Genomic DNA, 66,810 nt, shown 5'->3' on the forward strand with positions numbered 1-66,810 from the left:
ACAGGAGAGTTAAGACTGATATAATTGCTGTGTGAATCATTTAGAAGTTTGTGTCTGCTATAACTGCAGCTGACCACTAGATGTCATGGTAGGGTCTGTCTGTCTTTGAGGCTTTGAAGCTTCCAATCTTTATCAGATACAATCAGGAAGAATCCTCAAAAGCTTCATAAGGCTTCATAAGCCCATCTCTACTTCACAGTTATCAGCTACCCTGCTTGTATATTTATTTGCAGAGCACCATAATGTTAATTAGAAAAAGTTTAAATGTGAGTTTGGTGTGTTTCTGCTCACTACATACATCAAGCTAGGAGAACATGTCATACAAATAATAAGCAGAAACCTACCACATGTACTGCCGCGAGCTCCTTAATGAGTTTATCCTTGATGTGATCAGCTGTAACAGTCATGTCTGCGTGGACTAAACATACACTGTAGCGTAAGAATATATATATATATATAATATGTTTAGATTTCTAATTGAGTATAGTCCACTTTATGATCTAGCCACAGGAACAGGCATCAGACCATCAGACGTTCTTCTTCTTCTTCGGAGGTTTATTGGCGGTTGGCAGACCAACGTACAGGTGCAATACCGCCACCTACTGGACTGGAGTGTGGACCGGGACTTTACACATTCCTGAGTTTAACTAAATAATAATAAAATAATAATAATAAAAATTAATTAATTAATTAATTAAAAAAAAAAAAAAAAAGGAGAAAGTACATAAATTATATTCTCTCTATTAATCTTGTTCTCCTAAGATACTGTAACAAAAAGGAATCCATCAGACGTTCTTCTTCTTCGGAGGTTTTATTGGCGGTTGGCAGACCAACGTACAGGTGCATTACCGCCACCTACTGGACTGGAGTGGTGGAGCAGGAGATTGACAGGAAAAAAAGGAGAGAAAATAATAATACTGATAAAAATAGATAAAGTAATAATAATAATAATAATAATAATACAATTAAGATTAATAAATTATTTAACGGGAAAAGGGGGAACAATAGTATAAATTTACCTAACTTTACCTAACTTTTTTCATAGTTACTTTGAATTTAATTATCATTATCATGCACATCTTACAAGAAGAAATAATGATTTACATTTTCCTTTCTGTAGGACCTCTGTTGCCAAATTCTCATTTGTTAATCAAGGTGCAGTGCTGTGGAATGACATAAAACATCTAACAGAATCATGTTCCTCTTTAAATACTTTTAAGACCAAGCTCAAAAAATCCCTATAGATGTTCTACACCTTTGTATTTGTTTTTTTAAAATTTTGTTTGTATTTTTTTATTTTCATCTAGCTATGTAATTTAAGTAAAGTATAGTTACTTATAGGTTTAAGAGGGAGGGTCGCGTATATAAGCCCTTTGGGCTTTTTGATCTTTCCTGCATTTTCTTTTACTGTTTCTTGTACTGTTATTTCCTAATGATTGTATGTTTTTTAAGTGCAAACAACAATAAATAAAATAAAAATAAATAATAAATAAAAGTGTTTACAATACAAATATAAATAATTAAATACATAACTAAATTCTACTCTATAAGTCAGAAGGATGTCACTACAGCTCCATATGTGCTCTCACATTGGAATAAATACATAGAACCCGATAATTGGAGGAACATCTGGCTATTACCCAACCGATATTTGATAACCAATAAAGTGAGAGAAATTTCATTTAAAATAATTCATAAATTGTATCCATCCAATCAACATATTGTTAGAAGATTCAAAAAAGACATTGATGTGAAACGCACTTTCTGTTCTGAACATATTGAAACTGTTACTCATTTACTTTGGTACTGCCCCTTTGTCCAAGGTCTCTGGATTGATATTTGTAACTTTATTGCAAGCAATGTTGATAAATATTTTAAGTTGTTTTGGAGGGATGTACTATTTGGGCTCTTTGACTTTAACAAAAATAAAGAAAAACTCAATGAAATATTTATTATAAACCTCATCATACTGATGGCAAAATTGTATATCTATAAATGTAAATTTGCTCAAAGAAAAACATCTTTTGTTGCCTTTTACAATGAGCTCAGGCAGTACATCGATTTTATTAAATTCTCCAACAACTAAAAAGTAATTAAACAGTTGATATTTGTGAATTATTCAAAATATTACTGTAAGCTCTCCTCTGTAATGAATTGTATGTTTTTTATGTTTGTGAAACAAAGTTATAAAAAAAAGCCAGACATGATGATGACACACCGGAAGTACCCCGATATCTTCCTGTTACATTTCAAAATATCTTTAAAAATTACTGCAGCACAAGTATGAACAGACATGTTTTATCATTGTCATCATTCAAAGCAATTTTGGAATGATATGCAAGACTTTGTAAATGAAAAAATGGGTACTACTATACATTTTACTGTGTTTGATGCGATGCTCTATTTTATTTTCGATAAGATGGACAACAACACTGCCTACATAATACAACTTCTAATTATCCTTGGAAAATTTCATATACACAAATCTAAATGGTCTGACTCCAAACCCTGCTTTCGTCGTTTTATTATTGAACTTAAGCAGTATGGCACCACACTTGAAGGTGTAAACAACAACAAAGCTGCAAAGACACTCAACCTGTTAAAGACTGTACATTTGATTTGATCTTTTAATTTTAAAGGACTGGCAATGGACTCTTGAACCCCCTGGTGTATTCAATGTTCAGTGAATAAATGTATGTAATTTGTGAAAAAAAAACAATAATAAAAAATAAGAATTAATGTACAGACGTTATGTACCTCGTACTCTCTGCATGATCAATATATGTACCGCTTTTTCTTTTCTTTTTTTATTATTCTTTTTATTTATTTTATTTTTTATGACTATTTCTCCTGATTAGTTCTTTGTTTCATGAGATTTGTTTGTTTCTTGAAATCCCTTTTTGTCTGACCTCATGATTGTAATGTTCCTTAACCCTATAGAGCCAAATGTATCATATTTGTTACACAATAACTTAGAAAAGTTTCAAAAGTAACTTTGAAAATTTGTCAGTTGTCATTTTATTGCATTTCATACATTATACATTAAATAAAGCAACATACAGTCTTTTTCTCATTTAGGTAAACTAGGTCAAGGTTAAACTGATATAATTAGGTATATTAAGAGTAAAATTGAGATATCTCTCGAATAATTCAAAGAAATACTTTTTTTTTGGTGTGAAAACGTCATATCAGCAGATGTATGATGTTGTGTTATATGGAGAAAAAAAATATTTTGTATGTTTGAGGAAAATGTTAAAAGGAAAGTCAAAGTTTTAATTGATTAAAAATATTAGGTTTTATATGTTTTTGTCAGTTCAAGAAAAACAAACTGTGAGCAACAAATTGCACAAAAAGACCCGATGTATCAAATATGATACAAATTAGAATTCATATATATGCAAATTCATATATATTATTTTTATTTGTCAGCAGGTTTTTTTTTTAAATTTAATTTTCTGGCAATTATTTCATGGTTCAGGCTTTATAGGGTTAATTATCAATAAAGATTTTAAAAAAAAAGGATGAACAGACATTTTAAGTTATAAGTTTATCATTACCAATGTTGTGTATTATACATAGGTATTATATGGGTTTCTGCCTGATTTCAGCGTGAATCGGTGGGCGTCACTAGCCGCATAACTGACGGAAGTCTGTGTGTGAGTACGGCCAATCAGCTGAAGGATCTACGTGACGTGGGCGGGACCTATTTTTAAAGTAGCGAATCACATTATTAGTGGTCCTCACAGAAAGCCGAACTAACTTGTAATAATGATTCATATAAACGAAAATATATATTTCCAGTTGACTGCATTTGAGATACAGAATTTTAATTAGTTGCTATTTATGATCTGAGTGTCTTATTTGTCTCGCAGTGTTACATACTGAGTATTTTTAAAACATATTTGATCAGGCAGTTTTGTTGGCTACTAAGTGAGACATTGTTTACATGCTACACCCTCCGTCACATGTGTTATAGCGCTAACTACAGTAACTATGCCGGAAAGAAGCTGACTTCGAGCAAAAGCGTACGTAAGGTTGCCGTGAGAATGGCAGCATTACTACAACTTAATGGGCTAATATTTTATACATTTATAATATTATAGTTGTTATCGTCTTTTTTTGTTTTCGTCTTGTTTATGGTGTTGTATACCAGTTAGCTAGCGCTATGCTATAGGGAGCTAACTCAGGCTACTTCCATGGATGCTCTATCTATGTAGGAGCTAAATAATAATAACACCCTGTTTAACCCTCCTGTCGTCCTTCCGGGTCAAATTGACCCAATCTGTTTTGACTATTCCTTCTTTCCTCCCTCCTCCTGCCTTCCTCTCTTCTTTCCTCCTTCCTTATTTCCTTCCCTCGCCCCTCCTTTCTTTCTTTCCTTCCTTTCCTCCCTCCTTCCCTTCTTTTCTTTCCTCCTTCCGCTATCTCCTTTCCTTTCTCTCTGCTTTCCTTCCTCCTGATTTCCTCTCCTTTCCTCCTTCCTTCCTTCCTTCTTTCCTCCCTCCTCTATCCTCCTTCCTTCTTTCCTTCCCTCGCCCCTCCTTTCTTTCTTTCCTTCCTTTCCTCCCTCCTTCCCTTCTTTTCTTTCCTCCTTCCGCTATCTCCTTTCCTTTCTCTCTTCTTTCCTTCCTCCTGATTTCCTCTCCTTTCCTCCTTCCTTCCTTCTTTCATCCCTCCCGCCTCCATCCCTTCCTCTATCCTCCTTCCTTCTTCCCTTCCCTCGCCCCCCCTTTCCTTCCTTCCTTTCTGCCCTCTTTCCTTCCTTCCTCCCTCCTTTCTGCCCTCTTTCCTTCCTGCCTCCCTCCTTTTCTCCCTCCTTCCTTCTTTATTTTTTCCTTCCTTTCTTCTCCTCCTCCCCTTTCTTTCCTCCATCCTCCTTCCTTTCTCTCTCCTTTCCATTCTCTCTCCTTTTCCTCCTCTCTTCTTTCCTTACTCCATCCTTCTTTCTTTCCTTCCTTCTTTCCTCCATCCTTTTTTACTTCCCTTTGCGTCCTTCCCTCTTCTTCCTTCCTCGACCCGAGGACAACAGGAGGGTTAACTTCGTCTACAATGGTTGTGGAGGTAGAAAGCTTCTTTGGCGTGTACATGCTGTACTGCACCAATCCTAAATACAAAGGCCGTATTTATATCGGTTTCACTGTGAACCCTGAGCGGAGGATCGGACAGCACAACGCTGGACGGCACAAAGGAGGAGCCAAGAGGACCAGCGGGAGAGGACCATGGTAGGACCTAGGACCAGTGGTGGAAGAAGTATTCAGATCCCTTACTTAAGTAAAAGTACTAATAAAACACTGTGAGATTACTCCACTACAAGTAAAAGTCCTGCATTCAAAACTTACTGAAGTAAAAGTACAGAAGTATCAGCATCAAAATGTACTTAAAGTATCAAAAGTAAAAGTACTCATTATGCAGAATGGACCCACTCAGATTGTTTCATATATTCTAAAAATATATTGTTGGGTTATTATTTTTGATGCATTTATATACGGACCGCTTTAATTTTCTCAAGGTAGGGCTCATTTTAACAACTTAATATACTCTTATGATGTTCAATTTAAAACATGTTAACATGTTAGCAAACATTTCATATTAATTATGTTTTTATTTTAAATCTTGAACTGAAAAGTAACTAAAGCTGTCAGCTAAATATAGTGGAGTAAAAAGTACAATATTTGCCTCAAAATGTAGTGAAGTAGAAGTATAAAGTAACATAAAATGGAATTACTCAAGTAAAGTACAATTATCTCAAAATTGTACTTAAGTACAGTACTTGAGTAAATGTACTTAGTTACATTCCACCACTGGTGGAATTATTAGGATCCCTTACTTAAGTAAAAGTACTAATAAAACACTGTGAAATTACTCCACTACAAGTAAAAGTCCTGCATTCAAAACTTACTGAAGTAAAAGTACAAAAGTATCAGCACCAAAATGTACTTAAAGTATCAAAAGTAAAAGTACTCGTTATGCAGAATGAACCCACTCAGATTGTTTTATATATTCTAAATATATTATTACATTATTTGTAATGTGCCTTTTATGTAACCAGTGTTTTAATTTAGTAAAGACAGGACTCATTGTATCTACTTAAAATACTGTTATGAGGTTTAATTAAAAATATGTCTAATCACTTTAAATTGATCTTATATTTTATGTTATATCTCAACCTGTAAAGTAACTAAAGCTGTCAACTAAATGTAGTGGAGTAAAAAGTACAATATTTACCTCAAAATGTAGTGGAGTAGAAGTATAAAGTTACATAAAATAAAAATACTCAAGTAAAGTATACATGTAAATCTCCATGTACATGAATTCAATTTCTCAAGTGGATTGTTACATTTGTATAAATCAATTATACCTACACTGGTGGTGGCGATCTTATTCGAAATGACTGTGAAAACGCCGGAAAGTGCTCCATTGCAGATGTGTCCGATTTTGGGATACAGTCTCTATAATATTCTGTATATATTCATTGTTTCCTTGTTTTGTTCAGGGAGATGATCTTCATCATACATGGCTTTCCCTCAGATATTGCTGCCCTTCGGGTAAGTTAATGGCTTTTGAAGTGACTGGCCAATATTTTATACCAATTTTAACCCATAAGAACCCAGACCCAGTTATCCTTAAAGGAAAGTTATGGGGGATATACCACCATTTCTGATGTGTTTTCAAAAACACTATCCCTAAATGTAAAAGATCTGTGATGTGACATAAACTTTACATTGGGCGCTTATAGTATTTATGTTTATAATATTTATGTTTATAATATTTCGTATTTTAAAATTAAAAAAAACTAGACACAAATTTGCCTTTTCCTCTGCATCTCCACAACATCTATCAAAATTGTGACATTATTAGTTCTGTTTAACAACAAATGATTTTTTAGATTTGTTTTTAAGTAGCATAATAATAATAAATCGATAATAAATAAACACAAATACCCATGTGTCTTTTTGTTTATCAAAATTGTGACTTTAATTTGTTCAGGAAATATGTTCAAAACAAGTTAAATGCAATACAGGACGCCCTGTTAACGGATTAGAATTGTTAAATGGGTTTAAACTTCGCCTAGTAACAAAAAATAGAAGATTTAACATGTTTGTTACACGGGTGTCACCATGGGTTCTTATGGGTTAATATTAACTGTGACTGGTGATTGTTCCATCCAAAACATTAAGAGTCAGCAATTTTACCTGCAATTTCTTCAGAATTTAGACTTTGAATGAACAGTTACCTTTGTTTCAACTGGAGGAATGAATCACCTCAGACAGAAATCTCTGCTCTGGGTTTAGTATTTTCTGAACCATCTGAATTTAAAGTGTTAGATGTTGCTCCCTGCTCAATTATCAACCTTTTAGCTGCTACAACTTGAACTGCTTCCTTCACACAGGTCTACTAAATGAATCACGGGACATCAGGATTATTAGCTCATTGTTTCATTGTGTCTAAAGTATATATAAATAATCATCAAACACTTAGCACATTGTCTAGTGTGGAAACAGACGCTGGAGTTTTCAGTCTCATCATATCATTACATCATTACATTTTCTGACTCATTTCACAGTAAATCACAAAGAACTGTGACTGTGATGTCTTGTGTGAAAATTCTTCTACTCAAACGCTGCATTTTTGATCATGTTTCTTCAAATGAGGAGGAAACACAACTAGGAATACATAAAGGGAATTCAGAGTTAAACTAATCTCTTAACTTTAAACTCCTGCTTCAAAGTTAATTTATTACATTATCAGGTTTTATTACATTTTCAATGGACTCGAGTGCAGATTTTTATTACATTATCGGGAATTTATTACATTATCAGGTTCTACAGGGCTGAAATGTGTTTCTATGAGGATACCTGGGATGCATGCAATGAAAGTACCTAATTTTTCACATCTGGACACTGACAGACAATGTATTGAAGAGGAAATCTAACGTTTAGATCAGCAGTTCTCAACCTTTTTGAGACGCGACCCCCAATTTAACATGCATGTTGTCCGCGACCCCCGCTCACTGAACACAATCTCACACGCACAGTTCAGATCAAAAAATAAACAAAATGACCAAAAAAAGACACAAATTGACCACAAAATGATCAAAAAAGACACAAAATGACTAAAAGAGACACAAAATGACCCAAAATAGAAACAGAATTACCAAAAAGACACAAAATGACTAAAAAAAGACGCAAAATGACTAAAAAAAGACACAAAATGACCAAAAAAAGGAAACAAAATGACCAAAAAAGACACAAATTGACCACAAAATGATAATGAAAAGACACAAAATGACACAAAAAAGAAACAAAATGACCAAAAAGACACAAATTGACCACAAAATGATCAAAAAAAGACACAAAATGACACAAAAAAGACACAAAATGACCAAAAAAAGAAACAAAATTACCAAAAAGACACAAATTGACCACAAAATGATCAAAAAAAGACACAAAATGACCAAATAACACACATAATGACCAAAAAAAAGACATTAAATGACCAAAAAGACTAAAACACATTAACACAGTGGAGACAGAGCTGACTTCCAAAATGATTTGGCGACCCCCAGAAATCATCTCGCGACCCCAATTGGGGTCCCGACCCCAAGGTTGAGAATAGCTGGTTTAGATAACCGTGTCATGTTTTATTCTTGAATTCACTTCCCGGTAGAAACGAAAAGCCATCAGTTCTAATGTTCCTGTCTGCTTTAATCTATGACTAGTCTAACCGTCACCATTCTGTCTCAGTTTGAGTGGGCGTGGCAGCACCCTCACTCCTCCAGGCGTCTCTCTCACGTCTCGCGGCGCCACAGGAAAGAGTCGAGCCTGCAGTTCCACTGGCGCGTCGTCTCCAATATGCTGCGAGTGGCGCCGTGGCACAGGTTGCCTCTGACGGCCCGCTGGCTCCAACAGGAGTACCGGATGGACTTTGAGCCCAGTCTGCAGCCTCCACTACACATGCCCATCGCTTATGGGACAGTAAGAGCCAAGAAGAAGCAGCAGCAGTCTGCAGGAGAGGAGGGGAAGACGTCCAGGTGTTGTCTCTGTAAAGAGCCGCTCAAGGTAGAGTCTCTTCAGATATCACACATGATATTGTTCTGTTCCATGTAAAGATGTAATAACACTCTTTATTACACTTTTTATTAACCCATTTACGCCGGGAAAGCATTACCACATTTCTACCAATTTCATTTCTATCTGCTACAGAGGCTGAAAAATCTTCTGTTGAATTTCCAGAAAAACTTCAGGTTTTAGGGGGTTCTTTCAAAATCGCCCAGAGGTTTTACAGGCATGTTTTTCCAGGCGCTTTAGGCCTTAATGGGTTAAAGGAGGAGTTCAACTAGGGGTGTGCCATGTCGTATCGTTCACGATAATATCGGTATATTTTTTTTATGGTTAAAAAAAATGCATATCATGATATTGGAAGAATAGAATAGAATAGAATAGCCTTTATTGTCATTGTATATATACACAACAAAATTGGAGTGCAACTCCCATTGGTGCAAAATAAGAAACTCAAAATATATATATACATACATGGAAAAAAAATAAAATAAAATAAAACAAAATAGACTATTTTGGTTTATGATATTGGCAACGTTCCTACTTCTTGATGTAGTGGTTAAAGTTGTTTTAATCACAAAAAGCTACTTACTCTCTGTCGCTAAACACATGCAGCTTTCAAAATAAGAGCACAGTGTGTTAAGAGAATCCACCACAGAATTTACAAGAAGACTGTCAAAATAAGATGCCTTAAATAAAACATACAAGAACCTTTATTCTCCTTTACAAAATGTCATTAAAATATGCCCCCGGAACCCCTAAATGGTTAAAAGACACAAAATAACATATATATATATATATATTTAGAAATATAGTACAATTCAGGTAGCCTATAGGTAGGTAGACCTTCTGTAAACTATAATACTTTGGTTTTTAAAGCAAAACACAATACTTTCAAGTACATTCAGAACATTGGAAACCCTGACTATTAGAAAACATCTCTCTGTTGCTTCAGAGGCCACAACAGTTGATTTACCAACAGCTGGTTTAAAAAAAAATTATTTTTTTTAATTTGTAACAAAATGTCCCATCATCCTTCATGTTCACTGTGGTTTGTTGTTGTCTCAACTCATCAACGCTAGTTGGTGCTCCAGTATAATCGGTCCGCCTGAAACAAATCCAGTGAGAAACGTTCCGCGGTGCAAAAATAAGTGCGATTAAAAGGCGTCAATTTTTTTAGCGCGTTAATTTTTGTGTAATTAATTAATCTTAACCCATAAGAACCCAGACCCAGTAATCTTTAAAGGAACATTATGGGGAATATACAACAGACCAAGTGGACCACATAGAACACTTGTATCATGTTTTAAAAATAAAAAAAATACTAGCCCTAAATGTCAAAGATCTTTGATCTGACATATATGTGACATTGGGCGTTTTTGGAATTTATGTTTATGATATTTTTTATTTTTGAATGAATAAACTAGACACCTTTTCTGCCTACTGTGATATCTGTACAGCACTTTGGTCAACCCCGATTTTTTTTTTATTGCCCTTTGTAAGTCAAGTCAAAACTTTATTTATAAACACAAATTTGCCTTTTTCTTTGCATCTCCACAACATATATAAAAAATGTGACTTTAATAGTGCTGTTAGACTACAAATTCCATTTCAGACTTGTTTTAAGTAACAAAATAATAATAAATCAATAATAAATGAACATAAATAACACTGCCTCATTTGATGGCTTCTCAACAAGCTACTCTAGCTGTAGAACACTGAAAAACACAGTTATGTACTTGAGAAAACATACACGAACATTACTAGAACATTTAAAATGTTTGTGACACCGGTGTCACCGTGGGTTCTTATGGGTTAACGCGTTAAAGTCCCGGCCCTATTAATTACACATTTAATTAACTTTTTTTCAAGTTGAAAAATCCCCATATCTTAACCTTAATAAATGTGCTCCTGTCAGAAGTAAAATAATGTCAGAGTTAGGTTCTGTTCTGTATTCTGGAAAAAGTCAGTCACATGCAATCAGTTAGCTGAAGCCACTAACTGATCTTTGTCTCTTCTTTTCCTCAGGCGTCAGAAAAGCTGAGCTGTTTGGACCCGTCCTGTAGGATGAAGAGTCACGTGGTCTGCCTCGCTAAACGTTTCCTGAGGAAAGACTCGTCCCACCTGCTGCCAGTGGAGGGAGAATGTCCCGTCTGTCAGCGCTCCGTGCTGTGGGGGACCCTCATTTGCCTGAGTGGAGCTATAAGGACCTGATGTTTCAATCCATATGGTACGTCTGAACTCTTGATTTTATTATTTTTTTTACACTGTTTCTCTATACAAGTAGCCTGGGTATGCCTAGACTGCCTTGCGCGCTCAAATTTAATTTCGAACTGCGAAAGGGTCTGGAAACCAGGAAGGATTCTTAGCCCTGTTTTAGGGATCCAATCACAGAGCGGGGAGGGACGGCAAGACGATGACGCGTACTACTCGGCACTTGGAAGCTTGTAGTTTTCCGGATCCAACATGGCTGCTGCAGACGCGAAACTCTCTTTAGCTGTAGATGGTGTTTTAAATAGTTTAGAGTGAAAGTTGAAAGGCGAAAGGTCTCTCGGCGGCTCCGCTGAGATCACCGGCGTTATGGTAGCGGGGCTATTAGCATCGCTAGCGGCTATTAGCGCCGTTAGCGGCTAATAGCTAATAGCCGCTAACGGCTAATAGCCCCGCTACCGCGGACAGCGGAGCCCCCAGAGACCCGCAGCAGCTTGTTTATTGCCCATAAAATCAGTGGATGTGTGTGGCTGAATGACATGAGGGGGAATAAAGCGTGAAAATAAATAATCTTGCAGAAAGCGAGAACTGGAGAAGCAAAGCAGCAGCAACACTCTCTCACAGACACACACACAACAAACATCCATTTCTGTTGTTCTACTACGTCATCTGGTATAACTGATCTGATTGGCTAAGAGCTACCTACAGACGCTTTGATAGACATTCTAAGGGCCCAATAAACGGCTCTGGAGGATCGTAAACCACACCTCCTCTACGGAGAAATACATTGCTCGTTGCCAGACTAGACCTCATTTGAGAATAGTCTGGTGTTAGCCAGGCTACTATACAAGGCCAATATAGCAAAATAGTTTCTTGTACCTGACAAGTTTCGGCTACTGTACTCTGTAGCCTTCATCAGAGGTGTCACGTGATGTTGGTGTGACGTCTACGGTTGAGAAAAGGTAGCGCCAAATAAAACGGCTATGGATAGCAACAAAAATCGGTGGACACATTCTAAATGTAAAATTAAATTAGAGTGGGTCCTGGTTTAGGTTTTGTGTCAGTCCCTGTCTGCAGCAATACATTCTTTGGTTTCCTGCCAGGAGAGTATCTGGTTCTCCAAAATGGGAGACCACCATCTACTACACAGAATACATTGACTGTGGGATACAACCCCACCTCAGAAACACCCAAACTATTCCTTTAACCCATAAGAACCAATGGTGACACCCGTGTAACAAACACTTTAAATCTTCTAGAACAGCGGTTCCCAAACTTTTTTAGCCGTGCACCCCTTCTACGTCCCAACTGGGTTGACGCAGCCCCAATCGCCCACACCTTCAAAAAAAACAAAATGCAATAAGAGTTTTTATAGCCATATTAAAGGTGGATGATGATGACAGGCTCAGATCAGAGGCAGAAAGCAGATCAGTTGGGAAAATGTGATAATATTTGAGCTGCGTTGAACAAAAATTGCAGCAAATTTTAGTGAGCGTGGAGTGAACACAACCCCGTCATCATAAAACAGGTTGGGAAAATGATACAAGAACAAGAAGATAACTTCTTCTACGCTTCATTATAAGATCAAAAACAACCAAAAATAGATGCAAAAATGACCAAAGATGACACAAAATTATCAAAATAGACACAAATCGACCAAAAATACATGTAAAAATTACCAAACAACCAAAAAATAGATGCAAAAATGACCAAAATAGATGCAAAAATGAAATGTAATTGTGTCATTATCAGACCGCCATTACATTTTTCATCTCGCGCACCCCCTAGCAGCAGCTCACGCACCCCCAGGGGTCCACGCACCACACTTTGGGAATCCCTGTTCTATTATCTCCCATATACAGCTTTATGCTTGACATTAACTCATTAAATCCCTAAGAGACGTATACTCCACACCCTGGTGTGGTGGTCATGTGACTGTGACAAGAAGTGACTTCTCCAAAATGTGGCTGTGACTGGAAACAGAAATGTGAAAAATGTTAAAAAGCTTATTTTTTCTTTCTAGGCTAAGTTTCAACCCATTTAACAATTCTAATCCGTTAATGTCCTGTATTGCATTTAAGTTGTTCTGACCATATTTCCTGAACAAATTAAAGTCAGAGATGCAAAAGAAAAAGGTGAATTTGTGTCTCTGTAAGCAGAAAATGTGTCTAGTTTTTTTTCTATTTTAAAATAAGAACTATCATAAACATAAATACCATAAACGCTCAATGTAACATTTATGTCACATCACAGATCTTTGATATTGAGGGGTAGTATTTTTTTTTAAAACATCAGAATTGTGTTCTATGTGGTCCACTTATAGAACGCATCCTTTAAGGATAACTGGGTCTGGGTTCTTATGGGTTAATGCTGAGTATGTCTTCTGTCTGGGACCTAAAACTTAAGATTTAGAAATTCAAAGCAAAGGAAATTTCTTCCACAGTAACCTTCTTTAATAAAAACCATAGCTGAGTATTTATTTTAAGTATTGATGTATTACAAGGGAACAGTATTGGCTTTAATAATTTCTCCTTCGATCTCCCACAGAGCCATTGGGCAGATGAATTGCAGATATTACGGAGTGGAGCCGGAAGAAATGGACTTTTGCTTCCTTCTCCTCAACAGTGATTATGTGTAATGAGGAACTTCACGAAGCTGTGCAGCAGAAATGTTCATGCTCACAGGCCCAATGATTTACTAATTATGTCCTGGTCATGAAATATAATGTATGTTTAATTTATTCAATATTTGTGAAAAAGCTGTTTTTAACGCATTTTGTGACAAATAAAAGAAGCCTGTTTTGAAGTGTATGTGAAACATCATTTTCTGTCACGGTTGTACATTAGTGAACCAGTTATTGTGTCAGTCTACATCACAGTAAATGCACATGTTGTCCTGTTACAGGATCCTGTTACAGGATCTCCTAAACTGAATTCTACTAGTGCAGTGCCCGTAGGAATTCGTAAAATAAAGAAAGAAAAATAACAAGCCAAGCAAAAATTTCTTTAAGCTTTTATTATCTCTAGTTAGTTGCTGTGACAAGGGAAACAATAGCAAAGCATTATATAGGTAGTGATCATCATAAAGAAACCAAAAATCTCAATAAAAACATTTTCAGAAAAGAATTTCATGCGTACCAGTTTGTGATTTGATTAATGTTATCAGTGTTATAACTAGCTTTATCTGTTGTCCCTGTACAGTTGTATTATTTTCCCCTTTGTGATGTTCCTACATGTAAAGCAGGAACACATTCATTCTCTTAGAAAAGTTTGATTCATTAGCAATAAAAAACACCCTTCATCAGCTCACTTCACTCAGAGGTTTTGCTGCTGCAGCCTTGGATTCCACTGGATGCGGTACGACTCTGAGGCTACGTTTACATGATGACGGTCTGAACAGAAGACGCAAAAGTGGCGTCTCGTCTTCACTTTTTATTCCTCGTTTAGACGAGCGTTTTCGGGAGGAAATCTGCTGCATACGGTGACGCAAAAGTGTGTGAAATGCAGCCAGGCGGCATCACTTAAAGCCATAAGAGCATCTTTGGGCATGCAGAAGTTTTCCCGCCACACATTTTCATCAGCTACTCCTTCCACAAAGTTCTCCACCATCACTAGATCTCCCAGGTCTCGTTCACAGCCGTCTGGCTCCTCCCACCAATTGCTGCATCCAGAATGTGATGGAGGTAATTCCAGATCCTTCTCTGTTCACTAATACTATCTGTACATATCCTGTACATTTGGTGGAAAGACTCCTGTAAGTTTATTAGAGCTGCCAGAGCAGCTTGAAGGTCCCACCATGGAAATAATCCCACGTTTGTTTATTTCCTGTACTGGAGCATGTATGTGACGTAAACACATACGTGACGTGAGCAGATCAGATCAGAGTTTTGTGTCTTGTCAGTGTAGACGACACGCTACGGAGGAGAGGATTCAACTTTTCCACTTTGGAAGGTGGTTTCAGATTTTTGCGTTTTTAAGCCCCCAAAACGCCGTCACCGTCTAAACGAAAGGCACTTCCGATAAAATATTTTGTTGTTTTTACCCGCGAGCCTCCTCGTGTAAACGGGGCCTCAAACGGGTCCGTCCACAACGGCTGCGTAACCCCACAGTCCGTCAACACACCGGATCCGTCTGTGATCCGCACTGTTGAGTCCCGAGGACGCACGAAATCTCACGAATTCACGCGTAATCAAGTGGTATAACCGGACTAGAGAACCAGAAAGCATTTAAAGGGTTTTTGAGTCCATTCAGAGGAGTAGAAGAAGATCCACTTGGTCCTGTCCTGTAGATCTGCCTTTTTTGTGGAGATAATTGTATTGTATTGGTATACTTTCATTTATAAGGCAATATTGGGACTGCTGCCTTCGTACATTTGCAGCTTAATTACTGTGAGAAATGCAGGATCTTATTCTCTTCGTTCACAAGATCAATTGTTGCTTTCTGTCCCTTCTGCTCGTACGGAGTTGGGTAAAAGGGCATTTGTTTACTCTGCACCTTATGCTGGAATATGCGCCAGAAAGAATGGAAATTAACTGGATTTGTTTCTTTGAGCACTTTTAAATCCAAACTAAGAGTTATTGAGGCCAATTCTATAACATGCACTTGTTTCTCATGATGTGTTTAAGGTCTGTATGTTATGTAAATATGTAACTGTATTCTGTGTTTGCTGCCTCTTGGCCAGGGCTCCCTTGAAAAAGAGGTTCTTAATCTCAATGGGATATTCCCTGGTTAAATAAAAATAAAAAAATAAAAAAATTGTATGATTTTGGACCTCCAGAATCAACATCTCCTCATCCACGAGTGAAAGCCTCTAACCTGTTGACTTCAGGTCTGTCCAAACAATCCGCCGTGAACCCGAGGTATTTTATTTTGAAAATATACCGGATGTTTTATTTTGTGTCCGTGCACGACTTCCTGCCCCGAACAATCTGTTTTGCCGTTAGGCATTCAGTGGAATTTAGGGGTTACTTGGCCTTTAACGACCAGTAGCTTATAGAGGTTAGTCATAGCACTACATTACGTTTATGGATAACTGATGCTTATAACCTGTTCACAGACTTTTTTCTATTTATGCTACTGTCACATTACATTTTCACAAGTTAAAAAAAGTCCCTTTAATATCTTTCAGTCCATATTTAGGCCCTTTACCTGGCTTTTTAACTAAGTAAAACAGACAATGATTAAAGTTAATATCACAGGATTACATGTAAAAACATAAATCTATTGTAAGAATGATTGTAACATAAAAAGTATGAGGACATCTTAAAGCTACACACAGTGCAGTTGATTAAGCTTGAAAACATGAAAGTGGCATTTTATCCATTAATAAAGTTGCTGTGACAATATGTATGGTTTTACATCCAGCAGATGGAATGTAAAAACAATATTCACTCTGCTTTTAGCTCTTGTTTGGTCTCCACCATCGCCTGAGAGAAATATTTGTCTCTTTAGCTGCTAACGTCTTCATCAGCTAGTTTCTAACTGTGTCTGCTTGCAGGTACAGTACAGTGGCATATAATGAGGTGGACATGAATAACACTTACAGAGAAATACAATTAAACAATGAGCTCAGTTGATTATAAGTCTTTGTGGGTCTGTCGCTATAAAAGACCACTCTCACATTACACACTTGGTGCATTGCTATACAAAACATTGATTAGTGCAGGTTTGAATTTATGTAGCATTTACATTTAGCTGAACATCATCATCCTCTCCTCACTGCTGGACAGGGAGTGATTGTACGGTGATCACCGGCTGAGGAGGACAAAAACAACAAGTTAAGTTAATGCTTGACTATTTACAATTAAAAATTTAGTGTGATAAAACTTTGATCAGAGTCCCAGACCTATTTTGCGTCTTCCGTTATCTTGTGTGGTTGGTAAACACTACTGGTCAAAAGTTTTAGAACACACCAACTTTTTACCAACTTTTAATTGAAAATTATGCAGTTTAATGTCTCAGTGTACTCTGAAATTAATGCACATTTGCAACATTTAAAATTCTTTATTGAGCACGATAGTGTTTTGAAAGTAAAAAAAAGATTCAAAATCACATTTTATGTTGGACTAAAGGACTAAAAAAAGACACAAAATGACAAAAAAAGACACAAAATGACAAAAAAAGACACCAAAAGACACAAAATGACTAAAAAAAGACACAAAATGACCAAAAAAAGACACCAAAAGACAAAAAATGACTAAAAAAAGACACAAAATGACCAAAAAAAGACACAAAATGACTTACAAAGACATGAAAAGAATTCAAAAATGGACAAAATAGCCCAAGACTCCATAGAGTTAAGTTGTTAACCCATTTCTTGTTCCCTGAAAAAGGCCTACTTGTATAATTCTGAAATGTACATTATTTTCCAGTTTTGGTTAAGCTTACCTTTTTTTATTTACCTCTGGCAGTTCACCACTTACCTTTGTACCCTTTCAAGCTGTTCATTTGACTTGAACTGCTTGAATTTCAATAAAAAACTGGAAAAATTGGGGTGTTCTAAAACTTTTGACCGGTAGTGTATATTTATGCAATAGTAGTAAACCCTTTTTGTCCAGAAGAGCTCCGTGATAGAACCAGATGTGGTTGCAAGATTTGTGACAAAACTACTAAATCTTTCCAGCTGTATTGCTACAGTCAGTGTCTGCATTAACTCACCATTTTAGGAGCTGGCGAGCAGCAGTTGACCACCTTGCAGCAGTAAGCAGCCAGAGTGACAGAGATGGCCAACAGAGCCGCCTGAATCACCACACCCTCAGCAAAAAAGTGTGTCTGGATGCTCTGTATCAGGGGGAAGATTTGCAGAAATTACAGCACCAAAGTTTGGACACACTCATTCAGGGTTTTCTTTTTTAATTTGTATTATATTTTCTACATTCTACAAATGATGAAATAATGATGAAATAAAGATGTGTAATTCTATGTTAGTTTTCAAGAAGACTTTAAAATCTAAAATGATCAAGGGTTACAATGAAATTTGATTGAATTAGATTTTTCAGTTTAAGGTATCATGTGTTTTGTAACAATGTGAATTACTCAGTTAATGTAATGTAATGCATGTAGATGGTACAGGAGAGGCAAAAATAAGCCTTTAGTGGGGCTTCAGCCTAGTCCTTTTTCGGTTGCTGTCTGATGGATTCTTTTGTAAAAACATGATTTTATTTTGTTGTCTTTTTTTGTTGTTTTTTGTAACCGAAATAAAGCATTCATTCATTCATTGTAGATTAATATTAAAGGCATGAAAACTATGTTGGAACACGTATGCAATTATTTAGTAAACAAAAAAGTGTTTAACAAACCAGAATATGTTTTAGATTTTAGATTCTTCTAAAGTAGCCACCTTTGGCTTTGATGGTCTCAAACATCTATCTATAAAAGCAAGAAGCGTCTGTGTGTGTGTGTGTGTGTGTGTGTGTCTTTGTGTGTGTGTGTGTGTGTGTGTGTGTGTGTGTGTCTAGGGCATATCTCGCTGACCGTTAGTCAGACTGACCTAAGATTGTGTATGTGGCACGAAGGTGTGCATCCTTGATTTTGAAGATTTTTGAATTCATTTTTCAAAATATCATTATTTAGGTAGGACGTGTTGCAGCATTGCACTGTTTCTGATTGGACGCCTTTTAGGGGAGCTCCGCCCCTTTTAGTGGAGCTCCGCCCCATTGTGTGATAGGCCTACACCTGGTCAGTAACACAATTCACTCTGGATTTCCATGCATTTTTTTTACATACCAACCCAGTTTAGCATTTACACAAACAAGGTTTTAAGCTAATTTTAAACTCTTCTCATGAACAACTTACCTCAGCAAACAAACTCAGCAAATGAAATTATACAATGATGAGATCATATTTTAAGTAAAGGACTGGCGATTAAATATTTCACAGGCTGATGTTGGGTTTGCAGCATGTTAGCTTTTCCATCTCATTTTCATTTTGTTTACCTGCAATGATTTTATAACTACTGCAGGGGGCACTATTGAGTGACCAACACAGTGTCAATACAGTTCCTACACAGTTTGTGTAGTGTGTCAATACACTCCTTGAGGTATCATCATCCCATCACTACCACTAGGTAACTCAGCAAATCAACACCCTGAAACTAAAAGTGGCCTATTTCGCACTCGACAGACAAAAATGTCTGATATACACTGTGTTATAACCCATCACTACTCTTCTTTCATTATTTCATATCAAACTCTGAAACATCAAAGTATTGTTATTAAAAACCATACCGTTATAGCTCACCTCAATTTTCTGGCACATTTCGTAATATTCTGTGACGTTGGGGGGGTCGTAGTAATGCCAGCAGAAATAGGGTCCATCACCTATTCTTATCAGAGTCGAGATCATGTTGTAGATGGAGGCACCACAGGCAAAGATCTGCATCCCCAAACAGGCCCTCAGCTGAAAACAGTAGATATAACTTTTAGTGCATTATTTTTTCTCAAAGATTGTCACACCGTGGTGAGGTCTTGGGTTTTTTATGTTTTGGTCTCGTCACTGCTTTTATTTTGAAAAGTAACTCTCCTCTCGTTTCAGGTCACCTGCCCCTCCCTGTGTGTGTCACCTGCCTGAGCGTCTCCCCTAATTACCAATTGTGTTCACCTGGTGCTCCCTCCCTCATGTGTTAAATAGTCTGTGTCTCTCTTGTCCTGTGCCAGTGTGTCGTTTTTCGTCTCGCCAGCATTTCCACAGTTCTTGTCATCGCCACAGTCATCTGCCTTGCTTCGTTTTCGAGTTTGTTCTCCTCGTAAGAGTGATTTTCTTTTGTACATTTTCACAGCTTAGCTGCTCCCTTAGTTTGTTAGTTTTGTTTTTGCTTTTGTTTTTCCTCCTTAAGAGTGATTTTGTGTTATTTAGTTTTTCGTTCCTCCATTTTACGGAGTGATTTTTAGTTTAGTCTTTTTCCCTGTTTAGGTTTTTCCTCCCTTTTGGAGCGCCTTTTGTTTATTAGTATTTTTGTTTGTCCCTTTTTCCCCTTTCCCTTGTCTAGTTATTTGTTCATTACCCCATAGGATTGTTTGCCCTGAGTTTCAGGATAGTCAGGAGTTTTGTGTTTTTCCCTCTTTGTAGGGATTATTATTGTTAGGTCCTTTAGACTGTTAATGTTCATAGCCTTTTTGTTTCCTCTGTTCGGGGAGTTCCTCTTGCTGACTAAGTATCTAAATAAAGTGCTTTTGACATACTCAGATATATCTCTGCGTCTGAGTCCTGCTTCGAGCCCGGCCTGACAAAGATCCAGTGTGTAGGATTCAGTTGAATCTAGCGATGAGACTGCAGATTACAATCATTGATTATAAACAACCCAATACCCCTCGGCTCCAGTAGTGCACTCAGACTGTTTGAAGGGCAGGAGTGAACAAATAAAAAGGCACAATCTGCACAACATGGAGCCCCACCAACGCACAAAAAGCTATGATGCATCATGTAGGATGAAATAGTCCTCATCCTTGATTACGATTAGCATTAAGTTGAAGGAGATCCAGATCAAAGTAATTAATGACATGGTACCAAGGTTATTATAGTTAACGAAAACTAACGAAATAACGAAAACTAGAATTGAAAAAACATTTTCGTTAACTAAAATAAAAATAAAAACGAGTTTTTAAAAAATGATAACTAACTAAAACTGTATTTTGTGGTTACAAAACTAACTAAAATTATAGTGAAAATGTCCTTAGTTTTCGTTTTTGTCAACTTTTTTCATTCATAATTCAGTGTTTCTTTTGGAACATGCAACACATGGTAAATATGTTTACTGAGACTGGGATGTTTACACTAGAACCAAAATACAAAACACCCAGAACTGTAAGAGTTAATAACCTTATTGGGGCTGAGATGGATAAACCAAAGGAAATAAAGGAAACATTTATTATGACCTCTTTGAATCATGCACCCAACATATAGCCCATTACAAAAAAACTAAAACTAACACTAAAACTAATAAAAACTAAACTAAAACTAGAAAACTCACTCTAAAAACTAACTAAAACTAACTGAATTTGAAAACAAAAATTCACAACGAAATTAAAACTAAAACTAATGAAAAATCCCAAACTATTATAACCTTGCATGGTACTGAACTAAACCTAACCATGTAAAACTTTATTTTTTCCTGTCAATAAAAACACATACAGAAACAAACAAAAACACAAGGGGGGTAAATACTACTTTGTCACATAGAGATGCCATTTTGTCCATCTTACAACATATAGCTCTGTTTTGATTCTAAGACTGTGGGTCATTTGTTCCATTGATCAAATTTCTTTTACAATGTCCAGCCAGTGGTTCAGTTCTCAGCCAACTTCTTGTAATGGCTTTCTTAGCTGCAGGTGATAGGATCTTGAACAGGTCTATGTCTTCTTTACCTATTACAATTTGTACATTTTTAAGTAAAATGCATCAATTTTGTGCATTTTGAGAGGTAAATGTGAGCAAACACCTCACATTCACCATAACGACGCGAAAAGTAAAGCAACGCCTCTTGTGCATTCCCCGTTCGTCGGCTACCAAAGACAGGAACGTCGCACCTCATTAGCTAACCACAACATGTTTGTTCAGTTTGCCATATTCCGGCTCTAGAGGGAACATCATCATAATTTATTGTTTTATTCATTCATTCACCTTTATTTAACCAGGCAGGTCATTAAGAGCAAATTCTTATTTACAATGGCGGCCTGACAAGCGACAAGGGCCACTTGAGGGAAGGGGAGGTGGGCTAGGGAGTAAAACACAGTAAAGATTGTCTGTTTGCCAAATATAAAATACTGTTCACTCTTTCAAGATGTGATATATTGTCTTATAAGTTATTGTTTGTGTGTAAGGCTACTTGTTATTCTTCAAATGTATTTTGTTCATTTTGTTTGAAGGGGCACTATTTTTTTTTCATGTGTAAAGGGCAGCCGATAAGGCACTTTCTCTTGTTTTCACCATCTAGAGGGCACTTTAGTGCGCTTTTTCAACCATGGAGGCATGAGGTTAAAAGATAACACACACACACAAACACACAGTCCACTCTCACACAGTGAGCGTATGTGAGTGTATCAGCTGTGTACCAAGGTTATAATTGTTTTGGATTTTTCATTAGTTTTAGTTTTAATTTCGTTCTGAATTTTTGTTTTCAAATTCAGTTAGTTTTAATTCGTTTTTAGAGTGAGTTTGCTAGTTTTAGTTTAGTTTTTATTTTTTGAAAAGGCATAGTTTTAGTTTAGTATAATTTACGCGTGCAGATGTGTTATCGCTCGCGCGACTTTTGACTCAAATATGATTTTAGTTAATTAAGGGTGAGAATTACAATTTGCGGGTGCTTTGAGAATTACACTGTGTGTTATTGCCTTATTTGCACGTGTTTAGCGGCTGCAAACGCCTCGCCCCATCTAGCTTCTCTCTACTGTTCCTTTAAGAAATTATGTTCTTTGCCACCGTTGGCTGCAAGTTAAATGGCTGCATCTGGCCACACATGGAAAAGTCTCACAGGGTCAGTGGACTTGTGCAACAACCGGTCCGTTCAGACCTACCCAGTTAGTCATCCGCCTCATAGAGGAAGTGACTGAGAGCAGTTGTTTTTTGTGACAGGGAGTCTTAATTTCTCATGACAAGACAGTTTTATGTTTTCTGAAAGTTTCTAAAGACAGTCAGCCTGGATCTGTATGTGGTAGCTGTCTAATGAGTATAGAAATGGTAACTCACCGTTGGCAGATGGAGGTTCTTTGCAGCTATAGCCAAACTCCCAGCTATTATGACCTGCGAAAGACAAATCACACAACCAAAGGTTTCAGCAGTTAACAGCACATTCTTGATAAGCTGAAAAGTGCTGCTGTGGGTTAATGGTCATTTCAGCAGGAAAACATATATATGGATAAATAAAATGGCCTGAGTAGAATAACAACCCCCGTTCCAAGAAAGTCAGGATGTTGTCTAAAACATAAATAAAACATAATGTGATCATTTGCTAATCCGGTTAGATACATATTCAATTCAAAACTGTAAATCACAAAATATTTTCAGTTTCGACTGTGATCTGTGATCACATACGCGACAGATTAAACACGAGAGACGCAACTGTGGCTGCCGCTGCTAACTGTGCACAACTTCAGCAGCTGATCATAAACAAAGCTGCATGGCAAATTATGCACAACGTCTCCGCTGATCATAAACATATGAGAAACAAACAATGAACACCTCATACACACTGTCCTGCTACAGAGCTAACTGTTAGCCTATTAGCAATTTGCAGACTGGACGCTAAGGGGTTAACATCCCCTCTGGCTCTGCAGCTGGGAGAGACTGCTGCAGGAGGACTGTGCCGATTTACTCTTCTTAACGAGCCACCGGCCCCCGCGGCTCGCGGTTTTAAGAGATCTTAAAGTGCTGTTTTAAATAGGGGTGGGCAATATGGCCCTAAAAGAATATCACGATATTTCAGGCTATTTTTGTGATAACGATATTCTTGACGATATTACCAAATACTTAAAAAGATATAGAAAATATGATTTTTTTTTTAAGTCTGTATAAATAATTAAAAATCTAAAATGTAGTTTGAAGTGCAAATCTCAACAGTTGCCAAACACAAAAAATTTACTCTTGATTCTTGAGTATGAGCAAATAATAAAAATAACTATTTAGGGGTTCTGGGGGGCATATTTTAATGACATTTTGTAAAGGAGAATAAAGCTTCTTGTATGTTTTATTTAAGGCATCTTATTTTGACAGTCTTCTTGTAAATTCTGTGGTGGATTCTCTTAAAACACTGTGCTCTTATTTTGAAAGCTGCATGTGTTTAGCTACAGGGAGTAAGTAGCTTTTTGTGATTAAAACAACTTTAACCACTACATCAAGAAGTAGGAACGTTGCCAATATCATGATATGCATTTTTTTGAACCATAAAAAAAATACACCGATATTATCATGAACGATACGATATGGCACACCCCTAGTTTTAAAAGAAATATTTTACAGAATTGCAAAAAGTGCAAAACAGAAAATGTGTTTGTATTTTTGGTTCCTTTGTTTTAGACATGGTTACACACCTGAACAATCACCTGATATAATGAGAGCTACTAAAGCAAAAAGTACCTCGGCATAACAGTTACTCATATATATTTTCAGGCACTGTTGGTCTAAGGCAGGCATGTCAAACTCTGGCCCGCGGGCCAAATTTGGCCCGCAGTGTAATTTTATTTGGCCCGCGAGCCAATATCAAATTACTATATTATTATTGTACTATAAAAGCTGACCCGCCGGTATTATATGGCGCATTTACCGCTAATACTAGATTTATTATTGTTATTTTATTTTTAAATGTATTAACCTGTTGAAAAACTTTATTTTGATATTTAAATCAGAAGGATGCAAATAGAAAAGAGGCATACAATTTTTATTTAATTTTTATTTAATAAATTAATGACATTGATGTGTTTTTTATATGAAATTTGATTTTGCATGTCTGCACTATTTAGTTATATATTGTATGTTTATAAGCGTTGCTGGTTCCATATTTAATGTTAAAGCAAAACATGTTTGGTATATATTAAAAGGTTTATTTGTTCAATGTTGGCCCGCGATTTTATTCAAGTTTTAAATTTTGGCCCATTGTGTATTTGAGTTTGACACCCCTGGTCTAAGGCATAATATTTGATAAATCCATGTGCTTACCAGTGCAGATGAAATGAAGAAAGCAATGTCGGCGGCCATGCGGCCCAGGTCATTGGCCAAAAACACGCCCCCGCAAATGACCTGAAACAGACTCAGGCCAATCTGAGTGATCTGGGACAGCAGAGAGAAAACAACATGACTTAGATATACAAAAGTCATGAATGTGTATTTTTAAACACAGTGACACAGACACACAGTGTACCCCCAGAGCTTTGGGTTCAGCCTCCAGGTACTTCTGTTTCCTGTTGGCGTTTCTCTGGAAGCTGAGCGCCACCAGAGGGCTCTGAGCTGGGCTGATGCCTTCCTCCACAGCTGCTGATTCTTCTGAAACAACACATCTGGTCTTACTTTCATGCAGTGTTGGGGAAGCTACCTTGAAAGCAGAGCTTTGCAAGCTACAAATGACTTAACACTACAACAAGTTGGATGACAGTAAAGCTACCAGAGGGAGAAATCTAGTTTTGTCAACTGAAGCCACTTAGAAGAAGTAGTTCAATGTACTTAGTAAAAAAATGTACATATACCTTGAAGCTCATTCTGCCTAATAACTGTCAGTACACAAGTTCAGAACATTTTTGAGCTTATCAGTAGAAAAAAAGAAAAAGAAATGTGACACATCATACTTGACTTCAGATGCTGATTTGGATTTTATATTGATATTTCTTTTCTTAACCTAAAGCTAGCCATTTGGAGGTAGTATTCACAATCTTTAGCCCTTGTGTCTTTTTCCATCTATAAAATATCCATCTATAAAAGCAAGAAGCGTCAGTATGTGTGTGTGTGTGTGTGTGTGTGTGTGTGTGTGTGTGTGTCTGTCTAGGGCATATCTCTTGACCGTTAGTCAGACTGACTGAAGATTTTTGAATTCATTTTTCAAAATATCATTATTTACGTAGGACGTGTTGCAGCATTGCACTGTTTCCGATCGGACGCCTTTTAGTGGAGCTCCGCCTCCTTTTAGTGAAGCTCCGCCCCATTGTGTGATAGGCCTACACCTGGTCAGTAACACAATTCACTCTGGATTTCCACCCTGACTCATCTCATCTGGAAGTCTATTTAGCCTGCCTATCTTTAGGAGTTTTAAAGTGCGCTACAAGGTTCGATTATCCAATAATATTCAAATAGTTTCCAGCGAATATCAATGTTCAATGTGTATGTGCTGGATGATGTGTGTACCTCATAAAAAGTGTTTTATGGAGTTGCAGACGTTGTTGTAGCGTGATTAGCATGCTAAGAGAAAATTTAGCTTTATTCACTTCTTATGTTGCATTGCAATGTAATTCAGGGATGACATTCATGTTGCTTGGCGCAGTAGTTCTCAACCTTTTTGAGACGCGACCCCCAATTTAACATGCATGTTGTCCGCGACCCCCCGCTCACTGAACAGAATCTCACACGCACAGTTCAGATCACCCAAAAAAGACACAAAATGACCAAAAAAAGGAAACAAAATGACCAAAAAAAGGAAACAAAATGACCAAAAAAAGACACAAATTGACCAAAAAAGACAAAATGACCCCAAGAAGAAACAAAATTCCCAAAAAAAGACACAAATTGACCACAAAATCATCAAAAAAAGACACAGAATGACCAAAAAAACCCACAAAATGACCAAAAAATGACATAAAGTGACCAAAAAGACTAAAACACATTAACACATGAACACTTTAACACAGTGGAGACAGAGCTGACTTCCAAAATGATTTGGAGACCCCCAAAAATCATCTCGCGACCCCAAGGTTGAGAACAGCTGGCTTAGCGTAATGTCCAGAATCATTTGATAGGAGATACTTACATGCAATGTACTATACGAATACATACTTCCTACTGGCACTGCACTAGTCTTAAAAATTCAAAATTAAGTAATCAGTGGTTGAGTGTTGAGTGAGTTGAGTGTGTGTGTGTGTGTGTGTGTGTGTGTGTGTGTGTCTGTCCAAGTCTCACTTCTGCTTCAGCCCCCCGATGAGAGTGCCAAACAATGGCATGCAACATTGGAGGTTAGATTCTTGCAGTCTCAGAGTGAATTCACTCTCTGCTAGCATAGCTCACAAGTAAAAATGTAGGTTTTGCCATTGGAGCTAGTCAGTGTCATTTATATTTGTGTATTTAACATGACCAAAATGTTCAAATAAACTTTCGTGAACTGGAACAGTTAAATTGCTTGTTTGCCATGTTTTCGTCTCAGAACTTTGACCCTTCCACCATCACTACACAAATATAAATGCAGTTAAACCACCAGCAAGCTATCGCTACTCCCCAACACTGCTAAAATACTACTTAAATACTGACATTTAGCAGGAACAGCACAAAGACTTACGTGCAGCACAGTCTTAGAATCTAGGCTAACTTTTAACTACTTTTTATATTACATTTTTCTGATATTTTAGAGATACATGGGTCTCACAGGACAGCCACGCTAAAAAAACATAGAATAAAATATGATTCATCCTTTGGATTAACAGCAGTGAAATGCAATATATACATGAATAGCTACAGCAGTAATAAATAAAAAAAAATACCAAAACATCAAATATCACACTGTTAAAATAATCACCTAAGCCATTTTTTGTCAAAATTGTTTTTTTTTTACTAAATCATCTCCTCATAGCCTCCTATGGTAAAATCACCTCCATCCTCAGTTGATCAGATCATGTGATTTTACCCCTTTAAGATAATGGCCTATGTCAAGTGTGTGACTTAACCTGATTTATTATGCCTAAGTCAAAATAAAATGTGACTTAGGCAATTTTTTGAACATGCCTTTGTGACTTAAGCAAGATATGGTAACACTTTATTTTGAAGGTGTCTACATAAGAGTGACATGAGCGTGTCATAAACGTGACATGGGATGTGTCATGAACATTAATGACACTTTGAAGTAACATTAATGCTCATGATACTTGTCATGTCATGTTTCTGACAGGCTTGTGTGACTCTTATTTAGACACCTTCAAAATAAAGTGTTACCATATCTTGCTTAAGTCACAAAGGCATGTTCAAAAAATTGCCTAAGTCATTTATTTCTCTTAAGTTACATACTTTACACACAGTGTTATTACTATGCCAATAGTAAAACGATCAATAAATGTCATATGTTACACTTTTGGTGAAGTTTTTTGTGTTTCCTGCAAAACTTGAAGAAATGAGTTAGGGGATTATTTTAACAGGGTGATGATATGATGGAATAGAATATGATTCATCCTATGGATTAAAAAAAAACTGCAGTTAAATGCAATATACACATGAATAGCTACAGCAGTAAAAATAAATAAATAAATAAATAAATCCCAAAACAAATATAGTAGTGATAGTAAAAACTGCACATTCTCCACTTAATTTGCACTAAGTTGTATATAGTATATTATTATTATTTTGTATATTGTTAAATGTCTTTTCTTAGATTGTTTTTTATCTTATCTTAATATTGTGTGATTTTCTGCGGCTGTAACAAAGAAATTTCCCCGCTGTGGGATAAATAAAGTCAAATCTATCTAATCTAATCTAAAACCCTGATGGTAAACAGCCTACTTTTATTTTTTAAGTACATTCTGATGATAATACTGACAAACCTTTACCAAAGTTAGGTTTTTGAATGCAAGGCTGATACTTGCATGCAGTATTTTCAGTGTGTTTTACTTCAGTAACGAAACTGAGTACTTCCCTCTAGCACTGCTGCAGCGAAAGTCCGTTATTTAAGCAGTCTAAATCAACATCTGGATTTCATCAACGTAAACAACACACATCTTAGTGTGCCTCTTTCCTCGCTGTTAGCTCAATGCTATGCTACAATGTATAAATAAGATTAGTTTTACCTTCCATGGTCGCAAAATCCGCGATAAACTCCTTCTTCCTTTTTCTTTTAGATGTGTTTTGTAGCGCTCCGAGGCAGCAGGTCTGATCGGAAGTTTTGCAACAGAACTGTGGATTTTGGGGTGTTCTAGTCCCGCCCCCTCTGCTGTCACTCAGCGTTCTAGTCCCGCCCCCTCTGCTGTCACTCACCGCAACATGACTCCTGCGGCTCGTTTCCTCTCACACACCACATAGATAGATATATAAACACTAGATGGCTCACGCGCTGTTAGCCAATGGAGACCGACGTCCTCGCGTGGCGGCCATCTTGCCACAGGCAGCTGGCCCACTCCTAACATCATAGTAGCTATTCTCAACCTTGGGGTCGGGAACCCAATTGGGGTCGCGAGATGATTTCTGGGGGTCTCCAAATCATTTTGGAAGTCAGCTCTGTCTCCACTGTGTTAAAGTGTTCATGTGTTAATGTGTTTTAGTCTTTTTGGTCACTTAATGTCCTTTTTTGGTCATTTTGTGTTTCTTTAAAGTCATTTTGTGTCTTTTTTGGTCATTTTGTGTTTCTTTAAAGTCATTTTGTGTCTCTTTTTGAACATTTTATGTTTTTTTTGGTCATTTTCTTTCTTTTTTTTGGTCATTTTGTGTCTTTTTTTAGTCATTTTGTGTCTTTATTGGTCATTTTGTTAATTTTTTAGGTCATTTTGTGTATTTTTTTTAGGTCATTTTGTGCATTATTTTTTGTCATTTTGTGTCTTTTTTGGTCATTTTGTGTCTTTTTTTTTAGTCATTTTGTGTCTTTATGGGTCATTTGGTGTCTTTATTGGTCATTTTGTTTATTTTAGGTCAATTTTGTGTATTTTTTATGGTCATTTTGTGTCTTTTTGGGTTATTTAGTGTCTTTTTTGTATCCCTTTGTGGCCAATTTGTGTCTTTTTTGGTCATTTTGTTTCCTTTTTTTGGTCATTTTGTGTCTTTTTTGTCATTTTGTGTCTTTTTGTCATTTTGTGTCTTTTCTGGTCATTTTGTGTCCTCTTTTTGAACATTTTGTGTCTTTTTTGGTCATTTTCTTTCCTTTTTTTGGTCATTTTGTGTCTTTTTTTAAGTCATTTTGTGTCTTTATTGGTCATTTTGTTTATTTTTTAGGTAATTTTGTGTCTTTTTTTTGGTCATTTTCTTTCCTTTTTTGGTCATTTTGTGTCTTTTTTTTAGTCATTTTGTGTCTTTATTGGTCATTTTGTTATTTTTTGGGTCATTTTGTGTATTTTTTTTTGTGTCATTTTTGTGTCTTTTTTGGTCATTTTGTGTCTTTTTTTAGTCATTTTGTGTCTTTATTGGTCATTTTGTTTATTTTTTAAGTCATTTTGTGTATTTTTTTTGGTAATTTTGTGTCTTTTTGGGTTATTTAGTGTCTTTTTTGATCACTTTGTGGCCAATTTGTGTCTTTTTTTGGTCATTTGTTTCCTTTTTTTGGTCATTTTGTGTCTTTTTTTAGTCATTTTGTGTCTTTATTGGTCATTTTGTTTATTTTTTAGGTCATTTTGTGTATTTTTTAGTCACTTTGTGTCTTTATTGGTCATTTTGTTTATTTTTTAGGTCATTTTGTGCATTTTTTGTCATTTTGTGTCTTTTTTGGTCATTTTGTGTCTTTTTTTAGTCATTTTGTGTCTTTATTGGTCATTTTGTTTATTTTTTTAGGTCATTTTGTGTCTTTTTTTGGTCATTTTGTGTCTTTTTGGTTATTTAGTGTCTTTTTTGATCACTTTGTGGCCAATTTGTGTCTTTTTTTGTCATTTTGTTTCCTTTTTTTGGTCATTTGTGTCTCTTTTTGAACATTTTTGTGTCTTTTTGGTCATTTTCTTTTCTTTTTTGGTCATTTTGTGTCTTTATTGGTCATTTTGTTTATTTTTTAGGTCATTTTGTGTATTTTTTTGGTCATTTTGTATCTTTTTTGGTCATTTTGTGTCTTTTTGGGTTATTTAGTGTCTTTTGACCTACTTTGTGGCCAATTTGTGTCTTTTTTGGTCATTTTGTTTCCTTTTTTGGTCATTTTGTGTCTTCTTTAAGTAATTTTGTGTCTTTTTTTGTCATTTGTTTCTTTTTTGGGTGATCTGAACTGTGCGTGTGAGATTGTGTTCAGTGAGCGGGGGTCGTGGACAATATGCATGTTAAATTGGGGTCGCGACTCAAAAAGGTTGAGAACTACTGGTCTAAGGTGCATGTGGTATTTAAATAACCATATTGATTCATTTTAAACCCATTTTCAAACGGTTTGGTTTGTTATAAACCTCAGAGTTGTGGTTATGTTCCTGCATACTCAAGAATAATTTTAACCATGGACTTTCATAAATAAACATTAAGCAGATAGGTAGAGCAATAGCATGTGTGTGTGTGTGTGTGTGTGTAAAATGACAAAAAAAAGACACAAAAAGTTTTTTTTTTTTATCTTGCTAAGAACCAAATAATTTGCAGTGCACTCTGCTCAGGCCAGTTCATCACTGCTTGCTGCTTTAATTTGATCTCTCGTACATTTTTTTGGCTTTCTTGGTCACCAAAAGATGTAAAAGACACATAAAAGACAAAAGACACAAAATGACCAAAAAAAAAAGACACAAAAAAGAAGCAAAACGACCAAAAAAGACAACAAAAAAAACACCAAAAAGACACACCAATAGCTAAACTTATCTGCTTAATGTTTATTTATGAAAGTCCATGGTTAAATTAATGAAACACAAACATGCACTGTAGCCATGTAATAAATCAATTTCCAGGTTTGCTGATGTAAGCGAAATGTGCATTTTGTGGAGATGAGCCAGAGACAACTTTACACTTATTTTATGTTTGCCCATTTTCAAACTATATTTTGGAGGGATATGGAAAACTTCATACTCGATAAGACTGGACAGACCATTATTTTTTAACCTTAAGATATTATCTCAAAATTTGAATCTAATAACAAAAACAGTGTGCTTTATAACAAATCTTATGCTTCTGATGGTTAAGTTTCACATCCACAAGATGAAATTTTCCAAATCCCTCCCTAACTTTAGTGTTTTCACAATAGAATTGAAATTTTATATCGAAACTTTAGAGTTGATGTCAAATAAGAAATATGAACGCACTCTCATACACTTTAAAAACGTATTTTAAAATTATTCAGAAACCCCAGAATAATAAAAAGGGAAGCACCTTATACCCTATGTGCCTTATTATCTTATTATTTTATTTTTATATAGATATAAATACATATGTATATATATATTTAATTCTACAGATACTGTAACTGACATTTTTCTTTGTATGTCTTGTTTATATACTGAATGCCTGTATTTCCTTCATTGTTAATAAAGATCTGAAAAAAAAAAAAAAACCCAACATGCACTGTCTCTCCTTGCAGCGTATGATGATCTTAAATATATTCATGAAAATTAATAAATATCCAGCAACATTTTCTTAAATAGGGAATCAGTCATGGGAATGGTGAGATCAAGCAGTAGACAAACCACGACTGAACTGTTTTTAGTTTTTTTTATTTTATTTAAAATTTTCTTTAGGCTCCCAGGTGTCCTCCCACTTGGCCCCACTGGAAGAAAGAAGGACAACACCAGAAATGATTACAGTCAATGATCCCACTCTTCCACCTAAAATTCTAGAAGGTGTTTACATATTGAGTTACATTGACCATTCAGAAATAACGCCTTACTGAGACCACATTGTCCATATTCACCTACTCCAAGGTCTGTTCATGTGAAGTGTATTCTATGCTAAGTGTTTCATAGCACCAACATTTTTATACTGTATATTCATATTTATTCTGCACTGGAATTATATTCTACTCCTTAATACATACTCCTTCTTTAGACACTTTATATTTTATTGTATTTTTATTGTATTTTTATATTTTATTGCTTGAAGTATGCCTAGGTTGTTCTTTTTATTTAATTGTGTTGTCATTGTCTCTGTGTGTAATGCTGCTGCTACACTGTGATTTCCCAGCTTGGGATAAATAAATAAAGTCTGTCTGTCTGTCTGTCTGTCTGTCTGTCTGTCTATCTATCTATCTATCTATCTATCTATTGTGTATATGATTATGTTGCTGAGGTTTTTTTCATTGTTTTTTTTCTCTTTTCCTCTCTTCATGTTGTGCTGTATTTCTTTTCTTTCACCTCTGTCATATTATATGTGTGTTTTAAGTATATGTTTGGACGGGTTGATGGCTAATTTCATTGACCTAGTACGTGTTACTCTGTGCAATGATAGTAAAGGTGATTCTGACATGGCACTGTGGTGCCATAAAAGTGAAATTAACGACATTTCATTTTGTAATTCCATTTTATACATTGACAAGTTCCAAAATAACTAAAAATGTATATTTCTCCGCAATTAGAATAATTTCACTGCACACTTCCAATCCTTCTAGTCCTTTAAAGTTTCACAAAAAAGGATCAGATTAGGTCCATGGCTAAAAGAAAGTAATTTACTCTATGTATTTAAATTATATATTACTTGACATAACAAATAAGATAAACATACAAAATGACATACCATCCAGAGCAAGGAGACCAGCGCACGAACACCTCAGCATGGCCCTTAAACACAGTGAGATAGAGATTCATTATTTTCCTTATATAAACAAAAACTAGTGGTTAAACCCTGTAAATTATTTTTGTTTTGCCTGTGACCACTACACCCATTCTCAATGTAAAGAAAGATAAAGATGACAATAATATAATTTAAATATATTATTTTGGCTGGACTTGAATGCAATTGCATATAATATTATGGAATATTATTATTATACTGCATTACAAACCTCCCTGACTCTCTCCCTTAATATTCGTTCATAGGGGAAAGTCGTAGAACCGTGATGAACGGGGCATTCTGCAACAAATGGACACACACACACACACACACACACACACACACACACACACACACACACGTTACACACTCAAGTTATGGAACTGAAGAGCATAGATAGCTAGAAAATTTCCTCTGGGGAAATTTTGAAAGGGCCACGGGGGCTACTGCCGGTGTGTGTGTGTGTGTGTGTGTGTGTGTGTGTGTGTGTAATTAAAATCACATAAAGTTACTGTGTGTGCGTGTGTGTGCGTGTGTTTGAAGCATGTGTATGCATGTGTGAGGAGTGTGCGTGCTTACGTGCACGTTTGTGTGTGTGTATCTGTAACTGTAATCACATCAAAGATCAAAGGCAATCAGATCAAAGCAATCAACTGAATTAACTGACACCTGTTCCAGTGACAGCAGAGGTGGACAGACTGAAATTTCTGGCTTCTAACAGAAAGCATTTTTGGCAAAACCATAATACCTATCATTGATCCGACTTCACTTTGAGCGTCCTGAGTTCTTCCTGAACGTCTACATATGATTTTTTTTTCAGAAAAATGAAAAAATAGCTTTGTTAGAGCGATCTAAAAAAACTGTTCCATCTTCCTTTTTTCCGAAATCTCCCTGAGTTTTTAATATGGGAGCCAATGAGGCTGTTGGTGGTGTTGGTGCCGCATCTGTGCGTCGTACGCCCAAACTATAACTCTGACAGCTTTACCAGAGGATTGTGAGTGAGAAGACAAATTTTCCTACGTTTCTATGTATAAATTATTTCTGTAGAGTGGAATTTGCGGCCTGGAGCGCAGTTTGCAAATTTATTTTTTGACAATTTTTTCTCTCCCTCTACACTCTGGCGATGATGTCACACACTGTTACACGAACATTCCGTGCAATACACACCCATTATAATCTCAGAATTTCTCCAAAAATGATCATGGTCATTGAACAGGGATTGATAAAAAACTATATGACCTATCGAAACGTGGATTAATACACCAATACACAAGACTTGTGTCTACTGTTTAAAGTTTAAATGGAGTCTCTAGGTGAAATTATGCCGGAGGAGTAGACGTTTAAAAATCTCCAATTATTGTTCTTTTTCGCTCATTTTTTGTCGGCCGTCCCATTCATTTCAATGCAAAATTTGGGTGTATTCTGTAGAGAAAAGTAATAGCACACCGATCCCGATCAAACCACACGTTTTGATATATAATTTGTCCTGCTTCGCCCCGAGCACTGGTCCCTACAGCTATTGCTGTAGGGACCAGTGCTCGGTGCGATTGCCCCGAGGCCCTAATTACTTCAGAAACTGAACAGAAACAAACATATACATACCATTTTGATATGCCTTCCTCTTGTTCTTGTTCCTTCCTTTTAGAGCAGGGGCCAGGGAGGTAGATAGAGTAGAGAGCACGGAGGCAGACAGAGTAGAGGGCAGGTAGGCAGACAGAGTAGAGGGCAAAGAGGCTGACCCGGGGGCCAGGGAGGTAGATACAGTAGAGGGCAGAGAGGTAGACACAGGTGCCATGGAGGTAGATAGAGTAGAGGGCAGGGAGGCAGACACAGGAGTGACTATAAAGGAGATGACGGAGTCAGATAGAGGAGAAAGCTCAGATCTGGACACTGACATGGGACCAGAGGCAGGGCCAGGCACCACAAAGGGCAGAATGGCAGATGGGAGGAGAAGAGTGTCAGCTGCTGAAGCGTCTTCAGGCTCAGTCTTTAGAGTTTGTTCACTCTCAGCAGTTTGAATCTCTTCAGTCTCCGTCTTTAAAATCTCTTCAGTCTCAATATTTTGGATCTCTTCGGTCTCATTCTTTCGAATCTCTTCAGTCTCGTTCCTTAGAGTCTCTTCAGCCTCAGTTTCCTTTGTCAGGGCCACTGTTTCAGAGAGCAGAGTCACTATTAGGAAGAAAAACATATGATAAGTGGGCACAGCCAGTAGCTTGACTGTATGTGACAAAAGTTATTGAACTAAGGTTTTTGATCATTTGAAATGACATCATTATATACGAACCTGGTCACACAGAAATCCGTGAAATAGCCACGGATTTCGCTTAACTCAAAATCCGTGGAATAGCCACGGAATCGCTCAAATTTCCGTGAAACTGACACGGATTTCGCTACAATGCAAGTTAATGACAGTCATATCCCGTGGCTATTGGTTTGTTCCAAGTCACGTGACTTTCAAGGTCCCAGCGGTCAGAACAAAAAACATGGCGGACAGTTCTCTGTTTTAGTGAAAAATCAATATTTTGACTTAGTTTCTGCATAAAAATGGATTTTGATCACATTTCTAGCGAGAAATATATGTTTTATTTTCTAAATATTCACTCAGTGAATGTTCATAATCACTTTGTATGTTGGAATAGCCACGGGATATGACTGTCATTAACTTGCATTGTAGCAAAATCCGTGTCAGTTTCACGGAAATTTGAGCGATTCCGTGGCTATTCCACGGATTTTGAGTTAAGCGAAATCCGTGGCTATTTCACGGATTTCTGTGAGACCATGTTGTTATATACTCAACCACACAGTATTATGTGCACATTAGTTCACATTACCATTAAGAATACTTTCATAAATTCTCTGTATAGTGAGGAGTGCATCACGTGCCCCTTGAGTGGGCATTGGCTGGGGACAAAGGCACTCAGCCACAAAACCCTTCCCTGTCCTCTTGGCCAGCAGGAGTATAGGATGCCGATCCAACTGGTTCCACTTATGGAGCTGAAACACAACATCAAATCATTGAATAATGACTAGAATCATTTCTTTGTCATTTTTGTCCAGTGACCCAAAACTAATGGTGTAAGAATACTTCTCAGTAAAACAAATTGATCAGATCAATACTGCTCAGAATTGAGTGCATCCCTAATCAAAACTGGTATGCAAGTATCGCCAACTGCAGACCAAAGTATTATTCGTTTTTCTGTCAAAACCAAAATACAAAAAAACGGAAACAGTGCCCCCTTTTCCTTTTTTCGTTTTAAACCCAAAACGGATTTTGCTCTCAGCCTCAAAAAACTAAATTAAATAACGGCCCAAATTTGTTTTTTGCAAATTCCTTTATTTAATTTTTTTTTCTCATTTATTAATATGACGGTGGACAGACCAGAAGAGGGGGGAAAAAAGTCCCGTCATAATAAATGTAGCGTGCTAAATTATTATCAAGCATAATAAAGTAAAAACATATATTATCATACACGATTATAGGCTGCCGTTCTCTTTCTACACCCATGTATGATTCACATTTATTTTAGTCAACTGAAACTATAACAGCTGGTTGTTTGGGAGAACGTGATAGATAATTATTATTATTTTAGCTGAGTATGTGAATGTACATTGTGGAAAACTTCCACCCGAATTACATTCCCTGCCTTAATAAAGAGCATCTATAAAGTCACAAACAGAGGTCCCCATCACGCACAGTCAAGACCGACACGGCTTCAAATCACAATAATAGTGTTTATATTAATTGAAAATGAGAACTTGTGAAGTTATGACTTCAGGGCTGATGTTTAGCCACAGGGTGGCGCAGTTATTACATGAAGAGTAGACCTGAGGGCTTTAGTATGGAGGAGGCTCAACATGGCCAGACTCTGTGTTCATGTTCCAGCTCAACAAAACCTTTAGCCCTGGTCAGAGTTAACTGGTGTTATTTTCCGGTTATTGTCCGGCTTTGTGCGTGTTTACATCAAAGGTATGAGGAATACCAAAAAAGTGATCACAGCCCAATATGTCTTCTTACTTTTCTTAACGAGCCGCAGGGCCCGGTGGCTCATTAAGAAGAGTAAAGTGGCACAGTCCTCCTGCAGCAGTCCCTCCCAGCTGCCGAGCCAGAGGGGATGTTAACCCCTTAGCGTCCAGTCTGCAAATTGCTAATAGGCTAACAGTTAGCTCTGTAGCAGTACAGTGTGTATGTGCTGCTGCTGCAGGAGGTGTTCACTTAGAGATCTCTGTTTGTTTACAACAAGCACCGGACACTCTATGCACAGTTAGCGATGCAGGTTAATTCACAATCACAATGTTTATGATCAGCGGAGACGCTGTGCATAATTAGCCATGCTGCTTTGTTTATGATCAGCAGCAGACGTTGTGCACAGTTAACAACAGCGGCCACAGTTGGGTCTCCCGTGTTTAACCCGTCGTGTATGTGATCACGGTCGAAACTGTCACTAAGCGATTACGCAGCGATCGAAAACCATACGTCACCTCCGGAGTCTCGTAAATCCTTCTAGGGGCCTTTTTGTAATCGAGACACGCAGATTGAGCAGACATTTCAGAGGGCGTGGCCTGAGACTTTCATGGTGGCCACTCTTCCCCCTAAAGGAAACACGGCTGATGTCTCGACTGTTTGGACTTGCCGTGTCGGTCTGTTGTCAGCGTCGCATCACTGACGTCACGGTCAAAACTGTAGCAGAACTATTTATGTCACATTCGAACTCTGTTGGTTGGCTGCTACAAAGTACCTGTATGGGAACAGAGGACGAGGGGAACTTACTAGTGGGCGTAGCCTAAACACTTGTTGCTTTCCAAAAAGTACTCAAAAAGTACTGGAAGCACCTGGAACGGCCCAAAGCCTGGGTAAGGCATGTCTCTGAACGGTACCATCATGTGTTGGTGATGGGCACGAGCACTGAGTTGATCTCAAAAACGTCTCCGGGGCACCACTCCTTTTGAACACAAATAAGTGTTGAGTCTTGTTGTTGTTTCATTTTGTGTTGTTGTCTTGTATTTATTGTTGTTCGTTTGTTTTTAAATGTTCATCTTTTATTTTGTGTTCAAATAAATTCTCAATCAATCAATCAAAAACATCAAAGCAAAACTCATGTAGTGTGCACCCAGCATTAGTTGCAAGGAACTGCAACTGCATTCAAGTTGTGCCATGTGAGCCCATCAAACAATTTCCGCCCAGCAGAATAAGAATGTGTTTGACTAGGAGTGTTTGTGCTGACTGAGAAGTTCTTTCTTATTTTTTTCTTAGCAGCATCAACTCATTTGTTTCATAAAGCAACAGTACTACTTACCACTAAATTAGTAGCATCATAGACTTTGTTGACGCTTTTATTCTTTTTCTGTGTCTCCTTCCACTGTAGAGATATTTTTTCCTTTGCCTGCTCCAACTTTTTTTTGTAAGGCTGCCTGGCCCCGCAGTGCTTACACACCTTACTGGCAACCCCGATGCTTGCCTGGCATGTTGGACATTTTTTTTGTGTTGGCATCTTGGACCGAGAGGAAAACAAAACAGATTAATGATCAGTCAAATTATACATTCTTTAAACAGGGATAACAGTTAATATCTAGCCTACACAATGTATAGGAATAATACCCCTTTTTGACTGAGACAGTTCCAGGGGCGGTTCGGAGCCAGTGCCTAATCTCGAAGCAGTTCCTCGCTTTTCAAATGCCAAAGAACCGGCTCTCGGCCGGAAAAACTGGTTGCAGAGCGGCACCAACTCTTTGCTGGCATCCAACCGTGAACCACTGACGGCAGCGGCTGAGGGCAGGATTATTGTAACCAACAAGAACAACTAAGACGTGCATCATTCATTTTATTATTAATGATTTAATGATTAATTTGTGGCTGGGGAGAGGGGCACCTGGAATGCCCTGCTTAGCCTGCTGCCCCCGCGACCCGGCCCCGGATAAGCAGACGAGAATGGATGGATGGATGGATGATTAATTTTTTATTGTAGTGTAAAGCGATGAAAGCGCTATATAAGTGCAGTCTATTTACCATTTATTTTAATTGTTTAACTGCAACGTCATTTAAATATGGACTAGCATTAGCAGGCTAGCGTTAGCTTACAAAAAAGGCAAATACCAACATCTTATACCATGGCATTTAAGACGATCACACAAACGTGTTGTACATGTCTTGTTTGGATGCCAGTGTAGGCTCGCAAAGCCAAGAGCAACATGTGCAGAGAGACGATGTAGTCAGCCTAGGGCGGGGCGATATATCAAAAGAAAAGATATATCGATATATGATATATTTATAATGTGATATGGAATTAGACCATATCGCATATATCGATATAGTTCAAATGTGCACTGTGATCCTTGCTCCAGGCAAGCTGCGGCTTTTATCTAGGATATTTTTTTTTATTCAAATGTGCACTTTATGGAGCTTTGATTTTTTTTAAAATGTACTCCTGTTGTTATACAGTATTTATGTTCACTTAAATAAACGGTTTCAATAAAACTACTTGTGACATTTCATATTTAGCTTTGACTTTGACTGAATATTTGCTCTCACTTTGAGATAAAAATATTGGGATACATATCGTATATAGATATTCAGCCTAAATATATCAGGATATGACTTTTGGTCCATATCGCCCAGCCCTAAGTCAGCCATTGATGTCATTATGCTAGTGAAGAGCAGGACGTACTCAGGCATATGCAGTGACATAATTGTGTGGTTCTCGAGCCTGTGGAAAAGCAAAACTGGTTCTGGTGGACCAGCAGCACCAGCCCAACAAATCAACTAGGTTTACATTGGTTGAAAGGGGGTATAAGTGGTGCTGCAGAGATGCCATGGTCTATAAATCGTATTCTACCAGTTTTACCAGACTTCCCTCAATACTAACACAAGTAACTGGCCCAGTTTTTCGACATGACAATAGTGTAGCCAAAGCATACAGAATGCTACAGCTGTCTAGTAGAGCTCATTTGGGTTTTATAAGAACCGAAAAATCACATTATAGCCAAATCACTCACTTTTACTTTTGTAGGCGGAGTGATACTTTGTGAATGGACGCAACACTACTGGCAGAAAGAAGATAGTCCCAGTACAAAGAACAAAATAGTGAGCTTTGGACACACCATTGTCCGGCCAGAACCTGGACCAGTTACTTATTTGTGAGAAGCACGGCTGAGAGAGGATTCTACTGATTAGTCACATCAACGTTGAGTAGGAAAGAGGGCGCACTGTCACACATTTCTGAACTCACCCAGCAAAAATACCACCATGATCATTTTACTTAAATGTCTTAAATGAAAATTAGTTAATTAATGCCCCACAAATGAGATCAATTTACCTATATTCTTAGTAAAACCTCTGTTAGGATATAAAAAAGGGTTCAAGGGACAGAAGGGGGTCCAGACTTCATGAACTGATCCGCCTTAATCATGTAAATCAGGGAAGTGTAGTTTGAACCCAGATCTCTGTAACTGCAGATTTCTTGACGTATTGTAATAAAATTATGTTAAACTGACAACTCGGACGTCTCCTGCTCATCATTCCCCATCAAACGATCTGCGCAGAAAAATAAGTGAGAGGATTTACTGTTGGAGTCAGATTATTTAATTTTAAAGGTTTCCTCAATGCATTTCAGATTTCAGATAGTGCAGAGTTTGGTGTTGTGCCACCTACATTATTGTTCTGTGGTCTGGGCATCTGCTGCCAAAACTGAGCTCAAAAAGCTGCAGATTGCCCAAAACAAGGTTGCACGGTTGGTATTGGGTTGCTCCACACGGTCTAATGTTAACCGCATGCATGATTCCCTCTCATGGCTGATGGTAGATAACAGGTTAGCATCAAGCACTGCTGTAATGTTTCAGTCAGTCTTGATTAATGAAGCGCCTGACTTTTTAATTAATCAAATTGTGTGTAGAAACTCCTTGCACAACTATAGCACTAGAGGGTCCAGCAACGGTCAGCTTGAAGTGCCTCACCCAAGAACAAAGGCCTTATAGTGATCTTTTATCTATAGAGCAATTAATCTGTGGAATAATCTGCCTCACTACCTCTGTTGCACTGAAAGTAAACAGGTATTTAAAAAGAAAGTGAAATGTTATTTTATACAAGCTGTACATTTTTAAATGCTGTTCTTACCTTTTCTTTCCTTTTCTTACCCTTTTTAGGTTTATAGTGATTGACCTTACCTGTAAATGTTTGATATATTGAGAATATGTTTTTTTGTATATTCTGTGTTGTTCCTGTGGACCCCAGGAAGACTAGCTGGTTACTAAGGTCCCAGCTGATGGGGATCCTTAATAAATAAACAAATAAACAAATTTCTCAACAGTCTATAGACAGTGTCAGTGGAATTGCATTTCTAGGGAAAGGCTATAATAAACAAATAGTGTATTTGATATTATATTGTGACAATATACACTCTCCCCCACACACACCTTCCCCCATCTCTCTAGTTCTGCCCCCTCTTCATCTACCTCTCCACTAGGGGTGTGCCATAACGTATCGTTCACGATAATATCGTTGTTTTTTTTATGGTTAAAAAAATGCATATCATGATATTGGCAACGTTCCTACTTCTTGATGTAGTGGTTAAAGTTGTTTTAATCACAAAAAGCTACTTACTCCCTGTCGCTAAACACATGCAGCTTTCAAAATAAGAGCACAGTGTGTTAAGATAATCCACCACAGAATCTACAAGAAGACTGTCAAAATAAGATGCCTTAAATAAAACATACAAGAACCTTTATTCTCCTTTACAAAATGTCATTGAAATATGCCCCCAGAACCCCTAAATGGTTATTTTTATTATTTGCTCATACTCAAGAGTCAAGAGTAAAAAATGTTGTATTTGGCAACTGTTGAGATTTGCACCTGCAAAAAAAAATAATCATATTTTCAATGTCTTTTAAAGTATTTCCTAATATCGTCAAGAATATCGTTATCACAAAAATAGCCTGCAATATCGTGATATTCTTTTAGGGACATATCGCCCAGCCCTACATTGGGCCCCACATTGCCTAAAACTCTATTATTGCTTCCAGTGAAAACCTTCCTCCTCCCTTCCTTCCATCTATTCTCTCACTTTCACTCCCACTCCCTCCTTCCCTTGCCCCACCCACCCCGTAATGTCAGCCCTTCCTTTTCCATAGGTACATCTTCGTCCTTTCACATCTCCATCCAGAAATCTACCCAGCAACAGAAAGACAAGGTGTATATGCATCATAATAGAAGGCTAACGGTAGCACCGCTAACGTCACCTCAATAGAACGTCACGTTCGCTAGCTTAGACAAAACTTGCAAAACTGACGTTCTTTAAATTTGAAAACGTAACGGCTGCATTTAAAATGTGGCACCTCTAAGATACATATTTCTTAGTTTCCAAATATAAATAAAAATGATTGTCATAGCTTACCTTTTCACTTGAACCACGTTGAAAATAATGTTTAGATTATAAATAAAGAATGTCAATACTGCTTCTTCTTCTTCTTCCTCTTCTGCGTCGTCGTCGGGCCTCTTCTTCTTCGTTGGTATTCTACGGCAGCTGGCATCTACAGTGTTGGATTACTGCCATCTGCAGGTTATATTATCCCTTATAAATCCTGTCACAGCTAAAAATGTAATCTACCTTCCTCCCTTGTGCACAATCTTCATATTTTAATATTCCTTTCACGTTTCCTATTTTCTGCAGATATGCCAACATTACTTGTCTTTCTTGTGTAAATTTAAATATGTTGTGTAGTCCAAGGTTATAATAGTTTTGGATTTTTCTTTAGTTTTAGTTTTAATTTCGTTGTGAATTTTTGTTTTCAAATTCAGTTAGTTTTAGTTAGTTTTTAGAGTGAGCTTTTTAGTTTTAGTTCAGTTCTTATTTTTTGAAAATGCTTAGTTTTAGTTTAGTTTTTATTAGTTTTAGTGTTAGTTTTAGTTTTTTTTTGTAATGGGCTATATGTTGGGTGCCAGATTCAAAGTGGTCATAATAAATTTTGCCTTTATTTCCTTTGGTTTATCATCTCAGCCCCAATAAGGTTATTAACTCTTACAGTTCAGGGTGTTTTGAATTTCGGTTGGAGTGTAAACATCCCAGTCTCAGTAAACATATTTACCATGTGTTGCATGTTCAAATAGAAACACTGAATTATGAATGGAAAAAGTTAACAAAAAAACGAAAACTAAGGACATTTTCACTATAATTTTAGTTAGTTTTGTAACCACAAAAAACAGTTTCAGTTACTTATCGTTTTTTTTAAAACTCTAGTATTTATTTTTATTTCAGTTAACGAAAATGTTTTTTCAATTCTAGTTTTCGTTATTTCGTTAGTTTTAACTATAATAACCTTGGTGTAGTCTCTCTGCTTCCTGACTATAGTCACTCAATATTGTTGGATGTTTCTCCATAATGTGTAGTGTGCTGTTCAGATTATTGTGCCCGATCCTCAATTTGCATATTATCAGTTGCTCTTTTCTTTTGTTTCTCCCTGTTTCTTAACATATTTACTCTGTTCTTCCAAAGGTAAACAGTATTTCAAATATTGGTGGGGGTTTTTTTTGTTGCTGTTGCTGTTTTTATGCTTGTGGAGCCCGATACTGTAAGATACAGAGTCGCTCAACAGTGTACAGGTAAAAGCTATTTAGATCAATTTTTGCTATCAGAAATTGACTAAATTAATATTTAACACTTTAAATTAATTTAAGTTTTTCTCTTTCAGGTGAAATACTTAAGTAAATTACTATTATCTCAAAATGTATGTACATTACTGAAGCAAAAATATTTAATCATTTTAAGATGAGCTACTAAAGACAAACCACATATCTGCTGTGAAGGCTGCACATCACACACACACACACATTTAGAAATACATCAGTCTTTATTGGCACAGGAGGTTAACAACAAGTAAAAGTGCTCAACGCTGTGGATAACTGTACATACACCACGGTCTTTACTGTCCCCTCTAACTTCAGAGCATCACCTGATGGACAACATGTAGAAGTGCAGCTGTGAGCAGCAGCTCTCATCCTTCATTGAACCACTGCAGAAGCTCACACAGAGGGACGTTTACACAGGGACGGACCAGAATCACTAACTCCACATGCACAGATCCAACCTCAGCCGCCATGACACTTCTCATGATATCAACAAGAGGAAACGGAGTATTATTAAAAGTCCAATCTTCTTTTCTGAACACTCAACGGTTCAATTCTTTAAAATTTGTAAAACTCAGCAGCAGCAGCTTGTTTTTCCAGAATCAATGTCTTGGTCACTCTGTGTAATTTTAATTTTTTTAAAACAGTGTTCACCAGAACTACTTTCTACTAGAGAAATAATCCCAATGAAAACTGTTGGCAGCTACATCATGATTCTGGAATGACGAACCACTTTTATGTATTCCTTTAAGGCAGCTATTCTCAACTTTGGGGTCGGGACCCCAATTGGGGTCGCGAGATGATTTCTGGGGGTCACCAAATCATTTTGGAAGTCAGCTCTGTCTCCACTGTGTTAAAGTGTTCATGTGTTAATGTGTTTTAGTCTTTTTGGTCACTTAATGTCTTTTTATAGTCATTTTGTGTGTTATTTGGTCATTTTGTGTCTTTTTTTAATCATTTTGTGGTCAATGTGTGTCTTTTTTGGTAATTTTGTTTCCTTTTTTAGTCATTTTGTGTCTTTTTTTGGTAATTTTGTTTCTTTTTTGGGTCACTTTGTGTCTTTTTTGTCATATTGTGTCTTTTTGGTCATTTTGTGTCTTTTCTGGTCATTTCGTGTTTTTTTTATCATTTTGTGGTCAATTTGTGTCTTTTTTGGTCATTTTGTGTCTTTTTTTTATCATTTTATGGTCAATCTGTGTCTTTTTGGGTAATTTTGTTTCCTTTTTTTGGTCATTTTGTGTCTTTTTTTAGTCATTTTGGTGTCTTTTTTTGGTAATTTTGTTTCTTTTTTGGCAGACAACATGCATGTTAAATTGGGGGTCGCGACTCAAAAAGTTTGAGAACTTCTGCTTTAAGGCACGAGAGTAGTCTTGGCGTAGAGGAGGGATGAACTCCTGCTATGTGACGAATGAATAACCCTCTCAAAATATAATCAGGATCAGACTAATAACTGGCCTGCATGGACGGTCCATCCCAGCATTTCTATGACAACACAGCATCATCAACATATAGTATGAAAATAAAAACAAGCAAGTTAGCAGAGCAATCAGTGCAATTATTGTTGACTATGTTTTAATAATCCCTGACAACAACCCTTTGATTTTCCCTTTGTGCTTATGAATAATGCAAACACACTCAGTATAATCACCTGTAATGTTAATGATTGGATAACTTCCCTTCTTTTGACAAAATAAAATGCCTGGATGACAGAAGATGCCAGATTTGTTTCTTCAAAGCAATACAAAACATGTACACATAATCTTTAAACAATGAAGAAAAATTAAAAAGTATTTTTATCGTGTGTTTGCTGTGACAAGCTGAATATAATGTAAATAGAACACACAACACTTCCCAGTTGGACTGCTCAGTATAATGTGGGGTTAGACTGGTTAACTGGCTGTGGGAGCAATTTAGTCAGTTTTTACAATTATTTATGAAAATGTCAGCGTGTATAAATGTCTCATTATTGCTATTTAGTGCTAATTCACAGGCTTGTCCAGCCTGGTGAAAATGTTTAAAACTTTGTGTTATTCTCTGGCAAAAAAATCTAAAGTTAAGCGATTTTCTTTTTAAAGCTTTTAATATATGTATGTAAAAAAATGATTTATATTGGCTTCCCAACATGTACAAACTCTAGAGTGTGCTACTCGAATAATAATACAAAAGTGATTATAAATTGATGACTTAAATTTATCTTAAATAATGAATAATAATTTATTTACAAAACTCTCTTTTTCAAAATGTCCCTTTTGGTTTTTCCATTTGCTTACATGTCTGCCTATCACATTCCAATACACAACTCAATTGTTTCCTGCAATAATATTTACACTTTTCATTTTGTTATTCAATCTTAACTTTAGTCAATCAATGATTTTAGTTTTATAGTGCTCTAATTAAATCTAAAAATGTTTAAGATGTGTGACTGCTTGAACATTTTAAGTTGTGATTGCTTTTATCTAACATGTTTTAACTGTTTAAAGGAACACTCCACCGTTTTTTCATATTAAAACATGTTATTCGGGTAAGTAAGACGAGTTGATACAGCCCTCTTGCGTCTCAATGCGTGCACTCAATCGCCCTGGCGCGCGGCGCGACTTGGCTAGCACTTAGCTTAGCCCAGTTCATTCATTAGGATCCAAACAGATGGACAGTTAGAAGCGACCAAACTCCTCCACGTTTTCCCTATTTAAATACAGCTACACGAGTAGTTAAACGACCAAGTATGGCGACACAAATTAAAACGTGGCGCTTTTCTAAGCGGATAAAAAGGAGAACTATAATGTATGGCGGAATAGCACTTGGGAGCACTTCGACTCGGCGCAGTAATATCATCACTCCTGAAAAATCTTCTCCCCTCAGGAGTGATGATATTACTGCGCCGAGTCAAAGTGCTCCCAAGTGCTATTCCGCCATACATTATAGTTCTCCTTTTTATCCGCTTAGAAAAGCGCCACGTTTTAATTTGTGTCGCCATACTTTGTATACTCTGTCGTTTAACTACTCGTGTAGCTGTATTTAAATAGGGAAAACGTGGAGGAGTTTGGTCGCTTCTAACTGTCCATCTGTTTGGATCCTAATGGATGAACTGGGCTAAGCTAAGTGCTAGCCAAGTGGCGCCGCGCGCCAGGGCGATTGAGTGCACGCATTGAGACGCAAGAGGTCTGTATCAACTCGTCTTACTTACCCGAATAACATGTTTTAACATGAAAAAATGGTGGAGTGTTCCTTTAAAGGGACAGCTCACCCTAAAATCAAAAATACATATTCTTCCCTTTACCTGTTGTGCTGTTTATCAGTCTAGATTGTTTTGGTGTGTATTGTACATAATAAAACTCTGCTAATACTCTGCTTGTGATGACATTTGAAAAACTCAACAGCAGTGTCTGTTTCCAGAAATCACGACCAGGTTACTCAAGATGTTGTTATAAGCAGTTTATGTCATATAGGAACTATAATAGAAAGAAAATAGTTCCTACATGAAAACTGCTCACAACCAGGTCTGTGGGTTACCTTGAGTAACCAGGTCAGGATTTCTGGAAAGAGACACTGCTGTTGAGTTTTTCTATGTATTTTTTTTTTTTTTGCAGTTTAGCACCAAAGACAAAGCATCATCTAGTTTAATCATATTAGAGACACTCTGCAACTCACACCAAAACAATCTAGACTCTAGGTAATAGAATATTTTTTTATTTCGGGGTGAAGTGTTGCTTTAAGCAGTGTGTTTGTGCTTAAACATTAAATTGAACACACAAGTCAAAATGTATAAGACGAACAAATAAGTTGTGAAAGGGACAAACACATGTATGTACTTAATGTGGAAGTCAATGATTAAATCTTAAATCTGAACGATTCTAAAAATAGAACTGAAATGTGTTCTATGATTTTAAAAGTCAATAAATTGGTAAATTGGTAAATTTAATGATCTTGTTGCTTTTGTTTAATGAATCTGATCAATTCAAAATGTATCACAATGAAATCGTATGTTCTACAATTATTTCAGTGGCACACTCCAGCATCCATACTAAAACATTACTAACAGTAAATTAGGTAAACCGAGACGTAAAAGGTCAGAAGATGTCATGTCAGGCTTTAGTGGAAGTGCCCTTTAGCCCCTGAGATATATCACAGCCTCACTGACTTTGGTTTATGACGGGGGTGACCTCTGGTGGAAGTCTGCCGGCCTCTCTCACAGAGACTGGTAGCCATCGGCCCTCCTCTTGCGGCCCAGCAGGTAAGCCACCACCACCACCACAATGAGCACCAGCAACGTCACTCCCACCGCAATGGCAACGCGGTAGTCAGGCTGGTCAGCAGGACATTGCTCAACTGGAAAAAAAACAAACACACACATTTAATGTACATATTAAGAAGTGCAAATGTCAGTAAATTAATCATTAACCATTTGAAAGGTCTCATTTTGCCTATAACAAGTTTATTCACTCTGTATGAAAGCCCATAGCCGTGTTTCCTTTAGGGGGGAAAGTGGCCACCATGAAAGTCTCAGGCCACGCCCTCTCAAATGTCCACTCACTCTGCGTGTCTCCACTACAAAAAGGTCCCCAGAGGGATTTATGAGACTCCAGAGGTGACGTTTAGTTTTCAGTCGTCGCAACAGATTAAATACAGGAGACTCAACCCGTCGCTAACTGTGCATAAATTAACCGGCATCGCTAACTGTGTACAGCGTATCCGGTGCTTGTTGTAAACAAACAGAGGTCGCTAAGTGAACACCACCAGTGGAACAGCACATACACACTGTACTGCTACAGAGCTAACTGTTAGCCTAGGTATTAGCAATTTGCAGACTGGACGCTAAGGGGTGAACATCCCCTCTGGCTCTGCAGCTGGGAGAGACTGCTGCAGGAGGACTGTGCCGCTTCCACTCGTTCTTACTCTTCTCAACAAGCCGCGGAGTAAGAATGAGTCTCGAATAACACCAGAAAAAGTCGCTGGATTTGTTGCCAGTCGTTTTTGTAAAAAAAATAGTCGCTAAATATAGCAACAAAGCAAGTTTACAACACTGCTTCGCCGGCTTTTACAAATGGCGCGTGTTGTTGTGGCGTCGAGAACTAGGTCACATCCTGCTTAGCGTTCTATCCGATCAGCAACCAGGCTTTTTTCAGGGGAGAAAAACAGCCCTGCTCTTCAACAGGGCAGAAAAAAGTCCTGTCAAAATACCGCTCAGAATGGCTCATATTCAAATTAGGGGCGATTTTGAGATTTTTGTTTTTGAGATTTTATTGGTTTTAGTGTTTGAGTGCCAAGGCGTTTTTTCATCTGCAATAAATACTTCCCCAGTGCCTACATTGGCATTTATGCTTATTGTGATGACATTTCTTCGAACATCTTCAAATACTTCATATCCCTAAAGTCTGCACAACAAAGCGTAAAGGTTATGTAAATTAATAAAACACAATATTCACTATTTCTTCTGTCTCTTATCAACCTGTTTCTCTGCTTCTCTCTCTGGTGCCAATGTGCTTTCATTATGCAGTTTAGCACCAATTTACTTTAAAGGTGTAGTAACTACTTACTTTACAGATTAGGTTTTACGTATAAAACAGATTATCAGTTTGGACAAAAAAGCAAACATTTTTATCATTTAAACTGCACAAAAAGCCACTTTTCATTACCATATTTAATCAACTTTATATTATAAATATAATCTTACAAAATGAGCCATTTTTTGTAAGTATTTTTACTTTATACTTATTATGCTGGTACTTTTACTTACTTAAAGTTTTACTACAGGACTACTAGTAACTTCTTACTTCCATTGATGGACCTAACAATTAACTTAACAGACAGATACAGGTATTGACTCTCACTGAGTCAAAATCCCTGTCTCTCTTTTCTTCTTTAAGACACTTACTTTTGCCAAACTCGTTGCCCTTGGTCAGATTGAAGGCCTGCATCGTGTCTTGACTGACATCCAGGTACAGTCCATTTCCCATGTAGATTGAGTCACTCTTGCAGGAGTAGCAGTATCCGATCTTTGCGTTGAAGAGATGCATTGACTTGTTACTGGCGGTGTGAGGCTCATTTTTGCCTGCAAGAGTGAAATAAAGCAGTAATCAAGTGCTTACCCGGCCAGATGATGATTCAAATAAAAACACATGCTGATGATCAGATATGAAACCAAACTTGTTAGACTGCATTGCACTAAAGGTAGGTTGGTTCTTACTGGCATTGATTACCTAACAGATTATGTTTATATCTAGTTCAACACACCCAAAAACAAGGAAGTTATCTGCTCTCTAAAGCCTTTTGTCTGTGTTAATATTTGCCAGTGTTGCACAAGCAACCCCCACCTACAGCTGGAATTTCAGCCACGGTGACCCAATTAGTCTAAAGTTTACTTGATACAAAGGCAGTAAATGATATGTAGACTGATATAAAATGTGAGTGTCCCGACTTACCTTCTTTGCTTAAGGGATAAGTCAGCTTGAAAGACAGGGCATCAACGTAGACAGAATTGTTAGCAACGCTCTGAGGAAAGAAAATAGGACATGTTTTGACTAAAGTTGTTATCCAGGAGCAGTTGGTTTTCAAGGTGTTACATAGTGCATTTCAAATCCTGACTGCATTTTGTGAAGTATTGGTTTTAATGTCCATGAAAAAACAAGATGATTAATTGAGGATATTGGCAGGCTCTATTGTTTTCCGTGCAACATTTTATATGAAGTGTCAGCGTGCTGAATGAGGTCGTAAACTTGCAGAATTCCTTTACAGGACAAACAGAGAGGAAGCTGTTGTTTGTATACTGGTACACTTTGAGCTCAATGAAATTTAGAGACACAACTTGTCTGGCTGGCTCAACCAAATACCATTGTTCTGTTTTTAACCCTATACCTGCCCCAGTCCACCTGCAAAGATAAACATTATTCTTGATTGTCAATCCTTGCAATGCATTTTGACTTTTATAAATATATTTTTGCTGCCAGGCTGCTTTTAAATGTATATGTAACAGTTCTGAATTAAAATGTCCACAAAAACCAGACCTATGTTACATATTATTCACTGTAACCACGTTCAAACGCAGAGATATCTGGCATTTTAGGTAATGATACATTTGGTTGCCTGTCAACTATGGCAGACCGGACAATGGGTGAAAAGTCACTAGCTAGCTTACTTACTAGCTAGTTTGTTAGGTAGCAAAACATCAAGAAACAGGTGATTTTCTGACTGTATTATTACTAAAATACCCACATTTGGTAAACTAAAAGAAAGTGGATGAAAAAACGGCCAACAAAACTAACAAACTTTTTTTTAGGTAATGATCCGGACAATGGGTGAAAAGTCACTAGCTAGCTTACTTACTAGCTAGTTTGTTAGGTAGCAAAACATCAAGAAACAGGTGATTTTCTGACTGTATTAATACTAAAATACCCACATTTGGTAAACTAAAAGAAAGTGGATGAAAAAAAAACACCCAACAAAACTAACAAACTTTTTTTTAAGGTAATGATCCGGACAATGGGTGAAAAGTCACTAGCTAGCTTACTTACTAGCTAGTTTGTTAGGTAGCAAAACATCAAGAAACAGGTGATTTTCTGACTGTATTATTACTAAAATACCCACATTTGGTAAACTGAAAGAAAGTGGATGAAAAAAAACACCCAACAAAACTAACAAACTTTTTTTTAGGTAATGATACATTTGGTTGCCTGACAACTATGGCATCCCCCCATCTAGTTGCTGTAACTTCCAAGGAAACATTGGAAATCAAATGATATGTGAGAGAGTCAGTTTAAATCATACAGTGTCACAGAGTTATACTCAGTTCCTGTAATACAACGTGAATACTCCACATACTGTTAGCTACAGTAGCTATTAGCTCCTCTAAGTCAGCAAATGTATGTTGTGTCACAATCACAAAAAGAATCTAATTATATATAGATATATATATGTAAATGATTGTAACTTTTTTGTACTAGCAATCCATGAATGTAGGACGTAGTGCTAACTTTCTGCAGACTGGACAATGGGTGAAAAGCCACTAGCTAGCTTACTTACTAGCTAGTTTGTTAGGTAGCAAAACATCAAGAAACAGGTGATTTCCTGACTGTATATTTCAAAATGTGTTTGCATGGCTGGGTTCTGGTAGTCAGTTTTATTACTAAAATACCCAAATTTGGTAAACTAAAATAAATTGGATGAAATAAAGCATCCAGCAAAACTAACAAACTAACAATTAATTAACAATGAGCTTTAATTAGGGTTTTGCAGGATTGAAACTCAATGAGCACATTAGAGCTGAAGCAATTAATAATTGATTATAGTCGGCTGTCAGATAATTAATCAACTATTTTGATAAGCAGTTCAGTCATTATTTTAACTGGTTGTTCCTGCTCTTCCATTGTGATAACCTTCTGCTTTTCTCTGTTTTATATCACGACAATCTGCATCTCTTGGGTTTTGGACTGTTGTTCGGACGAAACAAGATAACCCGAAGACGCCATCTTAGACTTCATAACTATATAGTTATAAATAACTAAATGAATCACGCAAGCACTTTGAAGCGAGGCAGTGTGAGGCACTCCCTGTCACATGCTCTTAGAACAGGCTTGTCAGCTCAACTTCCCTTTTTTGAATCAACAGTCAAAAAAGTGAATGGGTGTGAATTAACTGTGTAAATGTTGCAAAATGCCAAATCAGTGTGAGTATGTCAAAGATAAGGTACTATTGACTAGTGTTCAAGATTACACATATGTAGGACATCAAAATTACCTTGTTGAACATGAAGGTGATGAAGCCCTCTTTGAAGACAAGGGTCAGGTTGGCCTTGGTTCCCTGACAACCTCCTTGCACTTTGGTCATGTTTGGTTGAACGATGAAGGTTCCATTGTCCTGAAAGATAACCAGAGAGAAATCAGGCAACTGGATGGCAACATGGTATCACAGGTAATACTGTTTCTCTTCAGAGAAACAATATTACCTTGTCATGCTGAATAAGCAATTCTCATATGACACATAATGAGGAAATCAAAACTTGCCATTAAAACATTTTCTCAATTCCTGAAAATAGAATGCTGACAATTGCATTGCTGAGAGCTGAGTCAAAGGCTCGTGAAAGAAAGTTCATATGTGGTTTAATGGATCCCTTAATGCAAGTTTTATATTAGAACCTGTGCAAGGCCATTGAACAAACTTTCCTGGGGCTCTTGTGTCTATTGTGACTGATGAAGTGTACCTTTGGTTTGTCCAGTCGGATCTGCAGTGCCATCTGAGCCATCAGACACATCACTTTCGTGTCAGCCATCAGGGTGTAGTTTCCTTTAGTCTGGGTGGTGGGGGGAGTCGGCTTAGGAGGAGCTGGGGTTGTTGGCTTGGGGGGGGTTGGCTTGTGAGTTGTAGGTTTAGGTTTAGGGGTTGGCTTGTGAGTTGTAGGTTTGGGGGGGGTTGGCTTGTGAGTTGTAGGTTTGGGGGTGGTTGGCTTGTGAGTTGTAGGTTTAGGGGTGGTTGGCTTGTGAGTTGTAGGTTTAGGGGTGGTTGGCTTGTGAGTTGTAGGTTTAGGGGTGGTTGGCTTGTGAGTTGTAGGTTTAGGGGTGGTTGGCTTGTGAGTTGTAGGTTTAGGGGTGGTTGGCTTGTGAGTTGTAGGTTTAGGGCTGGGTTTAGCGCTGGTTTCAAACTGACCCGCAGGGGACACAGTTGCAGAAGGTTTGGAATCCCTTCCATCCTCAGCCAAGGACAGTGCTTCAGTCAAAGAAAAGAGGGGACAAAGATCAATTCAATGTTTGTACATTTACCAGTTTGGAGGAACAGAATTGTAACCTGTCGAACACATTATCAGCTTTATTAAACTGTAGGTTAGCAAGCAATTGCCCATTTACAAATCTGGTGGGGTAACCGGGGGGCGGCTGTGGCTCAGTTGGTAGAGTTGGTTGGCCCCCAACCGAAGGGTTGGTGGTTCGATCCCTGACATGGCAGCCTACATGTCGAAGTATCCTTAAGCAAGATACTGAACCCCAAATTGCTCCCGATGTGCTGTGTTCATCGGTGTGTGAATGAATTCCCAACGGTGGCAGGTGGGACCGTTTAGGGTCGCCTCTGCCACCAGTATGAATGTGTGTGTGAATGGGTGAATGAGTGCAGTCTGTAGTGTAAAAGCGCTTTGAGTGGTCGCAAAGTGACTAGAAAAGCGCTATATAAGTGCAGGTCCATTTACCATTTACTTGCCTCTAACTGCTAGATGTTTTTCACTGATATGTCTTTCTGCTGTTTGTTGCTCAGCAGATAGTGTAAAGTGGGCTAATTTAAACGTTGCGAAAAACAGCCGCTGCTGGAAATGTAGCCGACTAACCTAATTTTCGGGCTGTAAAAGCAAAGCAATGAGCTGAAACAGGCTGAAAGCACCCTTGAACTCAGATGGTTATCTCGAGGTTCATCAACACAAGTGACTTATTTCACATTACACAAAGTTTTTTAATCTGTTGTGAATATGGAAAATACTGATCAGTGCTGCTTTAATGTTTGTTGACTAAACTGCTGACCATTGGACTCAGAAAGCTTATTACTTTAAACAAACGTCATAAAACCAGCGGACTGACGTTAGATAAGGTCAACTGCTGTCACCACATGTACAAGTGCACAGGCCTGACACTTTGAGTTTTCAGTACACAGATTAACTACAGGTTCAGCCAGTTGTTAGGGGAGACCGGGGACAGTTGTAACACTTTTTGCAATTTTTAGCAAAACATCAAAAACCATTTACACTGGAATAACCAATTTGTTATATTATAAACTTCAATCTGTCAGCTGCTGAAATATTGTATTTAAGTGTTTTTTTTTAAATATGTAAATAGAAAATATTATTTATGTCATGTTATTGTGACTATTAATTTCATGTTTTTAAGTAATGATTACCTTTTTTTCATACTACACAACTAAAAAGAGGTGAAGCCGTCAAATTATAATGAAATGCCCTGTTTTAAATATATAGGAAGAATAAATGACTGGGTTTTATACACAGATGGTTCTCTCTAAAAAGTTTTAATGGCCACTTCCATTATACTGATGCACAGTTTGAGACAAACAGAGGGATAGGGGACTTCCAGCAAGCATAAAAGTGCAAATACAAACTATGACCTCCGTTCAGTTGTTGTTCAGCGATGAGTAAACAACCACCAGAGTGAACACATCGTCACACTGTTAAAATGATCGCCTAAGTCATTTGTTGTCAAAATTGATCCTAAATCATCTCCTCATGCCACCTATGGTAAAATAAAATATAAATTGTGACTTAGGCAATTTTTTGAACATGCCTTTGTGACTTAAGCAAAATATGGTGACACTTTATTTTGAAGGTGTCTACATAAGAGTGACATGAGCGTGTCATAAACATGACATGGGATGTGTCATGAACATTAATGACACTTTGAAGTAACATTAATGCTCATGATACTTGTCATGTCATGTTTCTGACAGGCTTGTGTGACTCTTATGTAGACACCTTCAAAATAAAGTGTTACCATATCTTACTTAAGTCACAAAGGCATGTTCAAAACATTGCCTAAGTCATTTATATCTCTTAAGTGACATAATTTACACACAGTGTTATTACTATGCCAATAGCCATCCTTTGTTACATCCTTTTGAGTGAAATGATCAATAAATATCATATGTTACACTTTTGATGAAGTTTTTTGTGTTTCCTGCAAATCTTGAAAAAATGACTTAGGCGATTATTTTAACAGGGTGACGACATGTTACGTGTCAATTTTACTCGAGAAAACACAATTTCAGACCATATGATTAAAAATCGAGTTTAGCTTAATAACCTACTTTAACTTAATTGCACTCACGTATAATATCTAACTGTAAGAGCCCTGGAAAATGCCACTGAAGTTTGGGCTCATCACAAGTTGCAGGTTCATCCTGTCGTCTAAAAAAAAACAGCTGACATGTGACTCTGAACTGTACAGTATCGAGAAACTGCGGAAATTTCTGTTCCTTAAACAATCCAGGAAGTCACGGTGAGGTCTCATGAAAACATGTCATGATTCAGTTCTACAGCGAATTAATAAAACATGAAAACATTCTGATAACCTGATGAAATCAATACTACAACATAATAATTTAGAAGAACACAAATAAGTCACTGCGTAAAGCAATATAATTGTAATTATAAAACAAATATGATTGCACTGGGGCCAAGTTTTTACAAAGTATAAGTCATTCCAAACCGTCCCAGGCATGTTTTTTCTTAGAGTTGCTTAGTTAAAGTGTTGGAAAGAGAAAGTGTCTTACCTGAAACAACCCAGCAGGCAATAAAAGCGAACACAACAGCCCTCTTCATGGTGACAGGTAGCTGCGGTAGATCTGACGGTTTACTGCTCCACTTCTCTTCACCAGAGCGCAAAGTGCGTCAACAGCGCTGCGTCTTTAGATAAATACATGGCCGCGTCAAGTTCCCAGAGACACGCAACATAAACGGAAACACTTCATTTAAAAAGTAAAAGTATCCCTAATTGACGAGGAAAAACAAATGCATTTGATGGTAGAAAGGAGATCCAAATGACCTGAACAATGAAAATATACTTAATGATTTTTTTGAATTATTGAAAAGCTATTTCCTTTCTTATATCTGGGTTTTTTTTTATTATAAAGAAGCAGTGGCGGTTCTACACAGGGGCCTCCAGGGGCCACTGCCCCTGTATAGAAGCCCTTGGCCCCTGCTATGGCCCCTGTGTCAAATTCATAATAAAATGATCAATTTATAACGATGAACGACGGAACAATTTTTACCTATTTTTTGTTCAAACAACATCTTATTGTACACAAAAGGAACCCAGAATGTGTACATTGTATAATAGTTTAATTGTGCAATAAAAGCTTGTGTTTGTGTATATATATATTTACATTTAGTCATTTAGCAGACGCTTTTATCCAAAGCGACTTACAGGAAGAGTAAAAAGCAAACATAAATATATATATATATATATATATATATATATATATATATATATATATATATATATATATATATATATATATATATATATATATATGAGGCACAAAAATGAGAAATGTCATTGTCGGACAAAAATAGTTATTATTGTTGGTAAGTCTCATTGTTTCAATCAATGTATTTGTATCTTCCAAATATACTTAAATGAGATTTTTAAATAAGCTAAAATAAAGGGTTTGAATGCTTAAATATAATCTCTGCTGTTTTTTAATGTGTAAATGTAAATATTATTTAATGACACTGTTTTAAGGAATTGTTATCCAGTTTTCAGGTATAATATTAATAATAATAATAATAATAATAACTTTATTTATATAGCACCTCTCAAAAACAAGTTACAAGGTGCTGTACAACACAAATAAAACATATCAAATACAATTTACTGACAACAACAAAATAGAAACACAAAAAGAAATGACATTGGACTTCAAAAACATTATTTAAAATCACCATTCTCAACAAGGTAATCATACAACTATAATAAAAGGAAATTAAAAGAAGGCCAATAGATAAAAGTGAGTCTTGAGAGAGATTTCAAATAGGCCACTTCACTAATCTTGAAAAAATAAAAGCATGGACAACCTTCTTCAGGTTGGTGGAAGAGAGGAAAGAACGGATTCTTGTTAGCTGTCTCAGCTGCCCAAAACAGGATTGCACTACCTTGGTTAGCTGTGAGTCAAACGACAGCTCTGAGTCAAAAATGACACCAAGAGACTGTCGGGGATGCCGGTGCTGGAGCTAGATAGGGAGAAAAGGATAACCTGTTTTTGATTCGTTTAGCTGGAGAAAGTTGTTGGACATCCATGCTTTTATATCAGTCAGGCATGAGAGAATGTGGGAAATCAACAGTATATATAACTGGGTGTCATCTGCATATAAATGAATATTAATGTTGTGCTTTTTGAATGATTCTCCCCAGAGGTAACTTGTAAATAGAAAAATGGAGGGGCCCCAAAATTGACCCCTGGGGGACACCACAAAGAAGGGAGTATGCCTAGGTTATTCCCAATTTTTGTATATTACATTAATTAATGTATATATTGATGGACAGTAATATATTGGATTTATTTCAACCATGAGCAACTATGACCACATAATTAATAGTTTTTGTTTCTAATAATTAATCAGTGCAGGGTGGACTTTCTATATAAATCATGTGCAATTATTCACTTTTGGTCACTTAGTAACACTATTGTTAAATTAATACATATTTGTACATATCTCAATGTATTTAAAATATATTTCTATATCATATTTCTATTTGTCTTTCTATTTGTAGATATCTATATTTAATCATCAAGACCTAAGACTTGTTGCATTTTCTTTTATATTGTTGTTGTATATTAATTATAGCATGCTTTATTTGTCTTGAAATAATAATTTCTTTGCACACTTACTTATTTCTATCTTTTTTTTATACAGTAGCAACTGTAACAAAAGCAATTTCTCCTTGGGGATCAATAAAGTATTTTTAATTTTGATTCTGATATTAAAAGGTTTGCTGTGGGTTTTCTTTATGGATTAAGGGGTTTTAAGGTGTAAAATCATTTAAAACTACAAAATAAAATTACAAGTACCCCCACAATTGTATCTTAAAAGGACCTACGTCTTTGCCAATTCGTTCAAATGTTTTAATTAAGAAATTAATGAGTTCATGAAAAAATCTAGCATTATTTTACTTATTTTTTATTTTTTACTTTTAATGAGGGCTTTTACTTAGAATAAGAATAACCAAATTCTTACTGCAATCTGGAATCTCAGTTAGCTTGTTTTTAACCGTCTGGAGTCCAAGAAAGCGCCGGAGCATGACTTCTTCATGACGTCACGACGTAAAAGCAAAGCAGCATGGAGCCCTGCTGTCAGCTTCCCTCTAAACTTCTGGCTTTTCCACAAGTTTCCATGTCCACTTTAGTGCGTCAACTCTTTTTCAGGAAAGGGGAAAAAAAAAAAATACCATGACCAAGTGTAAAGTGTTATTTCCCCTTTTTTTCCAGATATTTTCTAATTCTGCAGTGTGTATTCAGCATTTTAATGTAATATTTTATGTTTAATGTTTTTTTGTGATTTTTGTGCATTTCTTTTATTTTGTGTGTTTTTGTATTTTTTGTGTGTTTTTTGTCATTTTTTGAAGTTTTTTTATGTGTGTTATATGTGTGTTTTTCTATGTGCTTTTTGTCATATTGTGTGTGTGTTTTATGTGTGTTTTTTTTTTTTAAAGTATGTCTTTCCGGAGTGTTTTGTATGTTTTTATGTTTTTTTTGTGATTTTTGTGCATTTCTTTTATTTTGTGTGTTTTTGTATTTGTTGTGTGTTTTTTGTCATTTTTTGAAGGTTTTTTATGTGTGTTATATGTGTGTATTTCTATGTGCTTTTTGTCATATTGTGTGTGTGTTTTATGTGTGTTTTTTTTTAAAAGTATGTGTTTCCGGTGTGTTTTTGTGTGTTTTTATGTTTTTTTTTGTGTATTTATGTCTTTTTATGTGGGTTTTTTTTGGGTCATTTTTTGTGTGTTTTTTGTCAAAAAAAAGTCAAAATGAAAAAAATGATCAGGTCATATAGGTGAGGTTGTGCTGAAAAAAAAAAAACGACAAGTGGTTTATACAGGCAGAATGAAAAGGAGTCAAAATTGCCCCAAACTCCAAAGAGTTAAAGAGGCACTGTAGCCTGACAGAGATTTTATTTTGAAAGCGTTAACCGGAAGCGCCAGTTTTGACTCGGCGCTACTGGTTCTGTTAAACTTCACCAACTGATAACAATATTGAGGAAACGAAAGTAATGACAGCGGGAGGTTAGACATTGCCTAAAAGTGGAGCGAAAGGCCGCGTGTTTGTTTTCCCCAGAGAGAAACGAAACATCCTAAACTGGTCTGACTGTATCAGACCAGACCTGCTGCGCTGGTTTCTTCATGTGATTTTCATCCCGTGTCATTTAAGAGTCATTTATCATGGCCACATCCAGACCACAACATAACAAATATTTTACTGAAGTGTGACTTCCTTCTTCAATGCACATTTTAACTGTAGGAGCAGTAAAAGCAGCAGCAGTAACAGGTTCAGAGGGAGCAGTAGTCCAGCTGTTATTCTGGTTAAAGTAACTACACTGTAAAAAAAAAACATCTGTTGCAGAGGTCTCAAACTCAAATTACCTGGGGGCCGTTGGAGGCAGTATCAAAATGACCAAAAAGAGACACAAAATTACTAAATAGACACAAAATGACCAAAAACAACACAAAATTAAAAAAAAGGCACAATATGACTGAAAAAACACTACTTAAAAAATACACAAAATCACAAAAAAGACACAAAATGACCAAAAAATACACAGAATTACCAAAAAAGACACAGCATTATTAAAAAAGACACAAAATGACCAAAAAAGACAACAAAATAACAGAAAAAAAGACACAAAATGACCCAAAAAGACACAAAATGACCAGAAAAAGACACAAAATTATTTTAAAAAGACACAAAATTACCAAAAAGACACAATTATTTTAAAAAGACACAAAATTACCAAAAAGACACAATTATTTTAAAAAAAGGACACAGAATTATTTTAAAAAGACACAACATGATATAAAAAAAGACACAAAATTACTAAAAAAGACACAAAATTACCAAAAAAAAAGTAATTAAAGGGACCTTCCACACACAACACGGTAAAGTGCCATTCATATAAAACATTTAATATCAAGATGAGGGCCACAAAATATCGTCACGAGGGCCGCAATTGGCCCGCGGGCCGCAAGTTTGAGACCCCTGATCTGTTGTTTTTACGGTAAAAAACCGGCAGCTGTGGTTGCCAGAACTTTACCGTAATAAATACGGTGCAACTTTTTTTAATATTACGGTAAAATGATATTAGCACTGTTGATTTCACATTTAAGATTGCCATTTTAGTCCATGTTTTACTGTAAAAAAAATAAAAAGTTTTTCCATCAAAAGAAACACTGTTCTGCCATATAATTGATAAGAAAATACTTTATAAATGATGCATGAATTAAGGATTTTACCATTAAATATTACAATATATTACTGTTAGAGATATGATGTTTAGTACATTTAACAGTGAGAAAAAGTACTTTAAAATATAAATGCAAAAATGATGGCTTGTAGATATGTAATGTATTTTAAAAAAAATGAAAAATACTGTTTTGGCTGATATATATATTTACGGTGTTTCATTGTTACTGAAACTGAATTAACCCATTTATCATTTTACAGTCTTTTACTGTCATGGTTTAGCAGTTTTTCACCGTAAAATCTACAGACATTTTTTACAGTGTAGTGCAGTGCCAGTAGGAAGTATGTATTGGTAAAGTGGGAGATTAAGTAGATTTTTCAATTATGGCCAAATGAGTGTGTGAAAGTGGGATGTATAATGAGGTGTAATACTCTTGTGTAGTGTTAATATACAAAGTGTGTATTGGGTAATAAATGGATGTGTACATTGAGATATAAAGAGACACAGAAATAGTTATTTGAGGAAAAAGAAACTTAATGATTCAACATGGTTAGACATATATACAGACACAGATATAGGAGGGAATACGTTTACATGCAGCACAAACAGATGGAATAATGTGAGTAAGGTTATTAGGTGTGTTGTCGAATGTGTATATTGATATGCAACATAAGAAGTGAATAAAGCTAAATCTTCGCTTAACATGCTAATAGCGAATAACAGAATTTGCACATTACCTCTCTGACGGTCAAGAGATGTGCCCTAGACAAACACACACACACACACACACACACACACACACACACACACACACACACACACACACTTCTTGCTTTATAGATAGATAGATAGATAGATAGATAGATAGATAGATAGATAGATAGATAGATAGATAGATAGATAGATAGATAGATAGATAGATAGACAGATAGATAGATAGATAGATAGATAGATAGATAGATAGATAGACAGATAGATAGATAGATAGATAGATAGATAGATAGATAGCTTATATCAGAATAATATATATTATAGGTGTCAAATAAATGTCGTGGAGTCAAAAAGTACACTATTTGTCTCTAAAATCCAGGGAACTAGAACTATATAGTCGCTTAAAATGGAAATACTCAAGTTGAGTAGAAGCTGCAAAAAACTAAGTACTCAAAAGTAAGCCTGCAGTACTGGATAATGTGTTTATTTACATGAACAGTAGCTGTACTCAGTTAAGTATTATGTTAAGTAAACTATTAGTTGTCTTAGTGGTGTAATAGTGGTAGTAATAGTTGTAGTAGTGGTAGAAGTAATAGTTATATAATAGTTGTAAAAAGTTATAGTGTGGTAGTAGTCACAGAGTAGTTTTAATAACTGTTACTGGTAGCATAGAACTGGTAGTAAAAGTTGGTAATAAGTAGTACTAAGTAGTACTAAGTTAGTAATAGTTATAGTAGTAGGGGTAGTAGTTGTTACAAGCAATGTTACTGCAGTCAGCATGAATAGACAGAACGCTGAGGACATTTCCTGACATGTGACTCAGAAAGAGGAAATAAGTGGCTTCCCACAGCACACACACACACACACACACACACACACACACACACACACACACACACACACACACATTCTTGTACTTCTATCTTAGTGAGGACTGTCATTGGAACAGTGAATTCCCTTGCAAGGTTTTAATATTTTTGGATTTTTCATTAGTTTTAATTTTGTTGTGAATTTTAGTTTTCAAATTCAGTTAGTTTTAATTAGTTTTAGTTTTAGAGTGATTTTGCTAGTTTTAGTTTAGTATTTATTTTTTCAAAATGCTTTAGTTTTGGTTTAGTTTTTATTAGTTGTAGTTTTTTGTAATGGGGTATTTGTTGGATGGGAGATTAAAAGAATCACAGTAAATTTTGCCTTTATTTCCTTTGTCTTATCCATCTTCATTATGTGTGAAAAAAGTTGACAAAGACGAAAACGAAGGACATTTTCACTATAATTTTAGTTAGTTTTGTAACTACACAATACAGTTTCAGTTAATTATCATTATCATGTGACCTTTAACCCTTAAAACAAAGTCTGAAATCTCAAAAAAGCCTTTAAAGAAGTGAGGACCGGCCGAAATGTCCTCACTTTGCAAAAATGTCCTCACTCTTGGTTAAAAACGTGTTCTGGTCCTCACTATGCAGGAAGTTCAAGAACACACACACAGACACACTCACAGACTCACAGACATACGCACAATCAGGTGGTTGATAGGGACACTATTTATTTGTGTGCTTGTCTAAAGGAGGGAGCTGCATACTGTCCCAGTCAGGCCGTTCTCCCGTCAGCCCTGTGAACGAGTGTGCAGCAGATGCTTCTGAAGTGTTTTGAATGTGCACAGTCAGCTCTGTCCCTGGTTGCTTCTCAAGGCGAGACACTACAGGCAAAAACAGCACTGTAACAAATTGCTGTAAGAAAACAGCCAAATTGTGACAGTAACCTACTGTTTTCCATTAAAAATGTATTATACTGTAGAAAACAATGCATTCTGGGCAATATTTGTAGGTAGTTTGCCGTTTCCCATAAAATACTGTAATATACCGTAAATAGCATTGCATTCTGGGAGTTATGGTAGAATCAACAGCGGTGAGGCTGAGAAAATACGGAAAGCTACTGTATTTCTAGAGGAGACATTGAGCCAACTCTGGTCTTTCCTTTCTTGGAACATCCATTTTAATCCTGCATTTCTTGAGCAAATCACAGGATAAGTTGAACTACTAGTTTTATTTGTTAGATGATGTTTGTAGTATCAATATTTTACTGTCAGATCAAGGAGATACAGGATTGTACTGTAATTCAGTATGTTGTTTTATCACAGTAACATACTGTAAAGTACAAAACAGTAAGTGAACTGTAAAATTAACAGTAGAATGCTGGCAACCCTGCTGCCAGTATTTTACTGTTAATTTACAAGACAATTGTTTACAGTGAGGCTGTTTTCATCCCCATGTCAATTTGGAGGTTTTGGTCTATTTTGCTTCTATTTTTCCATCCTCTCTCAGAATAGTGGAAAGAAAACACCTGAAACAAATATTAATGTGTATATTTGACTATATATTTTGTAGATTTCACCTAAATTCACAGTACTACACGCTGTTATAGAACGCTAACTTTTAGTGGACGTAGTCTAAATCTCTCCTGCACAACATGATCTGTTTGACATGTTCTATAGTGTTGTTGCCATGAAGTACTATTGTATAAGTATAAGTACCAGTAACTATACTGCCCTACAAAGTCTAACTGCAGTAACTACACAAAGGGTAAAACTAAGAAAAAAGTTTTTTTTTACTGGGAAATCAAATGGGTTATAGGTAGTTAAGTGATATGACACCTATTTCTACATGTACTGATGATGTCATTTTTATGCTAAAACATCATGACGATTTATTTGACCCTTGACCCCAAAAATGTAGTTACTGCACTCTGTTTTTCTGTAAAAGGTTCTAATTGTAATGCAAAAACAGAGTGCAGTAACTATAATGTTGTTGTCTTCTTTCAGCTTTTATATTTTGTTTTCAGTGAATAAACATTTTCAAATTTAGTGTATTTAAAATTTTTAACAACTCTATTCAAAGATTTGTGTATTTTAGACTTAATATTATAAAGTAATGTTATATTTTAGTCTTAATATAATTTTATCTCACTTTTTTACTTAATAACTATCTAGATAAAAAATTTCCCTTTCAAATAAACTTATTATTTCTATTATTCTTGTCTTCACTATCAACACAATAAAGAAATACAAGGCTACACTGTATCAAACCGCGATAAGTGAACTTACCGCTGTCTGCTTTGGTTTTATGTTTAAATTGATATATAGATATCCAAATCAGACCGTGGTGACTTACTGCGGCCTACTTTGGTTTTCAGTTGGATTTTGTAGTTACTGCAATTTTTATCTCATTATTTCTCTAAATAAAGTAAAATTGAAATCTAAAAAAGACACAAAATGAGAAGACAGAATGACCAAAAACCCCACAGAATACACAAAATGGCCCAAAAAAGACATAAAATAACCAAAAAAGACACAACAGACACAAAATGACCAAAAAAGACACAAAATGACAAAGAAAGACACAATAACTAAAAAACATAAACAGACACAAAATTATCAAAAAAGACACAAAAAGACACAAATGATCAAATAAGACACAAAATGACTTACAAAGACACGAAAAGACATGAAAAGGATTCAAAAATGGACAAAATAGCCCAAAAAAGACATCAAATAACCAAAAATTACCAAAAAAGACACAAAATGGCAAAGAAAGACACAATAACTAAAAAACATAAATAGACACAAAATTACCAAAAAAGACACAAAAAAGACACAAAATGAGAAGACAGAATGACCAAAAAACCCAACAGAATACACAAAATGGCCCAAAAAAAAAGACATACAATAACTAAAAAAGACACAACAGACACAAAATGACCAAAAAAGACACAAAAAGACAAATTACCAAAAAAGACACAAAATGACAAAGGAAGACACAATAACTAAAAAACATAAACAGACACAAAATTACCAAAAAAGACACAAAAAGACACATATGACCAAATAAGACACAAAAAGACTTACAAAGACACGAAAAGACATGAAAAGGATTTTAAAAAAAGTTCAAAAAATTGCATTAAAAATTAATTTATTTCTCTTAAGTTACATCATTTACACACAGTGTTATTACTATGCCAATAGCCATCCTTTGTTACATCTTTTTTGAGTGAAATGATCAATAAATGTCATCTGTTACATTTTTGGTGAAGTTTTTTGTGTTTCCTGCAAAACTTGAAAAATTGAGTTAGCCCCAACCAAGTATTGAGTCATATAGATGGACATACTTTTCAGAGGCCAACATTTCCATATTAAACACACTTTTTAAAATTGGTCTTTTATATTATTCACATTTTCATTATAGTTAGAAGAAATTAAATTAAGCCATGGAATGTTTCATTCTGTGTATAATGGATCTATATAATGTGTTATTTCACCTTTTTTTTTATTGAATTATTGACATAAATAAACCTTCTATGATATGCTATTTATTGAGATGCACCTGTAAATCCTGCACTTAGTCCAGTAGCTTTTTTTTTTTTTGAAGATATTTTTTTGGGTGTCCAGTAGCTTTCATTAAACAAAAAAAGGCCATTTGCTCCACGTTCACGCTGTCTCCGCTCTATTAGACCAGCTATTCTCAACCTTGGGGTCGCGAGATGATTTCTAGGGGTCGACAAATCATTTTGGAAGTCAGCTCTGTCTCCACTGTGTTAAAGTGTTCATGTGTTTTTGGTCATTTAATGTCTTTTTTTTGGTCATTTTGTGTTTGTTTTTTTGTCATTTTGTGCCTATTGAAGGCCATTTTGTGTCTTTTTTTTTTTTTTTATCATTTTGTGGTCAATTTGTGTCTTTTTTGGTCATTTTGTTAACTTTTTTGGTCATTTTCTGTCTTTTCTGGTCATTTTCTGTCTTTTTTGGTCATTTTGTTTCCTTTTTTTGGTCATTTTGTTTCTTTTTTGGGTGATCTAAACTGTGCATGTGAGATTGTGCTCAGTGAGCGGGGGTCGCGGACAACATGCATGTTAAATTGGGGGTCGCGACTCAAAAAGGTTGAGAACTACTGTATTAGACTGCCACAAAGACACGAAAAGACATGAAAAGGATTCAAAAAAGGACAAAATAGCCCAATAAGACTCCATAGAGTTAACTTTGGCAGCTCGGGTGTTTTCAATTTCCCTATTGGTTTAATTTCCCGGGAAAATGCTATGATAATAAGATCACTGTCGGCCAATCACAACGCTGCAAACCTAACGTGTTTATGTTTTTATCTGTTGTTGTGTCATTTTTAGTTATTTTGTGTCTTTTTTGGTCATTTTGTGTCTTTTTTTGTCATTGGTGTCATTTATGTTTCTTTTTTTGTGTCTGTTTTAGTTATTTTG

At 36.4% G+C, this 66,810-nt stretch overlaps 5 protein-coding genes across 8 annotated transcripts in view; 1 reads left to right on the forward strand and 4 right to left on the reverse strand.

Annotated features, from left to right (window-relative positions):
• zgc:112271 (uncharacterized protein LOC553698 homolog) overlaps positions 1 to 588 on the reverse strand; it is a 6,702-nt gene extending 6,114 nt beyond the window's left edge. The window contains exon 1 of the mRNA XM_059355390.1: positions 345 to 588. Coding sequence (XP_059211373.1) covers positions 345 to 407 — 63 coding nt within the window. The 5' untranslated portion in view covers positions 408 to 588. The remainder of the gene's footprint in view (positions 1 to 344) is intronic.
• Positions 589 to 4,850: 4,262 nt separating this feature from the next.
• slx1b (SLX1 homolog B, structure-specific endonuclease subunit) lies at positions 4,851 to 14,080 on the forward strand. The gene is made up of 5 exons (XM_059355373.1): positions 4,851 to 5,222; positions 6,494 to 6,545; positions 8,745 to 9,059; positions 11,088 to 11,289; positions 13,818 to 14,080. Exons 1-4 carry the CDS (start codon positions 5,050 to 5,052, stop codon positions 11,271 to 11,273), a joined length of 726 nt encoding a protein of 241 aa, XP_059211356.1. The 5' UTR covers positions 4,851 to 5,049; the 3' UTR covers positions 11,274 to 11,289; positions 13,818 to 14,080.
• A 1,944-nt stretch (positions 14,081 to 16,024) lies between these two features.
• Positions 16,025 to 28,857, reverse strand: LOC131990000 (uncharacterized). Of its 2 annotated transcripts, none has more exons than XM_059355385.1 (7): positions 28,729 to 28,857; positions 25,119 to 25,240; positions 24,917 to 25,027; positions 22,952 to 23,005; positions 19,508 to 19,666; positions 17,927 to 18,049; positions 16,025 to 17,023 (listed from the first exon to the last, which is right to left on the reverse strand). In XM_059355385.1, the coding sequence occupies exons 1-7, from the start codon at positions 28,733 to 28,735 to the stop codon at positions 16,985 to 16,987; spliced, it is 615 nt and encodes a 204-aa protein (XP_059211368.1). In that variant the 5' UTR covers positions 28,736 to 28,857; the 3' UTR covers positions 16,025 to 16,984. The 2 variants fall into 2 exon arrangements, with proteins under 2 accessions (XP_059211368.1, XP_059211369.1); XM_059355386.1 differs by having other exon boundaries at positions 25,119 to 25,237; positions 28,729 to 28,850.
• Positions 28,858 to 32,217: 3,360 nt separating this feature from the next.
• Positions 32,218 to 42,809, reverse strand: LOC131989986 (uncharacterized). Of its 2 annotated transcripts, none has more exons than XM_059355369.1 (7): positions 42,682 to 42,809; positions 38,593 to 38,787; positions 36,130 to 36,292; positions 34,901 to 35,446; positions 33,531 to 33,598; positions 33,263 to 33,306; positions 32,218 to 32,300 (listed from the first exon to the last, which is right to left on the reverse strand). In XM_059355369.1, exons 2-7 carry the CDS (start codon positions 38,785 to 38,787, stop codon positions 32,252 to 32,254), a joined length of 1,065 nt encoding a protein of 354 aa, XP_059211352.1. In that variant the 5' UTR covers positions 42,682 to 42,809; the 3' UTR covers positions 32,218 to 32,251. The 2 variants fall into 2 exon arrangements, with proteins under 2 accessions (XP_059211352.1, XP_059211351.1); XM_059355368.1 differs by having other exon boundaries at positions 32,229 to 32,300; positions 34,901 to 35,467; positions 42,682 to 42,798.
• A 4,256-nt stretch (positions 42,810 to 47,065) lies between these two features.
• Positions 47,066 to 56,271, reverse strand: cd68 (CD68 molecule). 2 transcript variants are annotated; one of them, XM_059355371.1, is made up of 7 exons: positions 56,160 to 56,271; positions 53,281 to 53,606; positions 53,104 to 53,232; positions 52,641 to 52,760; positions 50,330 to 50,399; positions 49,783 to 49,959; positions 47,066 to 48,236 (listed from the first exon to the last, which is right to left on the reverse strand). In XM_059355371.1, the coding sequence occupies exons 1-7, from the start codon at positions 56,206 to 56,208 to the stop codon at positions 48,097 to 48,099; spliced, it is 1,011 nt and encodes a 336-aa protein (XP_059211354.1). In that variant the 5' UTR covers positions 56,209 to 56,271; the 3' UTR covers positions 47,066 to 48,096. The 2 variants fall into 2 exon arrangements, with proteins under 2 accessions (XP_059211354.1, XP_059211353.1); XM_059355370.1 differs by having other exon boundaries at positions 47,070 to 48,236; positions 53,104 to 53,606.
• Between the last annotated feature and the right edge of the window lie 10,539 nt (positions 56,272 to 66,810).

Source organism: Centropristis striata, chromosome 17, assembly GCF_030273125.1.
Source record: "Centropristis striata isolate RG_2023a ecotype Rhode Island chromosome 17, C.striata_1.0, whole genome shotgun sequence".
NCBI classification, from domain to species: Eukaryota; Metazoa; Chordata; class Actinopteri; order Perciformes; family Serranidae; genus Centropristis; species Centropristis striata.

What these genes read in the sequence shown, in the direction of transcription:
- LOC131989986 (XM_059355368.1), bottom strand. Translation starts at nt 38,787, where the DNA reads ATGCCAACACAAAAAAAATGTCCAACATGCCAGGCAAGCATCGGGGTT. An exon ending in GAGGAAGGCATATCAAAATG is followed by an intron (nt 33,599 to 34,900) that starts GTATGTATATGT and finishes CATTTGTTGCAG; the next exon opens with AATGCCCCGTTCATCACGGT. An exon ending in TAAGGGAGAGAGTCAGGGAG is followed by an intron (nt 33,307 to 33,530) that starts GTTTGTAATGCA and finishes ACTGTGTTTAAG; the next exon opens with GGCCATGCTGAGGTGTTCGT.
- cd68 (XM_059355370.1), bottom strand. Translation starts at nt 56,208, where the DNA reads ATGAAGAGGGCTGTTGTGTTCGCTTTTATTGCCTGCTGGGTTGTTTCA. An exon ending in TCCGACTGGACAAACCAAAG is followed by an intron (nt 52,761 to 53,103) that starts GTACACTTCATC and finishes GTTATCTTTCAG; the next exon opens with GACAATGGAACCTTCATCGT. An exon ending in TCACCTTCATGTTCAACAAG is followed by an intron (nt 50,400 to 52,640) that starts GTAATTTTGATG and finishes TTCTTTCCTCAG; the next exon opens with AGCGTTGCTAACAATTCTGT.
- LOC131990000 (XM_059355385.1), bottom strand. An exon ending in CTGAACCCAAAGCTCTGGGG is followed by an intron (nt 25,028 to 25,118) that starts GTACACTGTGTG and finishes CTGCTGTCCCAG; the next exon opens with ATCACTCAGATTGGCCTGAG. An exon ending in AGAACCTCCATCTGCCAACG is followed by an intron (nt 19,667 to 22,951) that starts GTGAGTTACCAT and finishes TACTGTTTTCAG; the next exon opens with CTGAGGGCCTGTTTGGGGAT.
- slx1b (XM_059355373.1), top strand. Translation starts at nt 5,050, where the DNA reads ATGGTTGTGGAGGTAGAAAGCTTCTTTGGCGTGTACATGCTGTACTGC. An exon ending in ACCAGCGGGAGAGGACCATG is followed by an intron (nt 5,223 to 6,493) that starts GTAGGACCTAGG and finishes TGTTTTGTTCAG; the next exon opens with GGAGATGATCTTCATCATAC. An exon ending in CAGATATTGCTGCCCTTCGG is followed by an intron (nt 6,546 to 8,744) that starts GTAAGTTAATGG and finishes ATTCTGTCTCAG; the next exon opens with TTTGAGTGGGCGTGGCAGCA.